General features: G+C 42.7%; 2 protein-coding genes and 1 pseudogene across 3 annotated transcripts; 2 read left to right on the top strand and 1 right to left on the bottom strand.

The window, feature by feature from the left end:
- Nucleotides 1–27,197: 27,197 nt before the first annotated feature.
- Nucleotides 27,198–37,992, bottom strand: LOC134635564 (protocadherin-1-like; annotated as a pseudogene).
- Nucleotides 37,993–50,533: 12,541 nt separating this feature from the next.
- Nucleotides 50,534–57,481, top strand: LOC134635563 (uncharacterized). Its single transcript, XM_063484938.1, has 11 exons — nt 50,534–50,777; nt 51,219–51,247; nt 51,350–51,623; nt 51,866–51,906; nt 52,220–52,493; nt 53,355–53,402; nt 53,693–53,736; nt 54,116–54,404; nt 54,763–54,806; nt 56,503–56,788; nt 57,441–57,481. Exons 1-11 carry the CDS (start codon nt 50,534–50,536, stop codon nt 57,479–57,481), a joined length of 1,614 nt encoding a protein of 537 aa, XP_063341008.1.
- LOC134635632 (NACHT, LRR and PYD domains-containing protein 1 homolog) lies at nt 57,281–60,250 on the top strand. 2 transcript variants are annotated; one of them, XM_063485038.1, is made up of 6 exons: nt 57,281–57,740; nt 58,045–58,318; nt 58,698–58,747; nt 58,865–58,935; nt 59,606–59,820; nt 59,933–60,250. In XM_063485038.1, the coding sequence occupies exons 2-6, from the start codon at nt 58,084–58,086 to the stop codon at nt 60,205–60,207; spliced, it is 846 nt and encodes a 281-aa protein (XP_063341108.1). In that variant the 5' UTR covers nt 57,281–57,740; nt 58,045–58,083; the 3' UTR covers nt 60,208–60,250. The 2 variants fall into 2 exon arrangements, with proteins under 2 accessions (XP_063341108.1, XP_063341107.1); XM_063485037.1 differs by having other exon boundaries at nt 58,862–58,935.
- Nucleotides 60,251–72,089: the final 11,839 nt, after the last annotated feature.

Raw genomic sequence — 72,089 nt, 5'->3', positions numbered from 1 at the left:
TGGTGGAGTCGAACCCGGGACCTTCTTGCTTTGAGACAGTGCCCCCTGTTTTGTCCCTAATAGATAATAAATCAGAATCAGAAAACTTTATTAATCCTGAAGGAAATTATGGAAACCTGTAACCTTAGTAAGTTTTATAGTTTACCTTTAAAAGACAAAAATGAATTATTCAGCTGTAACTTCACAGGAACAAAATGCAGGTGGCAATAACTGAAGATATGAAAATGTAACCTGTGATGTGTGATGTTGGACATCTTTCATTCAAAGGTTGCTCAAAATCATTTAATGACTATATTTAAACGTGTGAAGCTAATTTCAACATGAAGGAGCAAACATCCATGTAGTTGCATGAACTTCCCGTTGGTACATGTCAGTATCTGCTGTGTGTCACCATCGCTGGCCCTGCACCTCCTGCATAAGAAGTGACAGGCTGCTTCAGTCCTGCAGGTACAAAATGATTTTTTCATTTTCCAGGTGGTAACTATGACGACTGAGAAGCTGCTCACTTGGATGAATTCAAGTCACTGATTGAATAGCAGAAAGTTTCACTCCTCATCTCAAGTAGCAAACTGAAAGCAGCAAACACTCAGGATGTAGTGAATGTGATGATGGAGAAGTACAGCTGAGAGTGTGTGGAGGTGACCAGAAAGGCTTTAATGAAGATGAGCAGAGTCTGGTGAAGAGATTATCAGGTATCACCTCAGGAACCAAATACAAGTCAAAAACAAATAAATATGTAAAAAAAATACTTTGAGTTGATCATGTTTATTTGAAACATACATCAGCTGAGTATTTTAATATTTTAGTCAGATCAGAACAAATACATCCAAAACCATTTAATGTGATCTTCAAGTAGTAATCTGTATGTCAACAAGGAGAAGACACAAAAAGCAGTTTAGAGCTTGTGGGTTGTGGCAGAATGACGGTAAAGCCTTAAATTAATTATTTATTGTCATGTCCATGGCTCTGTGTCCGGGGAGTGTTTGGGTTGCCCTGGGGGCCACACCCTCGGGTTGGGCCGTCATCATCGAATCTGCACTGCATTCCAGGCAATTACCGGGAGGACTATTTAACTTAGTGTTGTGCCCTTAAACAGGGGAAATAGTGAGGAGAGGTGAAAGAACGGCACGGACACGCAGCTCTCACTCTCACTCGTCTGTATTGAGTTTATGAAAATACTTTAGACAACATTAACTGTAACATTAGACAAAAACCTATATAGACAGTAACAGAAAAATCTTCACACAATATGGCGGAGTACTAGCGAAAACTAGCATACACAGCAACAGAGATTAACTTGAACTTCTCAGCCAAAATAGTCCGCAATTCACATCTTTCGCTACAATGAACAATGATAACGTAATAATCAACAGTAACACACATTTATACAGATTTGTGCATGACAGTTACCTTAAACAGGGGAAATAGTGAGGAGAGGTGAAAGAACGGCACGGACACGCAGCTCTCACTCTCACTCGTCTGTATTGAGTGAAGAAGGCGCGCGAACCCACCTACTGGAGCCCTGAGGCATTACCAATGGATCGACGCACAATCAACCCAGACAAAACTTTCACTACTTATCTCCCTCTATATTCCCACTGTATATTCTATTCGAAAAACAGTCAAAGCAACAAATAAAACATTAATAAAGGCATGACATGAAATGTAAGGAACAGAGATGTACAACTTCAAAACTAATCAAATTTATGATCCACCACATACTCCCCCTCAGAATAGATGTTGTCCTCAACATCCAAATGTTTAACATTTAGCACAAAGTGGAGTTATGACCATTAGTATCACCAAACCCACATACAATAAACCATTGCATACTATAACTGTTTCTTGTACCTTATATGTACTCTACAAGAATAGTTTCACAAGCTGGAACTCTTTTCATACATTCTTTAGTGTGGGTTATTACCCAAAGTCTTTCAGTGTTCTCATACAGTCTGTATGAATTTCAGTGTCCATGCAGTTACATTAACACAGTCTGCTGCTGGCTTGTAAACAAAGTCCTTTCAGTGCAGCTTGTCAAAGCAGTCACTCTCTCTTTTGACAAATGTCCATGAGAGTGATACAACATGCTGTAGCCATGTGGTGTGCTTTGGATGTGTGTGTTAAGCTGCAAGCTCAATATGAATCAGTTCAATGTCCAAAAGTCACTTTGAATATGAATTCTGTGTTAAACAGCCCATTTACTTGTGGTTGGTGTGGAGTGTAAGTACATTGTCTCTGTTCAGTAATGTGTTTCGTGTGTGATCACAACGTTTCTTTTCACTCAAGTCCATACAGTTATCAGTGGCAGTATGCCTGAACAGTCTGTGGAACCATGAAGTGTGTATGATGTGATGGTGTTCTCAGATTATAACAAGCTGGTGAACCAAGCCGATCATATGTGAAGATCTTTGGTGGCTTGCGCTCTCTACTCGGTCGATGATACTCTTGTTCACTGGTCCTGCTGTGTTTGTCTGGAACAGGTACAGGAACGGGTTCCTCCACTGATGGTTCCTCAACATAATTTTCCTGTTGGTCAGGTAGTTGTTCACATTGGTTCAGTACTTCATGTTCATTCTCTGGCTCAGATGACATGTTTTCCACTGTTTGAAGGTGTTTGGCTGGTTTATCAGTGCTCATAGGAGTCAGTGTCGGAGGGTAAAGTGGCTCAAATGGCTGCTGAGATGACACTGGATAGTACTCATCATCGTCATCCTCTTCCTCAGCTTGTTCCACTTCCTCACTTGTCTCCACAGCTCTTTTTCTTGTTCGTGGTCGCACTTCAGTTTCAACAGGCAGATGGTCACATGGCAGAAGAAGATTGCGATGCAATATCCTTGATCTCCCTTTTGCTTTCTCAGGTCTGAGTTCATAAACTGGGATATCTCTGCTGACCTGACGAACGACTGTGTGAACCACATCCTCCCAGTGGTTCCTCAGCTTGCCTGGACCTCCTCGAGGTGTCATGTTCCTTATTAAAACACGATCACCTGGCTGTAATACTGAGCTCTTCACCTTGCTGTCATAATGTCTTTTACTTCTTACAGCTGCTTTATGAGCGTTTTCTCTGGTGATCTCATATGCTTCTTCCATGCCTTGTTTCCATTTTACCATGTAGTCATGATGATTGCCATCTCCTTGTTCTGAGGTCAAGCTGAACAGCATGTCGATTGGCAATCGTGGGGAGCGTCCATATAACAAGTAAAAAGGGGAAAATCCAGTTACCTCGCTGCGGGTACAATTGTAGGCATAAATCAGTTTGTTAAGTGAGTTCTTCCAGTTAGTTTTCTGACTCTCTGAGAGTGTTTTCAGCATCTGGAGTAGTGTCCTATTAAACCGCTCCACCTGTCCGTTCCCTTGGGGATGGTAGGGAGTAGTCCTGGACCCAGCAACTCCACAGTAGTTTTTCAGTTGTGCAAACAGATGATTTTCAAATTCAGCACCTTGATCATGATGTATTCGTGCTGGAAAGCCAAACCTTAAAGCATAGTCATTAAAGATTTTGTCTGCAGCCGTTTTACCTGATTTGGAAGTGGTGGCATACGCTTGGGCGAAGCGTGTGAAATGGTCAATGACTACAAGGATGTATTCATAACCCCCTTTGCACTTGTCAAGGTGCAGGAAATCAATTGAGACAAGTTCAAATGGTTGAGTAGTGACAATATTAGTCAGTGGTGCTCTGCTCTCATGACAAGGCTTCTTCTTTTTTATGCAAATACACCTTCTGGTCACATAATCCTCTACTTCCTGTTGCATATAGGGCCAGTAAAACCGGTCCCGTATCAGTGACAATGTTCTCTCTACACCTTGATGGCCCATTTCATCATGTAGCTCCTTTAATACAGTACTTTTGTGTATTTCTGGTAGGACCAACTGTTTTCTGTTTGCTGTTTTTCTGTGCAAGATCCCATTCTCATCCATCTCCAATTTCTCCCACTCCCTCAGGAGACATATGACCTGTGGGCTGAGCTGTCTTAGTTCTGAACGTGATGGTTTTTCCTGTGTTAGTTTACACTGAATTACAGGTCCAATAGTCGGATCACTTCTCTGGTCCTGTTTGATCTGGCCTTTTGTCAGTGGAATGATGGAAACATCTGTGGCCATGGCTGAACACCTGACTGAGACACCCATGGACCATGACACATTGGAGTCATCCTGCCTTTCCACCGCCTGTGTGGTTGCTCCAATTACATCATATGCCATTTCCTCTGTGCATTCATTCATAAACGTTTCCATGTCTACTGGCATCCTTGAGAGGCTGTCTGCATCCACATTTTCTTTACCAGGGCGATATTTAATTGTGAAGTGGAAATCTGCCAGTTCTGCTACCCATCGACACCCTGTTGCATTCAATTTGGCAGTGGACAGTACATAGGTAAGTGGATTATTGTCGGTGTACACGGTGAAGAATGGTGCATAATATAGGTAATCACGGAATTTTTCTGTGACAGCCCACTTGAGAGCAAGAAACTCTAACTTGCCTGAATGCAGATGGTAGTTCTTCTCAGCTGCAGTTAAAGTGCGGGAACCATAAGCAATCACACGAAGCTTTCCATTCTGCTTTTGGTACAACACGGCACCTAATCCCTGGTTTGACGCATCAGTGTGGAGGGTGAATGGCTGTGAAAATTCTGGAAAGCCTAGAACAGGGGGCTGAGTTAGACAGTCTATCAACTGCTCTAGTGCTAACTGGTGCATGTCAGTCCACTCAATAGGTGTACTCGAAGGGACACTACACCTGTTTCGCTTTGTTTGCCACTTTAATCTTGTGTTTCGCTGGGTCTCAGCATCTGCAGGTCCCTTGAGCAAGTCATACAGAGGATTTGCAATTCTGGCAAAATCCTTGATGTATTGTCTGTAATAACTTAGCAGGCCCAACATTGCTCTTAGTTCACCAACAGTACCTGGCCGTTTGTTTTTCAAAGCTGTTACAGCAGCGGTGTCTGCGGGGTCTATCCTGCTTCCCTCTGCTGACACAATCCTGCCAAGGTACCTCACTTCTGTCCTAAACAGGTCACACTTCCTTGGTTTGAGTTTGATTCCGTACTCCCTGAGTCGGCGCAGCACTTTCCTGACGTCCTCAACATGATCCTCAAACATTCTGCTAAAGACAAGGACATCATCGAGGTAAGGCACACATATTTCATCCCTTAACCCTTCTAAGCACTCCTCCATGCAGCGTTGAAATGCTGCCGGAGCATTCATCAGGCCAAATGGGATTCTGACCCACTCATACAGGCCCCAGGGGGTCACAAAAGCTGTTAGGTGTTTACTGTCTTTGCCCATGAACCCCTGGTGGTATGCTTTACCCTGGTCCAGTAGAGAAAAGAGAGTGTTGCCACCTAAGTTGTCCATGATGTCTTGTACTCTGGGGATGGGGTGGCGGTCTGGGTGAGTCTTCCTATTCAGCTCTCGGTAGTCAATACACAAGCGCAGTGTACCGTCTTTTTTCCTCACACAGACTACCGGAGAGGAGTAAGATGAGTTTGATTTTTCCACCCACCCCTGAGCTATTAGGTCCTGTAGGTAGTTTTTCATTTCCTGATACAAGGGTTTTGGTACAGAGAGATAAGCCCGTGTGACTGGCTCATTATCTTTCAATGAAATGTTCATTTGCAAGTTTTCAACACAGCCTATGTCATCATCAGATTTAGAGAATGAATCTGATTCTTCTCTTAACATCTGACTAACAGCTTGTCTCTGGTGGTCATTCAGGTGAGTCAAGTCGACAGGTGGGTCCCATTGTTCACTTTTAGGTGTGTTCTCACCTGAGCTCTTAGCCTGGATGGGACAGACTGATGCAGCAGGAAGGCAGTCAGTTTTGAATACATTAGCAGGATATATTGATGCAACAGACTGCACAGTCCCAATAACAGTCCTACTTGACAGTGTGATGTCATGGCTAGTGGGATTTTGTACACTAATGATAATTTTTGGTGTCATACCAGTCTTTACTAAAACAAGGGTATCACAGAACTCGAGTCCTTCAGGCCACTGTGGGTTCTCATGAGGCTCGAAGATCAGAGTTCTATCTTCTTTGAAAGGTGGGGCTTGCACTCGACACTCGATTTGGATGGAGCTGTGTTTAGGCACTTCAACTCTCTCATTTGTTGTTCTTACACTGTGCTCACATGGCTGTCCCACCGTCACTGCATTAACAAAAGCTCTTGCCCTACTCTTTCTGAGGTGAGGAAAAGCTACTTTTACTGTTTTCATGAGTTTCTCTTTATTCTTATTGTTTGTCTGATCCTGTACTCTGTTTGCAACTAGGTGTGAAATCACATTGAAGCCAATTATGGGGCATGACTGTTGGTTGCCTTTTAATACTAACACAGGTATTAGCAGATCTTCATCATTAGCAGTAAGTCTGAAGCTTACCTCGAGCCAACCAATATATGGTATTTCCGTCCCATTGGCAGCTTCAAGTTGCAGTGGTTCAAGTGGGTCTACTAGTTCTGCCATATCTCTTAGTTGGACATCAGGCAAATGGGTCTGTTTCCAGGCCGCATCTACAGCACAAATTTGTGAACCTGTGTCCCAAAGTGCCTGGATTCTTTGGTTGTGCAGAAAGCACTGAATGAGACATTTCTCTCCTACAAGCTCTTTTACAGTAGGCGTCTTCACTGAATTACTGCTTTTCCTACACTTTGGTTTGCAACTTGACTGTGTTTCCTGTTTCTTAATAGATGAACATGTATATGGCTTACAGTATCTTTTGTGCACAGACCAGTGTGTCTCTTGACAGTCTTTTGAGCAGTACAATGTTATTTTACAAACAGAACAACATTTTAACTTCATACTCTCTTCCTTTCCCTCACAGTTAGCACAATATTGGGACTTTTCAATGCTGTCGGTTGCCCCATGTCCCGTGGGAGCAACCTCCCTTAGTTTAAAGGGCTCCCTTTATCTGATTTGGTCAGTCTAGGTGCTTTACAACCTGCACGGAAATGCTCACGACTCCCACACCTAAAGCAATGCTGACAATATTCCTCACCTGCCTGCACACATGCAAAACATCTGGGACGGTGACGTGGTGAGGGATAATATCGCTGTGGTGCAAATCTTTGTTGAAACTGTGCTGTCCCATGCACATGCCCAGGTCCATGTGCTGAGTGGTATTCCTGTGCTGCTGCAGGAGAGTGCTGGTGGTAAAATGGCATGCAGTTTTGTTCAGCCTTAATGGGGAAAGGCTGCTGAGGTGCTGGGGTTGTCTTTTGAATGGTTTCTCTGATTTGGGAAACTTCAGCCCTCAAGTCTTTCAGCAGCACCATGTCAGCACGCATTTCTTTTATTTCTGTTAGAAGATCAGGGGGTAGAGGAGCTGATTTCTCTTGGGCTGTGCTTCTCTTTCCCACTGGGGAATCATTAGACTGGACAGTATTTACAGCTGTTACTCGTGATGGAGCGGCGTGTTTCTTTTTGTCCTGTCTTTCTTTTTCATTTGCGACTGCAATATTTACCTTCTCAAGCAACAACTCATCTGAAGTATTTGTCTGCAGGAGGTAAGGTTGCAGGTCACTTTTAATATTGTCATTCTGAAGACCAGTCAGGACAGTATGCATGAAAAGGCTCTGGACTAGTGCTGGGTCATACTTTAGACTGGACTCAACCTCCTGAGAAGCAAACAGGATTTTCTGTCTCAAGTCCATTGTCCTGATCAAGAAATTTTGGGGTGTCTCTTTACTACTCTGAACCTCAGAGGTAAGTTGTTTGTATAACTCTGTGGCACCTTTCTCCTGGTAATGAGACCTGAGGATTCTTCTAAGGGCAGGTAATGTGAGGTTTTCTTTTCCTTCAAGATAACTCCTCAGCTGCAAGCCTGGCGTGATAGCACGAATTACAGCATCAGTGATTTCTGATTCTGGGTAGCCTCTATTGATCCCGCTTTCAATTTGTCTGGCCAGACTGGAAAATGTCAGCCTGTCTTTTTGCCCCGGCTCTCCTATTTGGCCTGATATCTTAAAATCTTTGCGCCACATGGAACTGTTTGGTGCTGTTGGAACAATGTTTCTCACTGGGATGCGAGGACTTAAGGCAGGATTCATGCTATTCCTCATCAAGTCATGCATTTCACCCTCTTTTTGTTGTAAGAGCAGTCTTAATGTCTCTATCTCCTCCTGGCTGCTTTCATGGTCCTGAACAGCTGGATCCACTGTTTCATTCACACTTTGTTTTTTATCCATTTGTATGTCACTTATAATGTCCTAGACATTAAGAAGTTCTGACATACCTTCGTCCTCTCGGGTAGCCAGCTCTGTGCGTTCAAGGTGCTTAACTAAATGTGAGACTAGCTGACTGCGCGTTTTATTAATCACAAACTCTTTTCCTGGTCCGGAGATTTGAAGTACATCACATAATTTAATCAGCTGCTCTAAGGTCAGTTGATACAGTGTTCCTTTAATCTCCAGCTCTAGCTTTTCTAATTCAGACTCCATGTTGTCAGAGGAGTTAGCACAAGCAGTCAGCTGAGAAATGATCAGACTTAGTTGGTTTTTACTGCCCCCTAGTGGTCACTTTTTCACTTCAGGATACAGACACCAACGTAGGTCTAGCGATGCCTCTGCTGCCTTGCTTTGCTCCTTTCTGATACCTGGGTCGTCTGGGGGGGGGATGATCAACGAGAGGATTTCTCTTACAGGTCAGGGATGGTCCTCAAATCAATCATCCCAGCGGTGCCTCCAAATGTTGTGCCCTTAAACAGGGGAAATAGTGAGGAGAGGTGAAAGAACGGCACGGACACGCAGCTCTCACTCTCACTCGTCTGTATTGAGTTTATGAAAATACTTTAGACAACATTAACTGTAACATTAGACAAAAACCTATATAGACAGTAACAGAAAAATCTTCACACAATATGGCGGAGTACTAGCGAAAACTAGCATACACAGCAACAGAGATTAACTTGAACTTCTCAGCCAAAATAGTCCGCAATTCACATCTTTCGCTACAATGAACAATGATAACGTAATAATCAACAGTAACACACATTTATACAGATTTGTGCATGACAGTTACCTTAAACAGGGGAAATAGTGAGGAGAGGTGAAAGAACGGCACGGACACGCAGCTCTCACTCTCACTCGTCTGTATTGAGTGAAGAAGGCGCGCGAACCCACCTACTGGAGCCCTGAGGCATTACCAATGGATCGACGCACAATCAACCCAGACAAAACTTTCACTACTTATCTCCCTCTATATTCCCACTGTATATTCTATTCGAAAAACAGTCAAAGCAACAAATAAAACATTAATAAAGGCATGACATGAAATGTAAGGAACAGAGATGTACAACTTCAAAACTAATCAAATTTATGATCCACCACATTAGCACAGACGGCTGCTCCAAGCCAGTCTATTAGTCAACCCTTTAATTCCTGTTTCAGCCTTCAGTCTGCAGCAGGACACTTTGAATGCAGAGTCTCGGGCTTGCGCTGGGTCTGTAAGGGAAAGACCAGCTTTCAGTACCAGTTTAGATCTTGGGAGGGACACATGGAGAGGATGGAGAGCAGACAATACAGGTCCTCTGATGGACGTCACAGTCACTGCTGGGAAGTTAAATGAAGTTCACCTGCCACACTGGATCTGCATCGGTAAGAGGACATGAAGGAAGAATTTTAGATGTTTGACATTTCTGACAGTGAGCGCACAAACTGTTATAAACTGTTCTTCTCACCATGTTTGTGTTGTTGTGTTCTCCTGCAGATGACGTCCCTGACATATTGGACATGTTTGCAGTCGTTCACATAGATGACTGTGGAGATGTTGTGGAAAAAGTGTCTGAGGTCACACCAACACATGTCAAGTTAACTGAGCCAAATTTCTCGATAATAGCGGCTCTGATACGTTTCATATTTCCTCCAAAAATCAGCTGTTACATGTTGATGTACTATAAACTCAACACATCATTCCTCAAACTCCACGTCTATCTGATACGACAGGATCCTGCTCTGGAACAGGTAACTGAACATCTTAATGATGTAAATGTGAAACAGGACAAGATTCCAAACATTAGGACCGACTGACAAAAGACAAAAGAGACACTGAAAGAAAAATGTGTTTTATATTGAACCCAATTGTAAAAATGTCTCTATTGCTAGAATAAATCTCTTCTGTTTGACTTTAGGAACATTTTTAAATCATAGTTTTTCTTTTAACATCAGCAGCACTTGTGAGTCACTTGGCTGATAAATCTCTTCACTGTAATCTGGAGATTATTTGGACCCAGACCAGAGTTTGTAATATTACATCATACAGACTTCATATAACAAAACTCTGATAAGTAAAAATTATACACTTGTTATTAACCAGAGAGTTCACAAAGCACCCATGAAGGTGCAAAATATTGATCACTTTCACATGGTGGTACTCTCCCTCTCAGAGTTTGACGCAATATTTCACAATAATCTCTGACTTTATTCTCATTAATGTGACTTTTTCCTTCGGTTTACTTTTCCAGCAGACCATAATACTCTCTCACAAAAATCTTATTGCTTGATTATAAATGTCATTTCAAACACAGATGGCAAAGTTGGTGTAAAGTTAACCCCTATTTTTGATTATTTTGCTTTTTCTTTTTTTTTAAACAGGAAATTGCTGAGAAATATTGTGAGAAAAATGATGAGACAAAATCCGATTTGAAATTTAAAAAAATCACAAAGCATCCCCCAGACAAGTACCTGCAAACTGAGCGTCTTTTCAGCCTCAAAGCCGACAACACAAGTGCAAAAATTCAACCGAAGGTAAAGTTTGTAAAGTTTGTGCTACATGTGGATGGAAACCTTCTTGTTGACAGAAAACACATCAGGCCTTATTTTAGCCAGAATGACACGGCTGCTCTGAAACATACGTGTGTCTTTGCATTGGCTGAGTCAGTGAGAGGTGAGGGGCATCACACCAGGACTATCAGCTGTCTTTGTTAGCACAGCTGCACACACTTTAACACAGCAGTGTTTGATGCTGTATTTCAGTCTTCTTCAGGTGTTGATGATAGTTTTACCTGAAGAATATAAAATAATGGCAAAAGTCAACATTAGTGTTTCAGGAAAATCAAGTTCTGAAGAAAATCCTAAAACTCTTAAGTTCATAAATTGAGTTGCAAAGTAATTATATTAGTGTGCTGTTATTTTTTTAAATGGCTCATTTAAATGCCATCACCTTTTTCTAAAATGACCTGATAGATAAGGAAAGTAAGAAGTTGTGGATTTAAAAAGAATAATAAAAAAAACAAACAAACAAAACAAATGTGATTAAACTGAGTAAAAAGTTCTGTATTATTCTGTTTTTATTCCAGTTCACATTTTTCTGGTAATTTTTGTATTAGTTTTAGTTCATTATAAAACTCTTGATGTGAACAAGGTCAAAGGGCATACGCTGAGATCATAATTTAGAGTGTATTTATAAATATTTTAAAATTCATCATCAGATACAGTGTATCAAATACACTTTATTACGGTGGCCCTGAAGTGCAAACCACAAAAACAAATCACAAAACGCACAACAAATTGAAAAGCGCAAAAACAAATTGAAAAGCGCAACAACAAATCACTTAACGCAAAAACAAATTGAAAAGCGCAAAAACAAATTCACTTAACGCAAAAACAAATCACAAAACGCACAACAAATTGAAAAGCGCAAAAACAAATTCACTAAACGCAAAAAAAAATCACAAAACGCACAACAAATTGAAAAGCGCAAAAACAAATCACAAAGCGCAACAACAAATCACTTAACGCAAAAACAAATTGAAAAGCGCAAAAACAAATTCACTTAACGCAAAAACAAATCACAAAACACACAACAAATTGAAAAGCGCAAAAACAAATTGAAAAGCTTAACAACAAAAACCAAACCGGAAGAGGTAGGTACCAATGCTGCAACAACAGGCATCACTGATTGGATGATGGATCCGGTAGCCTTTTGAACCGGAAGTTGTTCTGCCGAACGTGGTTATGAGAAAGAGCAGTCAACGGCTGTATCCCAATTCAGGGTCTGCAGCCTTAAAGTACGCAGCCTCAACGATCCTCAAGGGCCGCGTACTCAAAGACCGCTAAGGCCGGAAGTGCGAGGCTTGTGAAATGGGACGGTCTAGCCTCCGTCGCGCTGCCCAGGTTGCCTAGCAACCATAACACCAACCGCTGGAAACGTTTCATACAGCTTTGACGGAAATGAAGGAGAACATATTTCGTTCGTGTGTTTGTTTCTACATGAGCTTTGTGTGATTTAATAAGTATCTGAGGCTGAGACCACAGGACTGTAAAACTTGATTGTTGGCCTTCATTTCTGTACTGAACAGTCATTTGAGATTAGCTAGTAAATAACAATTAGCTAATGTTGTTCATGAGACTAAAGTCAGTGTAAATATGATATGGCCAATATTATAGTTATTATATTAATCATAAGTTATTACAGCAGTGAGTTTGAACTCTCAAATCAAATCACTTCTATTGTCACATCACATGTGCAGGTACACTGGTACAGCACATGTGAGTGAAATTCATGTGAGTGAACTCTGTGTCTAATACTGAGCTTCAGTAAAGATTTAAGTTGCAGTTATTTATATGTCCTATCACCTTAAATCTTCACTCAAAGACAAGTATCTTTGACAGTGTATATGTAGATGTATTATATATAAGAGACAAATATTGTCCGTGTAATATGTTGGCATTATTACATTTGGCTCAATGCTTACATATATGTGTAAAAAGAAAATGTACGAGCTGTGAAAACTGTTTCTGATAGAATGAAGAGTAGACTGATATATGAAATATTCCTTTATTGGGTGAGAGAATCAGACCATGTCATAACTGCTTTCAGTCATACAGAATAGATATCAGAGCCTTAAACAGGCTGACTTCTGCTAAATGGGTCAAACTGGGCAGAAAGTACACAAACACATAACATCCTTATAGAATATGATGTAACACTATAGATCAACTTACCTCAGAATATATAAAGCATATAAACAATTACAGCAATGTGATGCAACAAACACAGCAGTGCTACTAATCCAAAATACTCAAAGCTTCATAGAACTGAAACAAACATTTATTTTTAGCTCCATTCTGCTGCTGATACATACTTTAGGTTTCTGAACATTAAACTTGTTGCTGCCTTTCATAGTGTGTAACTTGAAGGCCCTGAGTGCTTTCTCCCACACTGAAAACACTGGAATGATAACATTATTTGAAGGTTACCTAATAAGATTGATTCAGGACAGACATTAGTTATGTTAAACTTTTCTAGCAGTCCTTCACAAACAGGGAACAGTCTGTCTATTCTCTCCATCTGTCAGCTGCTGCTGGCTCTTCCTCCTCCTCTTCCTCACACACTGCTGAGTTTGTCCTGGTGGATCATCAGGGGTGCAAAGCCTCACAGATGATGTGCAGCAGTGGGTCCCTCAGTCTGTCCTCACTCTGGACACTTGCAGTCGTCACACATGGAAATCAAATGTGTGATAAGCTGCAGGATTCAAACACAAGTGTAACTTATAAATACATGTTCATACTTTTATTCCACAATCAGAGAGAAAGAAACAGAGAGAGAGTGCAGGACAGACAGACAGGTGACAGTCTCAGGTGTATACACTGCTACAAAACAGCACAAGAGAAGGAGGATTTAGTGTTTGTGTTATTACAGGTGCTAAACAAGAAGAGTTCCCAGATGGTCCAGTGGACACATGTGTGACTCCTGTGATTAAAGCATCTTTCTTTCAGCTTAACGAGTGAACCGTCAGCTCGTTCAAACACACGTTAAAGTCCGTTTGGCTCGACACCACCGAACAGAGGCAGCAATATAACATAGCTAACATTAACAGTGCAGTGAATCCTGCTTGTGCCGTGATATTCAGGACTGCAAACTGAGCAGCATCACTGACTTTCAGCTTGTTGTGTTTGTGGATTTATGACTGACTTTAATTATCCATAAAATCATCACATTCTCTGTAAGATTAAGGTCGACTATATATATATATATATATATATATATATATATATATATATATATATGTTTAGAAGTAAAAGCTTTAAAACAAAGTAAACGCTGAAAGTACAAACATCACTAATGTCACATAACTTTGCCGACATGTGGCCAACAGTAATGTTTTAATGTTCCTCATTATTAAACATTTGCACATAAAAAAGTGACATAATATTCAGTACTTCCGTTCAACAGTTTACTCTTCGGCCGCTACGCTTCTGCCGTCTGCGGCAAAATTATCCACAGTGACTGCCGCGCTATGAATTGTGGGATATGTTGGGCCACGAAGTCTACACCGCCACAGCCTTAAAATTCAGGGAAATGAAGGCTGCATTTCGAGCAGCCTTTGAATTGGGACAGCCTTCGGCGCGCCGCTGTGACGTAATCGGCCTTAAAATGCGGCCTTTAAGGCTGCAGACCCTGAATTGGGATACAGCCAACATGTTTTGTCCAAGTTGTGGAAAAAAGTTGGTAGAGCAGTCACCAAACTTCCGAACAGAACAACTTCCGGTTCAAAAGGCTACCGGATCCATCATCCAATCAGTGATGCCTGTTGTTGCAGCATTGGTACCTACCTCTTCCGGTTTGGTTTTTGTTGTTGCGCTTTTCAATTTGTTTTTGCGCTTTTCAATTTGTTGTGCGTTTTGTGATTTGTTTTTGCGTTAAGTGATTTGTTGTGCGTTTTGTGACTTGTTTTTGCGTTAAGTGATTTGTTGTTGCGCTTTTCAATTTGTTTTTGCGCTTTTCAATTTGTTGTGCGTTTTGTGATTTGTTTTTGTGGTTTGCACTTCAGGGCCACCGTACTTTGTCCATCAAATATATTTAAATAAAATTCGATTTAAAAAATAAAATGTCAAACTTGGAGGCTCCATTTCTGTACTTATAGCCAGATGGCTCAGATCAAGGTAAGAACCACAACTGTAACTTTATCGCCTGCATTAAAGTGTGACAGGACAAGGATGTGTGCAGAGTGTAAAGGTGGAACAATATTACTCGTGTAAGTGTGTGTGTGTGTGTGTGTGTGTGTGTGTGTTTGTGTGTGTGTGTGTGACAGAGGTATTTTAAAGTTCCTTTGTTTTGTTTTTCAAACACAGGAGTTAACCCTCAGGTACAATAGGCAAAACTTCTATGAGGTGTACATTAAGAATCCAGGCAGTGAACTCATACTTACACTGGTGCACACTCACCCAGCTGATGATGAACCAGCTGATGAGCCACTATGGAAATGTGAAATTCGAGCAGGTCAGTGGTTATTAAGCAATATTACCCACACTGTTACTATATAAGAAATACTGTATGTCATAAAATGTCAAATGAAAGATGTTTTTTTCCACCAAACTGAAAAGAGTTTGCAGCAGTTTGATTGATACTATATTTCCAAAAGTATTCCCTCACCCATCCACATCCTTTCATTCATGTGTTAAAATCACTTCCATGGCCTCAGGTGTATAAAATCAGCACCAATGCATGCAGACTGCTTCTACAAACATGTGAAAGAATCACTCATTCTCAGGAGTTCAGTGGTCCTGTGATAGGACGCCACCTGTGCAACAAGTGTCGAGTCGCACATTTTGAAGCCAATATGATAACCTTATCCCACCAATGCTGTGGACGTCCAGCTTTTCAGATCCAGTTAAAATCAAATCACTCAAAAAGATCCTCTGGAAAAGAGTAGAATTCCTAGAACAGAGTTTATTAAACAGTGTCATATGAACAGCAGAAATCAGTACAATCAACCAAGATGACAGCAAAAGTGAACAAGTAAGCGAAGCAACCCCGGAGTGTAGAGCCTCAAAGCACAAACAGCACAGACACACAACAGACAGACAGGAAAGAAGCAGCAGAGCGGGGCATATCGACCCTCCTCTTATATGGGATCAGTGACCCCTCCTCCTGCTGTTGGGTACTCTTTCATCCTTTGTTCTTTCTTTTCATCTTCCACTTATGATGCATAACTTTCTGACCCTGCCCCAAAACTTCTCGAGAACCAGTTTTACATCCATCATTGAATTGGGTCCCTTTGTCAGTTTTATGAATTTACTCTTTGTTTGAACTAGTCACCGTTGGCCATACCACAGTCAAAGGTTACTTATTCATCCTAATTAGTACATTTTCAAAGAGTATTGATCAGCATGTCTTTATACAAGTGGCACAAACTTCATTAATATAATTGAAGATAATGTTTGACCTAAATATGTGGATCTGGTGATTTTGAACATGTAGAAAAAATACTCCAGTATAAGTATATATTTAGTGTATACAAGTATATATGATTACATAGTATATATGTGAGTATATGTCCAGTGTATACAGGTACATGTCATATATATCATAGAAAATCCACAACATTATTCCTGTGGTGAAATTCCCTTGCTACAAAATATTATACATACAGTCAGCTGTTAGTGGTATTATAACAAAGAACGGCAGCAAATCAGCCACAAAGTGATGGGCCACGAAAAATCACAGAGGTCTCCAACTTTCTGCAGAGTCAGTCGCTACAAACTTCACGTGGCCTTCAGATTAGCTCAGTGGTTCGATTGAACCCTCGGGGTTCGGTGAGTCGGTCTAAGGGGTTCGGCAGAGCCTCCGCCGTGACATGCACGGCTCATTTTGTGCACCAGTAAAAAACATCTATGTCTTGAATTTAAAAAAAAAAATCATATTTTATTTTTCACTAAAGAGGGGTTCAGTGAATGCACATTAGCTCAACAACAGTGCATAGAGAGTTTCATAGAATGGGTTCCCATGGCAACCAGCTGCTTGAATACTCTATTTTATTCAGATGAAAGACCTTGAAATTGAACGTCCATATTTAACTATAATGTCAAGTATTCATATTTTGATTTTTCTTGAATTCCAGATGACCATCCAGAGTCTGGTCAAGCCGAAGGTGAGATATCACACAAAGGGAGCATTTAGACGAACCTTTTATTCAGATTATAAATGAAAGATTTTCTTCTTTTTTTAAAAGTAGCCCAGAGTTTAGTGGAATATTCTTTGGTGTAGTTATTTAATTGTTTTAATTTGGTGGCACTGAGTCTCTAATGTTTCAGTTTGCTAGCATAATGACATTTTAAAAGTTTGAACATTTGTTAAGAAATAAAAAACTTTCCTTGTTATTTTTAACAGCTGCAGGATCCTCAGTGGGAGCAACTGCTGCCAGCTCTCTGTCGGCTGGTAGGTTCATCAATACTAACTGTTCTTATGTTCCCCAATGACTAATATATTGCTTTAAATTTTAGAGAAATTGAAACTAAAGCTTTCTCCTATATCTGTCACGGGCTGCGTGGCAGACCGTGGGGATATGTGGGAATGAGGACCCAAAACGCAGACTCTGCGATGCAAACAGTGCACTTTATTTACAGTGAATGCTGTAAACACAATAAATCCCCGTAGCTCCCTTGACTCCCGTGTGTGTGTGTGCTCCCCTCCGATGTCAGTGCTCGTGCTCCCCGCTGTTGTGTTCTCGCACACCCCGTGCGTGCTGCCGTTCAGGTCCACTCTTCCACCTGGGGGGGGAAAACCACAAAGAAACAGCCATCAACACCAACCCCGGCAGGCATACACGAACTGCACCGTCGTAAGCTCACACACACTAACTTGGGAAGACAACTCAATGATCCCGCGCCGGTGGGAGCTCCAACACTCTCCTAAGTAGCTCCCCCGACGAGCCCTGATCACCAACAGGTGTGTGGCAGGAACTTCAGGTGTGGCCAGTCCTCCTGCAGGGCCACACCCATCAGGCCTGCATGTGGCTTTGCTCCATCCTCCAGCCACACCCGCAGACACACACACGTACACACCCACACCCTGCCTATACATATGGGTGGAACACAGACTAACACAGCATTGTGCAGAAACACACACATCACCAAATAATAACGATAATAATAATAATAATGATAATAATAATAATAACGGTCCATCCTGCTCACGGACCCCCGAGTCCTCCAGAGCAGGGTCCGTGACAATATCGCATGACCCTGACCTTTGACCTTGAAGTATTACATACTAAGATGGTGTATTTAATTATCTTTACCCATGTGATTGGAGCAGAATTGGCTGAAATCTTTGGCTTCTATAAGCTGTCAAAACTTTATGGCATCATTGTGAACTGAAAAAATACAAAGTGTGTTGCACATCTCCTTCCATGCTCGATCACATGTCGTATTACTGGATATGGATTTTTTTTTTTTTTACTCGATTATGGTTTGACCTTAACCTTCATTCTTAGCGTCCAAGGTCAAAGTTGACAGTGAAGGTCAAGGTTATATGTTTAGCTAGTCTAAGTACTCATGTCCCCCAAAGCCTAGCATATTGTTGTGAAGTTTGAAAATCCATAAAAAACAGATTTTTTTTTTTTTTTTTTTTTTTTTTACAGATTTTCATATTCAGTGTGGTCTTGACCCAAATTTCACCAAAATTAAATCAGCTCGAGCTGTTCTCAGTATCTACCATCACCCAGAATCTGAAAATGTTATCCTGAAAACTGTGGATGCTAGACTGCTAATAGACAACCCAACCAAACAGAAGTGATTACATGCTCACTCTCTTTAATCAAAACGTTCAAAGGGACAGGAAGTGCTTCACAGAGATGGCAAAAAGTCCAAGTACAAAAAAAGAAGAACAAAACAGAGTCAGAGGAACACTGATGAATCATAGTGAACAGTCAATCACACCTTTTCTCCCGCCACAATTTTACTTTTAGTTAGCTGACATACTTTGTTCTGTCTTCAAGTTTTTCATTCTAAAGGAGGAGCTCTCAGTCTCTCAGTCTCTCAGCTCTCGGTGGCAGCGAGTCACTAAACTCAATCCTGCTTAAATTTATCTCTTTAGACAGATGTCAAAATGCATAAATCAAGTCAGTTCTATTTTTACCAACAGTTAACAAATGTTTTTAGATGTTAAAGAATTCAACAGAACTTGTGGTAAAATACTACCACATAGTGCCATTTTCTGTATGAAGCTGCTGGCTCTGTGGACATGAGCAAGATCAGCTTTTGTTTGGAGTTTGAGATATTCTCAGATATCTATTGTTTGCAGCACTGAACTGGTGTCCCTGACTTGACTGAAGACAGGTGGGATAGAGTTTTATCCTTAATGGGGACGATGTTCAGGAAACTGGAAGTGTCAGCAGGTTCTAAGGAGCTCGGAAAGAAAAAGCTTCTGGACGTCTCTAAGTTTCTTGAAGACGTTTCATCCGAGAAGCTTCTTCAGTTCTAAGAGCGACTGGTGGAGCGTCCCAGATTTTAAGCCCTATGGGAGTGTCCCCAAGAGGGTCGTGGACCCCCTATTGATCCTCTGCCTAATCACATGAGCAGTACTAGAAAAATTACCATTCCTCCTCCAACTCTGTAAGCCGTAGTCTTCTGCAAGAACAACACATTTCACAGCTGCCTGTGGCTGTTTTATCATGTCACCAATACTTGCATGCAATGTGGCAGCTGTTGGAGAGATGTGATATGAAACTCTACAGAAAGAGTAGTAGAAAGTTTGAATCTGAGGCTGAAGAAGATGAGGAGCAAGACGGTGCACTGAAGTGTTCACACTGTGTACACTTCTCTGTCTCGCTCACCTTCCTGTGAACTCATCAAAATAATACAGAGCAACAAAAACTGCAACCTGGGGCAGTCCTTATTAAGGGTTACTTACTGTGGACTACATCTCAGAGTGTTCATGTTTAATATCACTGATGCTGTGATTCTTATATTTACATAGCACAATACTAAGAATCAGCTTGACAGGAAATGTTTGAAAGGCTGCCTGAATCATTAAAGAAGGGTCTAATGTGATCAGCAGCTGGATGTGAGCTGATTGTCAGCAAAGTTTCCTTCACTTTATCTGGAGTCAGTCTTGGCTGTTGAATCATAGAGAGTGATGGATTCAGGATTTGAGAAAAGTTATTTCATTTATTATGTATCATGTATTTTTATGACAAAACTTTACAAGTAAAGATAATCTCATTTTTTTTGTCCTTTCTCAGAGGAAGACACTGTGGACAAACATCTGTCTGCACAGATGCAGAAAGTAAGTAGAACCAAATGATTCTGTCCTCACACCACAGCTTCATTTAATTCAATACTTATACCTTTTATATGATCACGTGTGATGGTTTTGTTTATTTATTAATCAGTTATCCTCTAAGAAGCTTATTATTAAATCACTTTGTTTGCTCTCAGGCATTAACAGTCCAATCAGACAAAGAGAGACTTTTGGAAATGTTAGAACATCTGGAAAAGAAGGAGCTTGAAAAGTTCAAGTGGCTTTTGGTGGAGCTCAAACCCATCCCAAAGATTTTTTTTTTTTTACAGATTTTCATATTCAGTGTGGTCTTGACCCAAATTTCACCAAAATTAAATCAGCTCGAGCTGTTCTCAGTATCTACCATCACCCAGAATCTGAAAATGTTATCCTGAAAACTGTGGATGCTAGACTGCTAATAGACAACCCAACCAAACAGAAGTGATTACATGCTCACTCTCTTTAATCAAAACGTTCAAAGGGACAGGAAGTGCTTCACAGAGATGGCAAAAAGTCCAAGTACAAAAAAAGAAGAACAAAACAGAGTCAGAGGAACACTGATGAATCATAGTGAACAGTCAATCACACCTTTTCTCCCGCCACAATTTTACTTTTAGTTAGCTGACATACTTTGTTCTGTCTTCAAGTTTTTCATTCTAAAGGAGGAGCTCTCAGTCTCTCAGTCTCTCAGCTCTCGGTGGCAGCGAGTCACTAAACTCAATCCTGCTTAAATTTATCTCTTTAGACAGATGTCAAAATGCATAAATCAAGTCAGTTCTATTTTTACCAACAGTTAACAAATGTTTTTAGATGTTAAAGAATTCAACAGAACTTGTGGTAAAATACTACCACATAGTGCCATTTTCTGTATGAAGCTGCTGGCTCTGTGGACATGAGCAAGATCAGCTTTTGTTTGGAGTTTGAGATATTCTCAGATATCTATTGTTTGCAGCACTGAACTGGTGTCCCTGACTTGACTGAAGACAGGTGGGATAGAGTTTTATCCTTAATGGGGACGATGTTCAGGAAACTGGAAGTGTCAGCAGGTTCTAAGGAGCTCGGAAAGAAAAAGCTTCTGGACGTCTCTAAGTTTCTTGAAGACGTTTCATCCGAGAAGCTTCTTCAGTTCTAAGAGCGACTGGTGGAGCGTCCCAGATTTTAAGCCCTATGGGAGTGTCCCCAAGAGGGTCGTGGACCCCCTATTGATCCTCTGCCTAATCACATGAGCAGTACTAGAAAAATTACCATTCCTCCTCCAACTCTGTAAGCCGTAGTCTTCTGCAAGAACAACACATTTCACAGCTGCCTGTGGCTGTTTTATCATGTCACCAATACTTGCATGCAATGTGGCAGCTGTTGGAGAGATGTGATATGAAACTCTACAGAAAGAGTAGTAGAAAGTTTGAATCTGAGGCTGAAGAAGATGAGGAGCAAGACGGTGCACTGAAGTGTTCACACTGTGTACACTTCTCTGTCTCGCTCACCTTCCTGTGAACTCATCAAAATAATACAGAGCAACAAAAACTGCAACCTGGGGCAGTCCTTATTAAGGGTTACTTACTGTGGACTACATCTCAGAGTGTTCATGTTTAATATCACTGATGCTGTGATTCTTATATTTACATAGCACAATACTAAGAATCAGCTTGACAGGAAATGTTTGAAAGGCTGCCTGAATCATTAAAGAAGGGTCTAATGTGATCAGCAGCTGGATGTGAGCTGATTGTCAGCAAAGTTTCCTTCACTTTATCTGGAGTCAGTCTTGGCTGTTGAATCATAGAGAGTGATGGATTCAGGATTTGAGAAAAGTTATTTCATTTATTATGTATCATGTATTTTTATGACAAAACTTTACAAGTAAAGATAATCTCATTTTTTTTGTCCTTTCTCAGAGGAAGACACTGTGGACAAACATCTGTCTGCACAGATGCAGAAAGTAAGTAGAACCAAATGATTCTGTCCTCACACCACAGCTTCATTTAATTCAATACTTATACCTTTTATATGATCACGTGTGATGGTTTTGTTTATTTATTAATCAGTTATCCTCTAAGAAGCTTATTATTAAATCACTTTGTTTGCTCTCAGGCATTAACAGTCCAATCAGACAAAGAGAGACTTTTGGAAATGTTAGAACATCTGGAAAAGAAGGAGCTTGAAAAGTTCAAGTGGCTTTTGGTGGAGCTCAAACCCATCCCAAAGAGCAAACTGGAGGAGGCCAACATCTGTAACCTGGTGGATCTGATGTTCGGGGCCTACACCCAACATACTGTGGAGGTGACCAAGAAGGTTTTTAGGAAAATGAACAAGAATGATCTGGTGCAGAATTTGTCAGACACGAGCTCGAGATCCAAAGGTGAGAAACTAAATGGTGTAATCTATTCCATTAATGTTTTACTGCCAAAACTTTGTATATGCACTGTTCTTAAAAACACGCATTTATTTTAAAGTCAGTACATGACTGTAGTGTGAACTCAGAGTGAGGAGACTTCAGTTTGAAACATGGAGGGTTTGTAATCTAGGAGCAGATTTGAGATTAAACTTTAAAATTCTAACACGAGTTTGAGTAAAATGATAAAAGGAAATCAGTGAATGATCACTGTAACTGTTACATGTACAGACATAATGTCTGATGTTACAGTACTGCAAATACTTAATGATTTCAAAAGTAATATCTTTATAATATGTTTATATATCGTTTTAATCAGTCACCATCTGGTGTGAGCGCACTTTACTTATAAAAATTGTTTTGTTTTTAAAGGAAGTACATATTGACGGGTAGTTTGTTAGAAGCTTCTTCCTGGTTCTCCTGGATTCTGTCCTCTTTATTCTGTCTCTTCCTGTGTTCTCAGACTGACATCAACATGATGCTGAGATCAGGTCTCTGTGGGTCTGACCGTCTGCTGCAGGACTCTTTATGTCTCTGACTCTCTGTTCGGGCTCGTCGTCCTGCTGCAGGATAGATGCGTCACTCTTAGTCCTGGCGATGGATCAGAATCTGAACTTTAACATTCGTGAGATTCTAAATCTCAAACTCAGTTTCCAGAGTTGCAGCTGTGAACCTGCACAGAGCCTCCATGATGTTTCACTTTTACCTGCACACACCTGATCCAGACAGTGAGCAAAGGAACATCTGTGTGAATCTACACAGCATGGCTTTGATTTGCTGCTTGCTGCATGAACTGATAAACTCTGATAAATTATTATATTTTCACTGGTGACATGGGGCTAAAAATATGATCAGATTTATCTAAATGTTTTTTTTATTAATGTGACAATGTTGGCATCTGTGGCTGTGTGGACGATGAGAGGAAATGTAAATGTAAAAAGAAATGAATTTGTTTTAGTGGTTTTCTTTGTTTTTTGTTACTCATATGTGAAATGACTGCATCTTGAAGCATGAAGAGATGATTTTACAGTGAGTTCCTATATCTTCTGTCATAGCAACATATTCAGTTTTTTCTAGCAGTACAGTGTGTGACAGACTTTACAGGGAGCCTGTTGTGCTTTCATTAGTTTTTTACTTTCATACTTCATATAAATATTGTTGTTTGATGCTCATATTGAACATGATCTTTTTCCCTCTTCTTGTGGTCGTTGCTCAGTCTGGTTTGGAGGAGAAAAGCTTCCAGACCAACTGGGTGAAGGTTTGATGTTACTGAGGATTACAACACGTCTGTTTGTCATATTTTAATCAACGAGAATTTTTTAATTGGAGAAAACTGGAGAATTTTATACTATCATGTATTTGTACTTTTTTTATTATTATTTTTACTAATTATTTTCAAAATATTCTTTCATCTGATATAAAGAACTTTAAACCAATCACTGCCTTGTTTGTCAAAGCTGCTGTACAAATAGCTACAACAGTGATGTCTGTTTACTGTAAGACGGTCATTTTAAAATGTTTTCTTAATTTTAAAAACTGTAATAATCACCTCTGAAGAGCTGTTCAGTCTTTATTGTCCCCCGGGGGAAATTTGGCTTCCAGCATCTTTCACAAAAGGAAAAACAACAATAAACAAAGACACATAACATTCTATTATGAACAAGGCAGATGGATCGGTGTTGTGACTGCAGCGATGCAGATGCTATATTGTCTATCGTAGTGAAGAGAGAGCTGAGCTTTACGGGGCGATCGTGGCTCAAGAGTTGGCAGTTTGTCTTGTAATTGGAAGGTTGCCGGTTCGAGCCCCGGCTCCGACAGTCTCGGTCACTTTGTCCTAGGCCTGGTGGTGCCAGTGTCCGGCAGCCTTGCCTCTGTCAGTGTGCCCCAGGGTGGCTGTGGCTACAATGTAGCTAATAGATAGAAACAGTTGTTTAGGACAGATTTTAATGCAATATTTCTGGCTGGGTTGTTGCCAAGAACCAAAATGTAATTATCAGCAATGATGATAAAATTGTCTGACTGATAGGAGCCACTTAGTTACACAACAAACCTGGAAGCTGTGTGGAACAGCTGAGCAGAGCCCAGAACATTAGAGACTGTCAGTCACATCCTGGCTGATGCTTTAGGTTACTGCTGCTCTGGCACAAAATAAACACCCTCAACTTCAAGAAGGTGTCATGTATCTGTGTTGTGATGCTGCACAGCAACAGCACATCAGTCTGAACTCGTTTATATTAAAATATTATACTCATGATCAGAACTAAGGACGGTGACTCCCTCAGTGTCTCACAGCCAGATGTACCAACAGCTGCTCAGAAAAAATAAATGTGCAGGAGGGTTAAGAAGATGGAAAGACATTCATAGAAGACATTTGGCTTAAAATTTTCCCTTTTAAATAAGCTTGTAGTGATGGGTGGTGACCCCTAACATCACTTAGTTATGCTGCCACTGCCTTCTGTTCACCACGTGTTTATATCTGATATTGATCTGATATCAATCTCTTTCCTCTCACCTTCCACTCAGTTGTAGCAAATGTATATTACATTAAAGATACTGTGTATGTGCTGGTTCTATGCATGCACAAAAATCCAGATCAGTGAAGGAGAATCAGTATGTTTTAAATAGAAGTGTATTTAAAAATATTTTAAAAATCATATTTAAGCCTCAACATTGTTTTGCCTGAAAATCACTTATATCTATCTTACTGCATTTAAATAACATCACAAGTCCACAGATAAACTGTCTTTTTATTCTTAGTCTCTGTCACCTACACTTTGTCCATCAAATATATTTAAATACAATTAGATTTAAAAACTAAAATGTAAAACTTGGAGGCTCCATTTTTGTACTAATAGCCAAATGACTCAGATCAAGGTAAGGACCACAACTGTAACTTTATCGCCTGCATTAAAGTGTGACAGAAGTGTAAAGGTGGAAGAATATTACTTGTGTGTGTTTGTGCATGAATGTGTATGATGTGGTTCAGCTGGAGCACAGGGTCCATTGTTCAATAGAGCATCATTCAATGTTCATTACAAACTATACCAGCATGTATTTGTGGTTCAATGGTAAAAAGATTCCTGGTTCAGTTCTACTGGTTGACTCTGACTTTTCTGTGTGGAGGTGGGACGTGCTCCCTGTATGGGTTTTCAGGTTACTCCAGCTTCCTCCCAGAGTGCCAAAACACACGCGATCGTGGCTCAAGAGTTGGCAGTTCGCCTTGTAATTGGAACGTTGCCGGTTCGAGCCCCGCCTTGGTCAGTCTCGGTCGTTGTGTTCTTGGCCAAGACACTTCACCCGTTGCCTACTGGTGGTGGTCAGAGGGCCCGGTGGCGCCAGTGTCCGGCAGCCTCGCCTCTGTCAGTGCGCCCCAGGGTGGCTGTGGCTACAATGTAGCTTGCCATCATCAGTGTGTGAATGGGTGGATGACTGTGTGTGTAAAGCGCTTTGGAGTCCTTAGGGACTAGCAAAGTGTTATACAAATACAGGCCATTTACCATTTACATTAGGCAGACTGGTGATTTGAAGTTAGAAAAAAATATGCATTGAAACAACAATGTTTAAGAAGCACCAGTTTAATCTTTAACAAAGTTAAACACAGTGAAGCTGTTAGGTCATTGTAGTGAGTAAATATGACATATTTGCCTCTGCTGTGTAATAAAGTAAAAGTACATATTCATCTACAATGAAAATGCTCACATGAAGGACATGAAAACAATTTAGTGAGTTACATTTCACCCCCAAAATGGAGAAGTATCATATTTAATTTTCCATGTATTCCTGGTCAAAACTAGATTCCTACATTACCAAGAATGCATAAGCTGTCTTCTATAGACGTAACCTGACTATAGAAGACAAGTGATACACACACAACTAACATGGAGGACACAACAACTGGCAGGGGAAAACACAGAGCTTAACTACATACTGAGGTGATTAGGGAATGCAAAATAGGAGGGACTAAGGAGTTTGGAAAGAAAAGCGCCTGGTCTTCTTTAAGTTGCTTGAAGACATTTAACCTCTCATCCAAGAAGCTTCTTCAGTTCTAGGGTCAAATGTTGGAGAGTCCCAGATTTAACGTCCTAAGACCCGAACTCTTTCAATTTATTTATTTATTTCAATTTCATTTATAATTTCTCTTTGCTGTTTGTGCTAATTGGGACCTGATAAATGTAAAAACAAAGAATAAAGTGATTTTTTTAAGCCTGATTTTAGTTTTTAAGAAAAATGAAATCCACACATGAGGACATTTGCTTTAAATTTTGATAGAACAGTGGCAGAATAACATCCTCATACGTGGATATTAGGCCCTTGTAGAGCAAAATGTTGTATTTTGGCCTAGACAACCCAAAATGTGATGTCCACATTTAACCTCCTAGGATGCCAGGCCCTAGGAGGTCAAACCGTGTGGGAGTATCCCGCCCCGAGAGGGACGGGATACTCCCACAGCGTTTAAATGTTGTGTCAAATGTTGGACTCATTTCACCCTAAAACTGAACAAGCTTCTCAGATGAGAGTGAAACCTCTTCAAGCAATTTAAAGAAGTCCAGACGCTCTTCTTTCCAAGCTCCTTAGACTATAATGACTGAGAACCTTCACAGAAACAGGAGGGAGACACAGCTGGGGACAATGCAGGCATGACGAGGCACGGGGAAGCAGCACAAAAACCATAATCCAAAGACTACGAATATAACAAACAGAAGATCACAAATCATAATAATCAGAACGAACAGTTCATTACTTAAACATAAAGCACTGGCTCCGTGACCCAGTGACATGACAGATTGATTGTAAAATATGTTTTCAAACCACTCTAGTTGGAATCCTCTTTGGCTGTATTAGAAACTATAGAGCTGAATGTCTGAATCACATGAGCAATACCTGCGAGGCTGCCGTACAGGATATTGTTATGCTGAACAAGAGCAGAGCTCCCTAATAGATCTCCGGCAACATCCTTTTCCAAAGGGGTGGAGAGGCTCTCTGTGACCAGCGCCTCAATGAGGGAGATATTGGACTTGGTACCATTGATAAAAACGTGGACTAGTGCAGTGGTGCAGAGAGGAGGTCTGCCTTTATCACAGACTCTCACTACCAGCCGATGTAGCCCACTGTGCTTGCCGGTCACTTCCTGTGCCAGTGTGATCTCCCCATGGTAGGGAGATATTTGAAACAGACCATGTGGATTTCCACCTACAATAAAATAGTCCAGCTCAGCATTGAGCCCAGTGTCAGTGTCCTCAGCCTTTACTACCTCCACATATGTGCCTGCTTGGGTGAAATATGATAGGAATGTGTAGGAGGAGTTGGCTGGTTTCGTGACATATGGAGCGTTATCATTCTCATCTAAGACACTGATGATCACGCTCACATAGGAGGATCGAGGTGGGTCACCTCCATCCACGGCCTTTAGGCGGAAAGTGTAGAAACGTTCCTTCTCACGGTCAAAGGAGATTCTAGCCAAGATGATTCCTGTGCCATTTTGGATGAAAAAATTGCCATTGTCCGGTTCCACAAACAGTCTTAGGTGGGAATTTTCATCCTTATCAGCATCTAAGACAGCAACCGCACCAACACGACTGGGTGGAGGCATGTTCTCTGCAGCAGTAAAGCTGTAGCCCTTGAGTATAAAAACAGGGTCATTGTCATTTTGATCTTGAACATTTACAAATATTGTGGCAGTGCCGGTTTTACTAGGAACACCCATGTCTGCTGCTGCCACACAGAACACATAACGCTCCCTCTCTTCCCGATCCAGCACGGTTCTCACATGAACCTCCCCAGTGTTGCATCAACTTCAAAGAGCCTTTTGGCAAAACGATCAATGATGCTATAGACAAGCTGTCCATTTATGCCAGAATCTGGATCTGTTGCCACAAGATCCAGTAATTTTTGTCCTCTGTAGTTGTTTTCTGGAAAGTCCACCTCGATTGTTGCCGGGGAAAAGTTCGGTGCATTATCATTTACGTCTGTAACTTGGACATTGAGGGAGAGAGTGCTGGACAGAGCTGGGCTTCCAGAATCCACCGCAACAATTTCAATACTGTAATTTTTAACGCTCTCATAATCCAGCAGGGTCGTTGTCTGCAGGAAGTATTTGCCCTTCTGATCACTCGCAGGCCGGAGCTGAAATGGAACATCACCATCAACTGCGCATGTTACCACAGCATTTTCCCCTTCATCCCGGTCTGACACCTGGACCAGTGCCACTGGTGTACCAACAGGCAGGTCCTCAGAAATCTTAGTCACACCATCCTGGTATTTTACTAAGCCTATACCTTGGATGTTAATGCTCGGTGCATTGTCATTTTGATCTGTGACATTTATGGTCACCAGAACCTTGGAACTCTTAATCCTGGAACTGGGGCCACGATCTCGGGCCACCACAAACAACTTGAGGATGCTTTCTTCCTCTCAATCCACAAGGCCTTTCACATAGATGATGCCTGTCACACTGTCAATGCACAGAAGCCTTTGGACAGTCTCTGATACTTGATGAAGGCTGTAGTTCATCTCTCCAATGGTAATGTATGCATGGCTGGCTCTGACCTAGAAAAACAGGGGCACTTCATTCAGCCTCACATTGTGCAAGACAAGAACCAAAACCACAAAATTTGCATGAACCCTGTTTGGAGTTGCATGGCTGCAAGAGAAAAATAACCTACCATATATTTCTGGAGGTACAAGCAGTCAGCAAAATATCTCAGTGGATGTTAGAACGCTTTTCTGTCAACACACCTGCTTAATTTTTTTGATTAATATCTGCCTGTATTTCTTTTGCCTTTTATTTTCAGGCAGTAACATCCAATCAAACAGAGAGAAGCTTTTGGGAATGTTGGAAGATCTGAAACAGGATTAGTTTGAAAATTTCAAGTCATTCCTGCATGACCGTGATGTTTTGGTGGAGCTCCAACCCATTCCAGAGAGCCAACTGGAGAAGGCCAGCATCTGTAACCTGGTGGATCTGATGTTTGGGGCCTACACCCATCATTACCGTGGAGGTGACCAAGAAGGTTTTTAGGAAAAGTTGTCAGACACGAGCTCGTGATCCAAAGGTAAGAAACTATTTGTCTATATTTATATATTAAGTTTTTACTTTGAAAATGTTTGTATGTATATTGTGGTCTTAACAAAAAATTCATTTTGACTGTCAGACATGTACCTTATGAATTCATTTTAAATACAGTACATGATTGTAGTATGAGCAGCACTTTGATGTTAAATTACAGTAAATCGTTGAATGATCACTGACTGTACCTGTTAATCATCAGACATAATGTCTCAGTGTTACTGATGTGCAGTAATTCAAATCAATTCAATTATATTTATACAGCGCTGTTGAAGATGCAGAGTAGACCCGACCACATTCTTTCATTTTCAGACTCTTTTCTTTTATTTCAGCTGTCGTTTCGAACACTCGGCTGCAGCTTTTAAGCTGTCAGCTACACACACCATCGACAACAACAGGACCCAGTTCATTCTTCTTTTAAGCCAGTGAGGCATGACTGCTCATGTCGCTCAGGTTTGTCTGCCTCCCCCACAGCCGCTCCACAGACCACGCCCCGCCACAAGCTCGAAATCACAACAGTTGCCTCAAGGAGCTTTATATTGTAAGGTAGACCCCACAATAATAGATACAGAGAAAAACCCAAGAGTCATATGATCCCCTATGAGCAAGCACTTTGGCGACAGTGGGAAGGAAAAACTCCCTTTTAACAGGAAGAAACCTCCGGCAGAACCAGGCTCAGGGAGGGGCGGGGCCATCTGCTGTGATTGGTTGGGGTGAGAGAAGGAAGACAGGATAAAGACATGCTGTGGAAGAGAGACAGAGATTAATAACAGATATGATTCAGTGCAGAGAGGTCTATTAACACATAGTGAGTGAGAAAGGTGACTGAAGAAGAAATACTCAATGCATCATGGGAATCCCCCAGCAGCCTGCGTCTATTGCAGCATAACAAAGGGAGGATTCAGGGTCACCTGGTCCAGCCCTAACTATATGCTTTAGCAAAAAGGAAAGTTTGAAGCCTAATCTTGAAAGTAGAGAGAGTGTCTGTCTCTGGGAGCTGGTTCTACAGAAGAGGGGCCTGAAACCTGAAGACTCTGCTGTTGTGGACTTCGTTATGACATATATGCCTTTATACATTAGACATGTAATCATAATTACTCACATATACATTATGTAATCATATATACTCATATTAACTATGCCCACTCACAATGGAGTGTTTTGTATAGTGAAGTCACAGTGTTAAGGATTCAACCTGTACGTTCAAATCACATGACCCATATATTTAGGTCATATATATCTCCCACTATATTAATGAAAAAGTTGTGCCACTTGTTGTATGAACACATGTTGATTAATACTGTTTGAAAATGTAACAATGAGGATCAGTAAGAAACCTTTGATAGTGTTATAGCCAAGTGTGACTAATCCAACAAAGTGTTACTTCAGCTTGGCACTGCTAAAGTATGTGCATAGGACCCTTCTCAGCATGCAGCTGCATTTAATTGTACAGCAGATGCACACAGTGGTTTGAGACATCTGTGCAGCAGAAAGATGCAGCTGTGTTTAACTGGACTGCTTCACGGCGTGTTGCCGCTCTTTAACTGGCTGTACAACAGAGGCATGCAGTTGTTTGGATGGCTGCAAAGCAAGGGCCTGTGGCCTTTTCTGGGGCTATAAGCTAAAAACATAAGCCCCCTTTCACAGCTATAAGGAAAAAACACAAGGCTCCTTAAGCTGCCACAAGGTAAAAACAAAAGGCGCCTTAAATGGGTGTAAGATAAAGACATAAGATCCCGCAAACTGCTGTAAGGTAAAAGCATCCAGTTATGTAAATAACTGTAAGGTAAAAGCTAACAGCTCTGTGAGTGACTGTAAGATGGAAGTGTTCAGCCTTTCAATATTTCTATAAGACAAGAAACCTGGCCTTTGCAGGGCATGTACCTGGGATTCTGGTTTTTGCCTCAAACACCAGAAAGCAAAGAAGTAAACCCTTACTCAGCATGGATAGCAGTTTATGTCTGGCATGCACACCCAACAAGCACACCCAACAAAATTGTTGGATGGATTAACTGATTAGCTGCTTTTTCTGTAGACTTACCTTTGGATCTGTAGACTCACTTTGGCCATGAAACTGTCAAAGGGACCCAATACAGTGATGGATGAGAGATTGGTTTGCAAGAAGTTATGGTGTAGGGTCTTTTTTCTGCTGCTTCTTTCCTGTCTGTCGTTTGTGTGTGTTTTCTATTTGTGCTTTAAGGCTCTACGACCCAGGGTTGCTTCGCTTTTTTGTTTGCTTTATTTCCACTTTTAAATGTACTGCTCTGCTGTTCATATGACAATGTTTAATAAACTCTGTTTTAAGAATTCTACTCTTCTCCAGAGAATTATTATGATTGATTTGATTTTAATTGGATATGAAAAGCTGGACCTCCACAGCATTGGTGGGATAAGTTTATCATATTGGCTTCAAAATTTGCGACCTGACAGTTGGCGACCCAGATGGGACAAGGTATTGGGGTGATTGATGGGAGCCTTGGGGAATGCCAAAACCTTGCACTTCAGAGAACACCAGGCAGCCGCTAAGCAGAGTTTTTTCTGCAGGATGTTGGTGTCGTCTGAGTGCAAAAGGGGGATTTTCACCGAGGGGCAAAGCAGATATTACCTAACCTTGTAAAGAACCTTAATCTCAAAGGGTCGCTGTTATTCTAAGAGGTAAAATGTTGCACTGTTAGAAATAGTGTTAATTAGAGACTCTGAAGGAGCAGAGTTTAATGCTGCGTCGTGTGTGTGAGCTTGAATTTATGGCTGTGGGGCTCTGAAGGAGTGTATGTAACAGGGGGACTTTCTGTCTGTAGTTTTTTGGGGGGTTGTTGGGAAGTTTGGTTTTGTTTTCCTTAGTGTTAAAATCCTGCTCCTCACATACAAGGTCTGAAATAATCAGGCCCCATCTTATCTTAATGACCTTGTAGTACCATATCACCCTATTAGAGCACTTCGCTCTCACACTGCAGGCCTACTTGCTGTTCCTAGAGTACTTAAAAGTAGAATGGGAGGGAGAGCCTTCACTTTTCAGGCCCCTCTTCTGTGGAACCAGCTTCCAGTTTGGATTCGGGAGACAGACACTATCTCTACTTTCAAGATTAGGCTTCAAACTTTCCTTTTTGCTAAAGCATATAGTTAGGGCTGGACCAGGTGACCCTGAATCCTCCCTTTGTTATGCTGCAATAGACGCAGGCTGCTGGGGGATTCCCATGATGCATTGAGTATTTCTTCTTCAGTCACCTTTCTCACTCACTATGTGTTAATAGACCTCTCTGCATCGAATCATATCTGTTATTAATCTCTGTCTCTCTTCCACAGCATGTCTTTATCCTGTCTTCCTTCTCTCATCCCAACCAATCACAGCAGTTGGCCCCGCCCCTCCCTGAGCCTGGTTCTGCCGGAGGTTTCTTCCTGTTAAAAGGGAGTTTTTCCTTCCCACTGTCGCCAAAGTGCTGCTCATAGGGGGTCATATGATTGTTGGGTTTTTCTCTGTATTTATTATTGTGCGATCTACTGTACAATATAAAGTGCCTTGAGGCGACTTTTGTTGTGATTTGGCGCTATATAAATAAAATTGAATTGAATTAAATTGAATAAAGTGTTGAGGAAGTGTATCTAAGAATGGGAGTACTTGTGAAAAGTTGAAGAGGCAACACCTATGGCCAAAGTGTATATATGTAAAAAACTGTTACTAACCCCTAAGCATAATCACACTGCTGTAAATATTGCTAACTAGTAGTCTAGAGTATAATTTGTTTGTTGCTGTAAAAACTGCTTAATACTAATCTATGATTATAACCAATGTATTGCTGTAAATATTGCTTAAAATAGCTCTTCCTGTAAATAGGAGTTAGAGAAATACACCCAAGGGGTGGTCTTTGATAAATAAATAGGAAAAGGGAAGTTAGTAGGTACAGTGGCTTGCAAAAGTATTCGGCCCCCTTGAACTTTTCCACATTTTGTCACATTACAGCCACAAGCATGAATCAATTTTATTGGAATTCTACGTGAAAGACTGATACAAAGTGGTGTACACGTGAGAAGTGGAACGAAAATCATACATGATTTCAAACATGTATGATTTTTGTAGATAAATAGAAAATTGTAGAGGGACTGCTCTGCTAGATAAGACTGAGAAAGAACTGATCTCACTGTGCTGGAGAGCACTGTGTCTGCAGGCAGGCCGTAGTCATCCCTAAGGTATGTGGAGGAGTGAGAGGGGCCTCACAGCAGTGAAAAGAGATAAATCAGCAAAAAAAACTAATAATTGTTAATATAAAAGAGGAAGAAGAGACACTGCTACTGAAACATAATGTTGCTGCTGTTTTAAATTGAACAATTTGCAGGAATAATATTTGTTAAGAAATTAAACAAAGTAAAGTGAAAAAGTTGTGGGTAAAATTGACTAAAAGAGAATAATAAAAACCAACATAGGGGTCGGATACACCTGAAGCTTTCCTCTCTTCAGGAACTCTCTCTGCAGGAGGGGGAGATACAGGAGAGGTGGAGGAAGATCTCAGCCTGGGCGTCTATTGTCTTGTGTAGTCTGGAAGATGAGTGGATGATGGGATGGGTGCAGTTTTCTCTGTGGTGGGGTCAGGTGGACTGTCCCGGGCTCTGTGGGGCCGGGCGGCGCTGCTGCACTGGGCCCCGGTCCGGATGGGCCTGGGCCCCCTTTCCCTGGCGGGTTGCAGAGTATGGGGGTGCCTACTGGGGTCAGCGGGGGAGCTGGCCCCAGGGAGGGGTCACTTGCCCCTTCCTTCCCTCCCCATCTCTAGCTGCCTCCATCTTCCCGCTCCACCACAATCACCCACACATGCAGAGCCTTGGGGTAGGGGTGTGTCACCAGGGTGCAAAGGAGGCATCCCCCCCCTCTGTCCCCTTCTGGCTGCCTCTGCCTCAATTTTATCCCACGACTTAGACATTCACATTACTCACACTCTCATAACACATACATATAGGATCTTGGGGCTGGGCACGCCACACGGAATCCAAATTACCATCAGGGTGTACACCTCACCCCTGGCGTCGTTGCCCACCTCTCAATTTTAAATACACGTAGACATTGAGGGCTAGCAGGAGGGGCTATGCGCTTACCTGCTGCTCTGGCAGGTAGCTCCATGCCCTCCTGGGTTTTAAATGCACCTTAGAACACACATACATCAACACTACATATGAGTGGGTGGAGGGAGGTTTGGAGTCTTCTCACACCCCTGTTTTCTGGAGCAGGGGGGCTGGGAGGAGGAGTTGGACGTCCGACTGGGGTCTGGAATGTGGGGCCTCCTTGCTGCTTGGGGACGCTTGGGGAGTGTGATTGTGTGTACAGCGTCTCTTTATGTCTGTCTCCACGTTGGTTGAGTGTGGAGTAATTGCTTATGAGAGCATGAGGGTGGGAATGGATGTTTGTATTTGAGTGTGCCTGTATGTCTGTGTCTATATGTCAGGTTGGGTATCAGACGCCACCTCTCTGGGGACATCTCAGGCCCTCCAAGGTTTGGAGGCCTATCTCCCCCCACCACTTCCCCTGCTGGTGGCAGACGCCCTCAGACATCGGTGCGTTGGTGGTTCTTTGTGTCCGGGGATGGGCGCCCAGGTACACACCGGCTCACTCCTTGGCGGCTGCTTATCGAGGCCTGGAGCCTGGGGCTCGCTCGGGCCACTTCGGAGGTGGGGTGCCCTCAGCCTCTCGGCCCGGGGCTCGGTCACTCAGGCACAGCTGGCTGCCGGCAGAGCTCACGGGCACGTCACTGCAACCCCCCCTGGCTTCTGCTCCGCGGCTGCTGAGTGACCCCTCATCTGGGACTCTCCTCAGCTCTTTCTGGGATAGTGGCGCGGCTGCCCCTCTGTTGGTCTTCCTTGGTCTCTTGTGTTCTGGGGGCCTCTGGATGTCTGGAGTTTTGATCTCCTCCATACCTGCTTCATGCCCTGGAGGACGGGGCAGTGGCCCCCCACACCCTCTAGCAGATCATTACATGAAGGAACCTTTTAAAAAAAAAACAAGCGCGCTCATGCTCACAGGTGTACACACAGGTGATCACACACACAAACTACACCGTTTTTGGCTCCTACCTCAAAGCACACTGTGCGCTGTCGATCTTACGTGCTGCACAATAATGTTTAATATGCTTTCTTTTTTCTTTCTCAACAGGTGATCGATATATGTATTTTTTTTGTCTGCTTATTCTGTTGGTTTTTGTTTTTTGCCCTTTTCCCCCGTCCCTCTTCTCAGCTGTTTTTCTTTCCCTCTTTCTTTCTCCCCTTTCTTTTCCCCAGTCAAGTCTGTCCCGTATTCAGCAAGTGAAAATAAAATAAACAATAAAAGGTGAATCAAATAGACCAATACAGCAAGGCTGGGATGGTCCATTTGGTAAAGTAAATCCGTTGGGCATCTTTCTTCGCCTTTAGACAATAATTCTGATGGCAAAAGAACCAAACGGGACAGGTAAAAAAAAAGAAAGAAAAAAAAGGATACACCTTATTGTATAATCAGCCTAATAAAAGTAAGACTAAAAGTTAAATAAGTCAGAAATAGACCTGATTGAATTGAATAAATACAGTATATGGCATTGTCTAACTTAGCTTTGAAAATTCAGATTCTGCTGCTATAAAGGTGTGGAAGTTTGATCAGCCGTACAGCCAGCAACACAACATCTAAGGGTGAAAGTGCTAGTGACAACCTGTGAATTGACAGCGAGTAAAAGATTTAATCATCAGCTTATGAACTTGACATGTGCCTGATTAATGTTTAGAAACAAAGAGGGATTTAAAGAAGCTAACAAAGCACCAAGAGTGTACTGTATGGGGAGGCAAAATCTTAGCTAATAGTTGCCCTAAAGCTCCCTAGTGCTGTGGCTGTGATTAAACGTCCTGATCACCAGAGCACAGACACCTTAAGAGGTAAATGAAACAACCTAGTAGGCAAGCTAGCTAAGTAAGCTACTAATTTTATTAGATACTTTCTAAATTGGTATCGACAAAAGTGTGTGTGTGAGAGAGAGAATGTGTGTGTGTGTTTGTGTTTGGGGGTGCGTTTGTGTGACCTCCTGCTCACCAAAAGGGTAATAAAAGCAGGAAGCTTACCACACAAGAAAACAGAACCTTCAGATAGGATGTGCCTATAATAAAACACTTCAGCCTCCCCCACCAACAAACTGGCTGGAGAGGTGGTCAGAGACAAAGGAATGTCTTTGATCCTACAGTTTGAACTAAGACTTACAAATTTAAGTAACACAATGACAATATTTAACAATTTGACTCCAACAAAGGCCCTGAGTAAATGTGGTTAGCCCAGATGGACCTTTGTCAAAGCTGGGAAGGCACCAAAAGAAAGCTCCAGCCGATCCAGGAGAGAAGGACAACCGCTGCCTAAGCGAAAACCTGTAGTGATCCCGTACATGTTACGAGTATCGGAGCAGATGACACGCATTTTTTCTAAACACCGGGTGTTACACACCAGCCTGGGGGGGGGGCTGGAGTGCAACACAAGAAAAATAATAAAAAGAAGTAAATCACACAGCCACAGCTTTACAATGACTAGTCGTTTTATTAACTTCACTGGAAACAGGAAGTAGGAGGAGGTGCTGCCGGCCCAGTCAGGTCCCAATTTGTAGCTGGCCTCATTCCCTCTTCCACCAATGGTCAGCCTCCACCTGGAAACTTACATAACACAGACATCACAGAGTACAAACAATGCCCCCGCATGGTGTGGCGAGTAACAGCACCACACGGCAACAATGACCTGGGTCATAACACCCTCCTATCTAAAATCAAGCATCTCCACCCTTTAAGATATGCTGAATCTAGGTCTCTACTCGGGATAGTGCATCGGCCACAACATTATCAGCCCCTCGGAGATGATGAATGTCATTGTTAAAATCCTGCAGCAACAAGGACCATCGCATGAGGCGCTGGTTGTTATTTCGCATGCGAGAAAGGAAGACCAGGGGATTGTGGTCAGTATAAACAACAGTTGGTACGGGGCTGGAACTGACATACACTTCAAAATGTTGGAGGGCCAAAAGTAACGCTAGAGTCTCCTTCTCAATTGTACTATAATTCATCTGATGCTTATTGAACTTTTTTGAGAAGTAGCACACTGGGTGATCAATTCCCCGGTCATCCTCCTGCAAATGTACAGCACCTGCACCATTAGCACTGGCATCCACCTCTAACTTGAACGCGCGAGTAAAATCAGGGGCACCTAACACTGGGGCACTGCGGCTTTGGCTGAGTCAAATGCTTCCTGACAGTCAGAGTTCCACAAAAAGAGGTGTGACGGACTTGTCAACGCAGTCAAGGGAGTAACCACTGTGGCAAAATTTTTGCAGAACCCACGGTAGTAGCCACACATACCCAGAAAACGGCGAAGTTAACGCGGTGTTGTTGGTACTGGGAAATCCAAAATGGCCTGGACTTTGGCCGTGAGAGGGCGTACCTGCCCCTGTCCCACCTGTTTCCCCAGATAGGTAACCACAGCTTTGCCGAACTCGCACTTGGCAAGATTCACTGTCAAACAGGCATCCTTCAACCGGGCAAAAACTTCCCGCAGCGTGTCCATGTGCTCTGGCCATGTTGGTGAATAAACTACAATATCATCTAAGTAAACCTCACAGCCATGGACACCCAATAGCACCGTATTCATCAGTCTTTGGAACGTGGCCGGAGCATTTCTTAACCCAAACGGCATCACAGTATATTGCAGGAAGTGGTCTGGTGTCACAAAAGCAGAGATCTCAGCCGCCCATTGTGAAAGGGGCACCTACCAATAACCTTTCAAAAGATCCAGCTTTGTGACAAATCTGGCTGAACCCACCCTATCTACGCAGTCATCCATACGTGGGAGCGGAAAAGAGTCTGGTTTAGTGACGGCATTTACTTTGCAGTAATCATTACAGAAGCGTGGAGTTTGGTCAGATTTAGGCACCAAAAGGGTAGGTGAAGTCCAGGGGCTGAAGCTAGGGACCGCAAAACCATTCTTCAGCAAGTATTCCACCTCCTTCATAACAGCCCGCTTTACTGGGTTGACCCGGTAGGCATGCTGCTTAATGGGCCTGTGGTCACCAACATCTATATCATGCTCAAGCACGGTGGTTTGAGTCGGTTTGTCACTAAAAAGCATGGTATGGCCACAAATCAGACTATATATGTCCTGCTTGAGGGGCTCATCCAAGTAAAACAAATGAGCCTTAAGATCCTCCAGGATTTTAGAATTCTCTAAGCGTGCCCCAGAACTTGGTCCCTGGTGCTCATGCAACCCATCCACCTCAGGTTGGTAGGAGGGTGATCCCACCGTCACAACAGGGGAGCCCATGTCGGTATGACTCTTTTCACGGACCACATATTTCTTTAACATGTTGATGTGACAGACCCGGGACTTTTTCCGCCTATCTGGGGTTTTAATCAGATAATCTGTGTCACTGATTTGGCGCTCAACCTCATAGGGACCACTGAAGCGAGCTTGAAGACATGAACCCACGACTGGTAGGAAAACCAAAACATGCTCACCAGGCAGAAAGGTACACTTGAGGGTTTTCCTATCATACCTCTCCTTCATATTACTCTGGGCATTAGAAAGCGAGCTACGTGCCAACTCACACGCAGCGTGCAACCTCTCCCTAAATGAACTCACATAATCAAGTACATTGTGCGCGGGTCTCGGCTGGTCTGCAAGCCACCTCTCCTGGAGCAGACGTAAGGGTCCACGCACAGTGTGTCCAAAAACCAACTCCGCCGGGCTAAAACCCAGGGACTCTTGTGTGGCTTCTCGAATGGCAAACAGCAACAATGGCAGGCCCACATCCCATTCTGCATCAGTTTCAACACAGTACTTCCGCAACATGGCCTTTAGAGTCTGGTGGAATCGCTCCAATGCCCCCTGAGTTTCTGGGTGATAAGCACTAGACACCCGGTGCTTAACAGACAGTTCAGACATAACTTGAGCAAAAACCCTAGACAGGAAATTAGATCCCTGGTCGGTTTGAATGTGTTTCGGTAACCCAAATGTAGAAAAAAACTGAACTACTGCTTTCACAATGGCCTTTGCCCTGAGCGATCGCAGGGGAATAGCTTCTGGAAACTGTGTAGCCGCACACATTATGGTAAGTACATACTGGTAGCCCGCCTTGGTCTTCGGCAAGAGCCCTACACAGTCCACTATGACATGTTCGAAGGGCTCACCTATTGCAGGGATAGGATGTAAAGGGGCAGGAGGGATGACCTGATTGGGCTTGCCAGACACCTGACAAACATGACAGGACCGACAATAAAGAGCCACATCAGATTTAAGCCCTGGCCAAAAAAAAATAGCGGAGCACTCTGTCATATGTTTTTCTAATCCCTAAGTGGCCCGACAGATGATGCTCATGGGCAAGACTCAAAACCTGGGGTCGGTACTCCGTCGGCACCACAACCTGAGTGACCACATCACCCTCTAACCCAGACACCGGAGTCCACTTGCGCAACAGAACCCCGTGGTCAAATTGGTAGGACGCAGGACCAGGTACAGCCACCTGCTGCAAGGCAGCAGATCGGCAGGCAGACAAAGTATCATCAGACTGTTGAGGCTCAACGAGCTGCTCCCTGTTCACCGCCAAACACAAGTCCTCTGATACTACACTAAAAACCTTAGATTTCTCATCGTCTACCTCCGGGGAAGGGCTATTATGTGAGTCAGAACCATCCAAGAACATCTCAGATATGTCCACCACGTCACTAAGGAGACGAGCCTGAGCACGTGTAACCACACATGCCGGGAAAACTGTGGAGTCGCCAAGTCCAGAAGAGGTATGACACAAAATATCCGGAGTAGGACATTCAGTGACTTCAGGAGTGGCTGGAAACACCTTTCCCCCAGCCAAGTCGTTTCCCAGAATAAGATCAATGCCTTCAATTGGCAGCTGATCTTGCACCCCCACCCGCACTGCGCCCGATACAAAGGGTGAGGTCAAGGTAGCAGTATGAAGCGGCATGCGCAAAATACTCATCTTAATTCCCCACACCAACAAATCAGAGCCACAATACGACTGCTGAGAGAAAGGCACAATTCCACGCCGCGCTACGGAATGCTTTGCCCCCGTATCCCTTAATATGGTGATTGGAACCTGGTCCGCGGCATCACCAGACAGTGACAAAGAACCCACAGAGACAAAAGGTCTGAACACCTCATCTATCTCCACCGGAAAAACCCCATCTGGCACTGGCCCAGGGCGGTCCACAGTAGAACAACACTGTACCGGCCCCACCTCAGATGTGGTTTTAGTCTGCGCTACCTCCTTTGTCCTTAGCACTGGACAAAAAGCAATGAGGTGACCGAGCTCATGACAATAGAAACACCTGCGGTCCCCACCCGCCACTGTAGGACTACGCCGTGAAAGCGTGGGAGATCGTGCCCCTCCCACCCCAGGCAAAACTCTAGGGCCCCGACGCGGCGGAGGACTCTTGTGAGTCAAGGCAAACTCATCCGCCAGGACTGCTGCCTTTGCAAGGGAGTCAACTTTCTGTTTGTTTAAATAGACAACAACCCGCTCTGGCAGGCACCCCTTAAAGTCCTCCAACAGCATCAATTCCCTCAACTGTGCAAACTCCTTAACCTTGCTAGCCTGGCACCACTTATCAAAAAGCAGACCTTTCTCACGCGCGAACTCCACATAAGTCTGGTTGGCCCCTCTCTCACACTGCCGAAATTTCTGACGGTACGCTTCCGGCACCAACTCAAAAGCACGCAACACAGTAGCCTTAACAACATCATAATCCAAACTTTCAGCTGCCGAGAGACTAGCACACACCTCCTGAGCCCTACCCACCAGCCGACATTGCAGCAGCAAGGCCCAGACCTCCTCCGGCCATTTCAACACAGTAGCAACACGCTCAAAAGCAGCAAAGAACGAATCCACCTCAGACTCACTAAAGGGTGGCACCAATTTAATGTGCTTACCCACATCAAAATCTTGATGGGGAGCTTGGGTGAGACCAGGTGTGGGTGGCGCAGGGGTAGGGCTACGTGGCGGAGGCTGGCGTTCTAGCTCTAGCACTCTCACCCGAAGGTGCATCGCCTCCACCTCCAACTTGCGATTACTCAACTCCACCTCCCTAATGCGGAGCATCAGCTGGAGCTCCTCAGCTGACGTCCCCACCGTAGGAATAGGAGGAGCTACAGAAGAAGAGGTTACAGGAGGAGTAGGAGAAAGAGCAGATAAAGGAGCTAGCAGCTCCACAGCAGCCTCGCCCGCCTCACTTGCAACTGCCACACCCGCCAACAGGCCCCGCTCACCTAAGGCCTCAGCGATAAGCCGCCGCAATTCGTCCTTCTTCACCACCACTGGAGCATGCACATCAAAATGGCTGGCAATAAGCAGCAAATCCTCCTTCCTACACTTGTTCAACTGCTGCACGGTAGGAGTCTTAGCGAACTTATCCAAATCAAACTCCATTTGCGGCCAACAACACAAACCAGCCACCAAACAATAGGCACACAAAGCAACAAACACCCACACGCCTACACGAACCCCACAAAACACAAACGGGCAAGGACGAGCCCCCAATTATGTTACACACGGGCTTGGGGGGGGGGGGGGGGGGGGGGGGGGGGCTGGAGTGCAACACAAGAAAAATAATAAAAAAGTAAATCACACAGCCACAGCTTTACAATGACTAGTCGTTTTATTAACTTGACAGGTAGCGAGCGTCAGGGTGGGCATGGCCAAAACAACAAACAAAACACACTGGAAATGAATCAGAACTAACTTACCTATAGTGAGTCAACCCCAAAAGAAAATACAAACCTCTAACCTGTCTCCCTACCCGAAACAGGAGAAAAAGGTTGTAAAAGAAATGGCTTCCCACCCCTACAGCTGCCATGTCCAGATAAACGACTCTCTACACTGTTTTTACTGCAGCCTAGCTCTGTCACATGGCACGAAGGGCCCCAAACGCAGCTCACTGGAAACAGGAAGTAGGAGGAGGGGCTGCCGGCCCAGTCAGGTCCCAATTTGTAGCTGGCCTCATTCCCTCTTCCACCAATGGTCAGCCTCCACCTGGAAACTTACATAACACAGACATCACAGAGTACAAACAATGCCCCCGCATGGTGTGGCGAGTAACAGCACCACACGGCAACAATGACCTGGGTCATAACACCGGGTCTCTGTGGCTTTTAAACCCCAAAACACGCTGCACCAAAAACTGGTCCGCCCCAAGGACCGGATCCCCCGACACAAACAGAGTAACATAGTGTACGCTGTTAAGTGCCAGGAGGATTGGCGCCAGTGTCCGGCAGCCTCGCCTCTGCTGCTACTTCACTGATGAACAGTTTAAACACACCATCAACACGGAAAATAAATAATCAATAATCCATTTTAATAGCAGAAGTCTGTATGCCAACTTCAACAATATAAAGGAATATCTAAATGAGTTGACAAATCCATTTGGAATTATTGCCATTTCTGAAACATGGATCAATGCGGAGAAAGGACTGGACCACCGCTGGACGTATGGCAAGCCGCCGGAGGAGTAGCAGCGCCGCTGGAGCCGGGGCGGCCCGCCGGAGGAGCAGCGCCGCCGCCGCTGGACCCGGGATGGCCCGCCGGAACTGCAGCGCCACCGCCACCAGAACCGTTTCGCCGCTGCTGCTGGACCCGTGGCCGCGCGCCGGAGCTGCAGCACTTCCACCAAGGGGTTAGAGGTAGGCCACCTGAACTGTTTTGCCGCTACTGCCTAACCTACAGCAGGTCCCGCTTGTTTTGCCGTCCTCCGGGTCGGCTGCCAGAACTGTTTGCTGCCACTGGACCGGGGGTTGGACTATTGAACTGGGTTTTTCTTTTGTTGTTTTGTGGTGTTTGTTTAGCGTAGAGGACTGGGGTACAGCTTCAGTGCCATCGTTAAATATGTGGTGACATAACTATGATGGGTATGATTGTGGATGACGATGACTCTGCATATATCTTAATGCATGCTCATCCAGGTAAATAAATCCCAAAAGGTTGATTCTGTTCATCTGGACGTTTTCAGTGGGAGAAATGTTTTGTCACTCATCCAGGTGACTTCTTCAGTCTCAGCTGACTGCGGGTTTCCGACTTTATAAACAGTACATTTGCACAATAAATGAAACCAGCCCACTGAATCAACTCATGGCCATTGATCAGTGTCTTTGATCAAAGTTCCTCAGTGTGACCGTCACTGAGGACCTCAGATTGTACATGCACACTAAAGACTTGGTGAGGAAGGCCCAGTAGCACCTCTACTTGTACACAGTGTGAGTCCCAGCATTTTCAGGTCTTTCTACAGCAGCTCCACTGAAGGCATCAGGTTGTGCTGCTGTATCATCTGGAATAGAAGCTGCACTGTAGAGAAGTGTGATGCCCTCCAGAGAGTGGTGAGGGGGGCAGAGCATATCATAGGAAGTGAGTTTCCCTCTAACCAGGAGATATACAAGCACTGGTGCACAGCTCAGCAACAATGCATTAAAAATACTTTATTTATTCATTTTTATCATTCTGCTTCCAAACACACTGTCCTATAATTTAGCATTTGCACATATCTATAATATGGCATCATATTACTTGTTTGTTTGTTTGCTTTATCATTAACTGTTAATCTGGAAGACTCAAAACAAAGTTCCTCAATACAAGTGAGCTGCTGAAAACCACACAAAGCATCGATTAAATCCATGCTTTTTAAAACAGTTATTGTTTTCCATTTAACTTCAGTATCTGTAAATAAGGTGAATAATGGAGTAGTTGTGACATAAGTTTTTATAAAAGCAGGCTCCACATTTGAGAACAGTATAAATCACTGCTTATTTATGTGAAATCATCATCAGTGAATGCAAAACAGAAGCTTAGCACAACAGGGGTGCTGAGTTTGGCTACATCCACTCTCACCTGTTTCTCCCTTTTGTTCCCTCTCTCTCCTCCTCTCTCAGTTTTTGTGATGTCATCCAAAAAGCAAACGAAACAGAAACAGAATTTACAAAGCAGTAAAAGCATAGACTCAGTTATTCACCCACATAATAGCAATATTTAGACTGAATGTTACACCCGTTCTGCCAGTCGACATAAGAGGTAACATCCTTTCGACTTTCTCTCACCAGAATCATTTTAGAAAAACATTTATATCCATCTGTGAAAAGAACATTTAAAATAAAAAAGCATTTCTTCAGTACTTTATGGGTAACGGTGCTGAGATCCTGTTAATACTTACAGAAAAGAATTTTACTCCAGTCAAAACCCATAAAAAAGTTAAACAATTCAAACTGAAAAAAGAAATCTGCCAGAACAATGAAGTTAAGTCCATTAATTTTAAATCACAACAGTGCAACACTCCTCTCTATCTTCTTCCGTTCGTACCCCACCCTCCACCCCCTCCGTCATTCCACACCTCCTTGTGATTATAGAGTTTTAAAAAATACTTTTTAAAGAATTAATTATTTATTAAACTCCGTCGTTGTTGCTTTGGAGATGCAGAGGCTGATTATAGAGACATGAAGTCACTCTCTCGACTCAAACCTGAGCCAAAGGTAACGTTGATGGAAAGGCGGTAACATCCAGTTCAACTCGGTTTATTTCTATAGCGCAAAATCAGAACAGTCGCATCAAGGCGCCTCCCGTTATTCAGGCGGGCTGACAGCTGGGAGGAGAGAGACGCAGAAAAGCGGAGGTTTTTCAGCTTCATTGTTAAGAGAAAGTGAGAGAAAGCAGCGGGAGAACAGTGCCTCACTCTAAGCTGCTTCACAAACACTGAAGAATGATTTTCCATCAGCGGTGATTCCAGGTGTTCACATTTTACATGAAGTATTGAAGGTAAGCGCGGCATTAAGTTCTGCTTCCTTCTGGAAGTTCACATTCGTAGTTCTGCTTCCTTGTTGGAGTTGTTTTCATATGTGTGTAACGGGGAATGAGATATAATAATAAGTTATATTAGATGATGTGACTGTTGCTGGTTTGAAGCAGAGGTGCAGAGCTCTGTGGGAAAGAACCGGAAGTCACGGTCACGGTAGAGTTCTGGGTTGTAGCGGTTTGAAAGGCCACGATAGTCACGTGATCTAAAAGTGATCTGTGCACAGCTATCATCTCCATCATCATCACATTTTTATTTAAAGAAAATAGCAGCACCGTGGTTAGCACTGTTGCCTCAGAGCAAGAAGTTCCTGAGTGTAATTTCATCATCAGGCCGGGGTCTTTCTGAGTGGAGCTCGCATGTTCTCCCGGTGTTTGTTGGGTTCTCTCCGGGTACTCGGGATTCCTCCCACAGTCCAAAGACATGCAGTTGGTTCGGCTAAGTCAGGGGTCAGCAACCTTTAACACCCAAAGAGCTATTTGGACGCGATTTCCACGCAATAGAAAACACTGGGAGCCGCAAATACTTTTTAACATCTAAAATGAAGATAATACTGTATATATTGTTTTGTTTTTGTTTGTTTTTGTTAAGCTTTGTGTAAACAACTAAGGTGTGTTGCTTAAATCCATGGAGTGCTACAGAGAAAATTACTTTTTATTTATCTAATGAACACATTTTGAACTCTTAAAGAAATATAACAAAAGCAAAGACACCGAGCTGAACTAAAATGATTCATGTAGCAAACAAAAACGGGGCGTGGTCTGCAGCGCCGCTGCAGGGGAGGCGGACGCACCTGAACGGCACCCGCAATCAGGCCTCGCCCCTTAAGGTCTGTGCTGTTGTGTTGGTATATGTCGGGCTGTGAGCTGCAACGCTACATCCGGCTGTATACGTACAGCAACCGTGTGTGAAAAGTGGTCGATAAAGAGAAGCTGAAAAGCGTGTTCATGCGAACATCGTCGTGTCTGCCGTGATATGTTTACAATGGGACTTCTGCTCCTGAATCTCTGCGCACAGCGTCTGCAAATCGGGGCTGTACGAAGTCACTTTCATCTTTACGCAGGACTGTAAGCTGTGGTCTGTGAGGCGTGAGCGTGTTTGTTCTTAACATAGTTCACAGAGGAGAATAGCTGCTGACATAATGTGGATCCGAAGAGCCATAATTGGCCTACCTGCTGAAAGTCTCGATAAATGCAGACATTTCGGTATATACCCGCCGAAACATCGGCTTCCGCAAGTGTGACGCTTATTTTGAGCGATCAAAAAATAATAGAATATATTCATATTTCAATATCACAATATTCTTCCAATTTAGAACTACAAGTTAAAAAAAGAAGAACTAACATAAATAAAATACACTTCAGCTAATTACTTAAAAAATAATTTATTTTCCCAAACCACAAGAGCTGCAGGTTGCCGACCCCTGGTCAATTGGAAACACTCATACGACTGAATGTGAGTGCGAATGGTTGTCTCTGTCTATGTGTCAGACTGGCGACCTGTCCAGGGTGTTCCCTGCCTCTCGCCCTAAGACAGCTGGGATAGGCTCCAGCGCCCCGCAACCCTGAAATGGATAAGCGGAAACGAATGGATTAATGGAAAATCATCTGCATTTTTCATCTGCAACCATAGTGCGTCAACACCAAAGTCGATGTATTCCAAGATTTAATTTTTTTGTGTGAAAAGAGCTTAATTTAGGTAGATTGTAGAGGCCATAAGCAACTGATGAAAAACAAGATGGCTTCTGTCAGAAAAACATGTTATGAGAGAAAGTTGGGTATTTTATCAAAACCATCAGATGTCAACACCATCAGGATTTTTGTCTGACGGTGTTGACCCTTTTTCTAATGGTGTTGACAAATGCCTCAAAAGTGTGCTATTCACCATTTATAATAAGTTATTTTTTACTAATATTTCAGATATATTACTTCCTGTGTATTTTACTGATATTTCTGCTTCACAGATATTGATATACCTTTATTAGTCCCACAAGGGGAAATTTCATCATATGTCAAATATTATCAAATTTACCTTATCTTGAATCTCATTGTTTATGTATACATCATTAATCCTGTAGGAAAATGCTTAGTCCTCTGCATTTAACCCATTCACTCAGTGATGCAGTGGGCAGCTACAAATCCAGGATAGCAGCTGTTCGTTGGATTTGAACGCCCAACCTTCCGATCATGTGGCATCTACTGAGCTAGCTGGTCTTTAAGTGATGATGTATGAATCCTGCTTCTGGGCCTAAACTACTTTGTGTTTATTAAGCCTGTTGTGCTGTTAAAATGTTTTAATGCTTTTTATCTTGTTCTATTACATCTAAACAAGCCCCTAAAAACAGTCAGTGATCACTGTCAGCCTAACCATCGGGAACCCTCACGTTAACTTTTCAAGTGGAAAAAAGTTAGCATTCATCCTCCAGCTTCACTGTGTTTATATTATGCTAACATAGCTGTGTCGCTAGTGATCATGTAGCACATCACTATATACCAGCTAGCCCAACTTCAGTAACCTGACAATAGTCACTGCTGTTTAGTTTCCTGTCTTCATTTATGTTGGAAGTGATAGCAGAGCTGGTATCATGTTCAGGTGGAAACAAGCAATCTAACTTCTAACTCTGTTAAGTTTCATATATTCTGTTTTCATGGATGCCTGGATGTTACACCTGGTAGAGCAGCCACACTGATCATTTTATTAAAGATGAAAGAATTTAGACAGTTTGTAACTCAGTGATGCCGCAGAGTTCCTTTGACTTTGGGATCCGCAGCGGACCTGGAAACAGCTAATGACATCAGACTTAAGACATCTCTATTGCTTAATGCATAATTGTGTTGTGAATATTCATCCTTAATCTGCACAAAAGCATCAGAAAAACTATAGTAATTGCAAAATGGTACATTTCAGGCTAGAATAGCAAAGGGGAACCTGACAGTTGAGGAACGAAAGAGAACAGGAAGTATCAAAAAAGAAGGAGAGAAAAAATTAACAGCCAGCCCAAGTTGAAGAAAGAGTTTATCATAACGGGAAAGATGGAGAAATAAAGTGAAAAAGAGAAAAATAAAGAACATCAGTGATCTGAAAGAAAGAGAAAAAAGGCAGTTTCTTATAGAGATTAAATACAAGCTTCTGAAAATATGTATGACTGTAACTCTAATAATAAAAAGCCAAAACAATCTTACTTTTAAATGTGGTATAATTACTTAATTAATTACTTGACAACAGAGGCAGCCCTCATAAAGGTTATTCTGGTAGCGACCGACTGTGGTAAACATGTAGTGCTTATACTACTAGATATGACTGCTGCATTTGACACAGTGGATCACGGCCTGCTGATCTCTCGATTACAGCATTGTGTGGGCATTTCTGGCTTGGCACTCCTGTGGATAAAATCATATCTCTCAAACAGGAGCTTCTGTGTTAAGTTGGGCTCGTCATCGTCCTCTGTGGCCCCTCTGCCATGGGGTGTACCACAGGGATCTATTCTTGGGCCATTACTGTTTTCATTGTATCTCCTGCCACTGGGTGCGATCTTTCGAAAACACAAAGTCTCATTTCATCTATATGCTGATGATTGCCAGCTCTATTTTCCTTTCAGTCATTCTGATAGCTCCCCAATTAGACTCCTGCTTGATTGCTTTGGTGATGTTAAGTCATGGATGGCTCAAAACTTTTTAAATTTTAATGAACGTAAAACGGAAGCAATTCTGTGTGGCCCAAATCGTTCCTCTGATATCCCTGATGTTGACCTTGTTGCTCTGACTCCTCACCTGAAGAGCTCGATTACCAATCTTGGGTTAAAAATCGACTCTGCACTTACCTTTGATGGCCACGTGAATGCGGTGGTGAAATCGTCATTCTGTCAACTCTGTGTCTGGCGTCTGTCGAAGGTTAAACCTTCTCTTTCAAGGCGTCACTTGGAGACTGTTAGCCACGCTTTTATAACCTTGCACTTGGATTGTTGTAACTCCCTTTTAATAGGGGTTGGACTGGGCACTCTGACACGCGTGCAACTAGTACAGAATGCTGCGGCACAGTTTTTATCTGGTAAAAGGAAATTTGAGCACATTACTCCTGGCCTCCCTGCACTGGCTTACAATTGAATTTAGGATTCATTTTAAAGTTCTTTTATTGGTTTTTAAATCTTTAAATGGTCTGGCACCTGCATATCTGTCTGATTTGCTGAAGACCTATGTGCCCACTCGTTCGCTTCGGTCAGCTGAGCAGCTGTTGCTCTCAGTCCCCAAATCAGGGCTGAAACTGAGAGACCGAGCGTTCTCTATTGTGGCTCCTAAGCTTTGGAATAATCTTCCTCTTCACATTAGGCGATCGACATCAGTGATGGTTTTTAAATCCAGATTGAAAACACATTTTTATTCACTGGCTTTTGACTCAGTGGTTGACTGACTTGTACTTACTTATATTTTATTGTTTTTACTATGTTTATTATTTTATCGTATTTATTATTCTTATGGTATCTATTATGTTTCTATTGTTCAGCACTTTGGTCAGCCTGTGTGTTTTTAAAGCGCTATATAAATAAACGATGATGATGATTATGATGAAAACATATGTGCATAAACAGTAGAATAGAGAATCTGCTAATAGTCAAAATAGCTGAAACAACTTAATCTAAAATATATATTTTTGCATTTCTTTGTGTTGACAAAAACCTTGCACTTCTCCAGCAAAAAAATAAATTATTAAAAAATGTTACACCTGGGAGATTGTACCAAAACATGGTGAGACAGCCAAAGCTTTGTGTAACAATTATATATAAATATGTTTTTGAAAAATCAAAAAATATATTTTAGAAAATTAAAACCTGTTTTGTCCCTAATCTCAGGAATCACTGATACGTGTTCCCACATTCTTTCACAATAAGAGACTTGTTTAGAAATAAGGTATTTCTGACCAATGAGAATCTAGTTTTTAATATGAAAAGTTTGTATAAACCAGGGGTGGGCGATTCATTTTCCCGAAGAGCCATGTGAGAAAACCAACAAGCTGAACTCACACACACTCACACACTGCTGTGGGTTGCATGTTTTTATTACACAATTTCATTTGAGTTTCAAGCTGATGTTTGACGTTCACGTCCAATCACAGTTCTTCATTTGGGTGATAGAAAAGTAACAAACGTCCATGTCAGTAATGTTGTCATTAGTGAAATACAAAGCAGTCAGTTTCCATCCATCAAATGAACAAACAGCAGACGTGCTGTCCTTCATGTATAATATGATTTCTTCATTTTCCAGGTGGTAACTATGACGACTAAGAAGCTGCTCATTGAAACACTGAACCAGTTGAGTCCAGAGGACTTTGCTGAGTTCAAGTCACACATTGCAGTAGAGAAAGATCTCCAACTGATGTCACAGAGCCGACTGAAAACAGCAAACACCCAGGATGTAGTGGAGCTGATGGAGGAGACGTACAGGGGAGAGTGTGTGGAGGAGACCAGAAAGGCTTTAATGAAGATGAACAGGACTGATCTGGTGCAGAGATTATCAGGTATCACCTCAGGAACCACAAATAAGAGAACAAAGAATTAAATATGTGAGAATACTGCACATAGTTTATCACATTAATATGAAACCAGGCTCAACGACAAAATTGATTTTAATTTAAAATAAAAAAATTCAAATTAATTGTAACTTTGCGAAACTAATTATACAAATTGTCATTTTTTTTAGGAGACAGTAACTTATTATGTGATATACTGCTTTGATGAGAAATAAATTTTACTGTTATGTTAGCTTCTCACAGTAAATTGTTCTTGGAGTTCTCAGAGACTCCAGTCAGTAGTTCGTGTATGTTAAACATGTGGGTATGATGAGAGTTAACGAGGTTTAAGTGTCACTTTGATGTGAAATCTTTTATGTTCTAAATCCTCATAAAGCCTGATGATAAAACAGTTTCTAATCTGACTTTTTCTCTTTCTTTTCTCCTCAGACAAACAGTTTCCTCCACTGAGCCAGAGAGTGAGTAACGTCACATCAATCGACTTCACACAGTTCAGCTTTGATTGATCAAACAGATACTTGAATTGTGCATCACAGTCATGTGACCTCTGTTTTGACCAGGTAGAAACGATGGAGTCTCTTATTGAGCTGCTTTTGGAGACACTGGCTGATCTGAGTGACAGCGAGGTCAAAGACTTCATCAAGATCCTGAGAAGAAAACGTGGCTTAATGATCCCAACGAGTCTGTCAGACCTGCAGGACGTGCAGGACGTGGTGTTTTTGATGGTGAGGACTTTTGGCCAACAGTCAGTGAAGAAGATCATGAAGATTTTACAGGAGATGAAGAGGACTGATCTGGCTCAGAGGCTGACAGACAGCAGCTCAGAAGCTCAAAGTAAGATAATAAAGACAAAACATGTTAAAATGATAAAAGTGGTTCTTAAAGTGTTTCTGCTTCAGTTCATATTAGAAACAGTCAGATTTACAGAGAAAAGAGAGCATTGTTGACGAGGGGCAAAAAATGATGTTCAGCAGGTTTAAATGTAATTTTTTTGTTGATCTCAGTGCATTTTTTTAAAGCTCGATTAACTTTTATTAAACACTTATTTCTATTTCTGTTATTTTCTCTTTTTTCAGACAAACATCTGGATGAACATCTGTCTGCACTGATCCATAAAGTGAGTAACGTCTCATCTGTCTGACTCTGCAGAGTTCAGCTTTGATTCAATAAGATGCAGTTTGAAAATCATAATTTTATCTTTTAGATTAAACAGTTGTCACAAAAATTTATTTAGATTTAAAATCAAACATTATTAAAAAGTGTGTTTACATAAATACATCTTAATAAATAAGATAATAAAAGAAAACAAAGTGTTTCAGAGAAAACATTAAAAACATTCAGAGTTTAAAACAGCTACAAAAACATAAATCTGTAATTTTCTCAGTGAGGAAACATTTTTTCTTTATGAATGTTTGCTTTGAATTTTCCAGGTTGCAACAATGGCAGCTGTTACAGATCTGCTTCTAGAAACACTGGAGGATTTGAGTGATCAGGATCTCAAGCTGTTCAGGAGGCTCCTGCAGTTCACTCGTTTTCAGAAGAGTCTTCCACAAATCAAACTGAGTGATGACAGAAGAGAAATAGTGAATGTGATGGTTGATAAATGTGGTCATCAGTCTGTGGAGGTGATCAGGGAGGTTTTAACAGACATGCAGAGAACTGATCTGGTGCAGAGGCTGTCAGAGAGCAGCTCAGGACTCAAAGGTAAGAGGAAATAATCTGTCAGAGTGTCTGTAATAACTTTAGTACAATTTTTTTTAATTCATTAAAGTTTGTTTAACCAGGAAAAAATAAACTTCTGACTTTAAAAATCTGTTTTACAAGAGTGTCCTGGCCAAGAAGGAGAGCTGTACAATAATCATAAGCTGCATAAATTAATAGACAAATCCATACATCAGATATAATGTGATTATTCTTAACTGTGTGTGGATGTATTTTAAATATAATATTACACCTTACAGTAAAAATTAATTTAAAGAATTAAATCAAAACCTATCAGAGAAACTCACATAAAGAACTGCATAATATAAACTTTATTATCATTTATAAATGAAGGAATGTTTCTTCTGATTTATTTTTGACAGACGTTGATAAATTAACACATTCAAGTTGTACAAACACAATAAAATGAGACAGATTTGTTATCATATTTGAGTTTTTTTAAGTAAAAAATATTCAGGTTATTGAATCAGTGACTTTCTTTAATAAATGTTGTTTTAAAGCTCTTTGAACTTCTTTCCTTTGAAAATATTTTTCTTTGTTTTTTGCATTTTGAGCTGATTAATATCAGTCTTGTATTGTAAATCGATCTTTATGTTAGCTTTGATTTAAACTCCACTATGGAGACAGACGAGCTGTATGAGGTAAATGATTCAAAGTCTTTTCATTGATTTCTCTGTGATTGTGTAACTATGGCCTCCTCCTGCCTTCAGTCAGCACAGCTGAAAGTGAAATATTAAAGCTTTTTATTGTCAGGACTCAGTGTTATACTCAGGATGAGCACACATAAAGGACACACACAGTGTCTGTATGATGTAGTTACAGTTTGTATTCAATGTGTTGCAGCTGCAGGATCATCAGCTGAAGGATTTGATGTGGAGGAAACAGAGAAAGGTCAGTGTCCAGAAAACACATCAATCAATAAATACACTCATTGATATGAAGATGAAGAAGATGAAGACGAAGAAGAATTACTGAATGAAACAGAACTGGATCATTTCCTCACACTTTGATAGTTTTCCATCAAATATGACTTCATGTTAACAAGTTTAATGTTGTTATTAATCCAACTTACAAGGATCATCAGAATGAAATCAAAGTATCAGTTATTTCAAAGTGTCTGATTATTAACACTGATGTTAAATCAGTCATGAATGAACCTTTTAATATTTCTTTTCTGTCAGAGAAACACTCTGAGGATGAACGTTGGCCTGCACTGATCCACAAAGTGAGTCATGTCACATCTGTCTGACTTCAGATCATCCAGCTTTCATTTCATAAATACAGGATAGAAATCTTCAATAGAAACAAATAAAAATGATTTGATTTTCATTGTAAAAGTCAAAGTTTGATAAGTTGAGCGTGTGCAGTGAGGTAGGTCTGCAGCAGGTCAGAAAAGTCCTGAACTTGTTAACAGAAGCAGAATAATTGTTAATCAGCTGTTTGTGATCATTGTGACAAATATGACCAATGACATCATCACCTTATGTGATGGATGATGTCATCTAAACACATCTACATTTCTAAAGTGTTGATGAGAAAACAAACAAACCTGAAAGTGAGAAATGTCACATTTATCTCATGAACATTTTCTTTGAATTTTCCAGGTAGAAACGATGGAGTCTGATATTGAGCTGCTGCTGGAAACTCTGGATGCTCTCAATGAGGTGGAGCTCAGTGAGCTCAACAAGACCCTGCGACAAATTCTTGATGATGACTATTGTGGCATGACCTTCTCATGGATGTGGTACATGAGGACAGGCCTGCAGGACACAGTGTTTCTGATGGTGCAGGCTTTCGGCCAACAGTCAGTGGAGACGACCATGGAGGTCTTAAAGAAGATGGAGAGGACTGATCTGGCTCAGAGGCTGTCAGACTGCAGCTCACTGCCTAGAAGTAAGACAACAAAATCAAAACTCATTAAAGTCATAAAACTGATTTCATGACATGTCTCAGAAACTTTGACTTTATAAATAATATTATTTGTAATAAACACAAAGAAAACACATCTTTAGCTTTTTATGACTGTTCTGGAAGAAAATATAAATAAATACATAAAAATGAGACCATATTAAATAAAAATACTTTGTGAGGAGGAGTAAAAATGACTCCTTCATACTGTTTATTATTGCTGAGGAGGTTTCAGTGTCATTCTGCATATTGTCCATTTTTCCAAAGTCATATTTCCTGAATAATTGTCAGTTAGTTGTTAAATGTGTTTGTCATGAGTGACTTTGAGCACTTTTCTCCTCAGAGAAACACTCTGTGGATGAACGACGCTCTGCACTGATCCACAAAGTGAGTCATGTCACATCTCTCTGATTCAGTACAAGACAGCAGGCTGAAAGTCAGAGTACTAAAGTATCATCAGTTCTCATGTTGAGTCATTTTTCTCATGATTTCTGCTGGATGTTTGTGACAAACTGAAGCTTCATTCAGTTTGACTTCTTCAGCAGTAATTTTCTCCAACACTAATGTCAGGATGTCTTTACCACTGAGGATGAGCTGAGGAAATGTCAGCATGTACATTTGTCCTGACTCTTCAACAGGACAGAGAAATCTGAAAACATCAAACACTTTAAAGATGAAACTTTATTCTACTTACAAATATTAATAAAGAATTAAAGACAATCTGATACAATGGAAATATTCTTTTTTTTTTAACTTTATTTTTATTTATTTTTAGGAACAGGAACATTAACATTTACACAGACACGGCAAAGGAAAAAGCTAAACAAAATAAGTAGAAGTAGAAATAATACCAATAATAATGATATAAAAAAGTAAAATAAATTAAAAAAAAAAAAAAAATCAATGGAGCTGAGGGGTTCACCCAGGGCTATGGGAAGTTACTAAAAAGTAGTTTTTCTGCTTGGAGACACACCGTGCATCTTGCTTGTTTGTATACACCCCCATACCTACGTCTATGTCCATACTCGCACACACCTTCAAGTGTCTACATACACATCTATATATACATACATAATACATGTCTACCTGTGCATGCATGCATACTCACGCACGTATACCCTTTGACATATTTTTGTGCATATCTATACAAGTGTCCATTTAGCATCATAAGGTATTAAGACCAGTCAAGCACCGGAAAATCAGGTTAAATGAAAACAGAATGGGAAGGGAATGAATAAGATCATTTCCCTACATTATTTACAACCCTTTTGCATACTCGAAAACCATTTTGACCAGTATCTTTGAAATTTGTCTTTACAGAGTCTTAGAGAAAAGGTCATCTTTTCCATTTCACAAATGTCTTTTACTATGGCTGACCACTCTCCAACTGTTGGTGGGTCCTTGTCCAGCCATCTTCTAGTTATTGCTTTTTTACTTGCTGCCAGGAATATTTTAAAAAGGTATTTGTCTTTCGTATTCATCTCAACTGGTACATTTCCCAAATATATTGTAGTAAAGCACAACTCAATCTCAAAACCCATTACTGTTTTAATCCTCATTAGTATTTCAGCCCAGTAAGATTTAATAGCTGGGCAATCCCAGAATATATGGTAGTGGTCAGCCATAGTCTTACCACATTGCCTCCAGCAGTTACCGGATTCAGGTTTGCCATTCTGAAGTGATTTATACTTAGGTGTAATGAAAAATCTCATACTGTTCTTCCAGGAAAATTCCCTCCAAAGAGGGGAGCTAGAGGTAGTTATGTTTATTTTACAAATATTCAACCAGTCCTCATACGTAAGTGTAATATCTGCTTCTTTCTCCCATCTGTTCTTAACATACTGGGTGGAGTCGGTCCTGTACGATTGTAATGGAAATATTCTTAATAGATATATTTCAGTTTTTATCTGCACAATATGAGAGAAGAACTGCAGCCTGTAAATAAAAACTATTCAAAACCATAAACTATGATCACAGTTTTTTAGTTTCTTCACATTTTTTGATAAACATACTGTAATCAATAGAGCAGTTCCTATTTGGATAAGTGGATCACTAAAAATGTTTATTGTGTTTATTGTTCCAGGTGGCAACAACAGCAGCTGTCAGACATCTGCTTTTAGAAAATTTGAATGATTCGAGTCATGAGGAGCTGAAGAAATTTAAGAGGCTCTTACAGATGATTATTCCTTGGAGGAATCTGTCTGATATCTTATGGAGGTTGAGTCGATCATCAACCAGAGCAGTTATAGTGAATCTGATGATGGATGAACTTGGTCAGCAGTCTGTGGAGGTGACCAGAGAAGTTTTCATGCACATGAACAGAACTGATGTGGTGCAGAAGTTATCAGAGAGCAGCTCAGCATCCAGAGGTAAGACCAACATGCATGAGTGTAAACTCTGTGTCATCAACAGGTTTTTGTGTTGGTGGTGTCATGGTGGTGCTGTGGTTAGCACTGTCTCCTCACAGCATGAAGGTTGTGTGTTTGAGCCTCCTGGTTGGCTGGAACCTTTCTGTGTGGAGTTTGCATGTTCTCCCTGTGCCTGCATGCTTTTCCTCAGAGTGCTCTGGTTTCCAGTCCAAACACATGCTTGTTGGCTTTATTGCTGGTTCTAAATTAAATGTGGCTGTGAAAGGTTGTCTGTGTTTTTAAAACCTGAGGTGGACAGGTGTACCCTCTCTCTCATTATCACAGCTGGGACCCCCCAGTTAGTTTAATCTGGATGGAATGGATCGATGGTTTATATATAACAAAGAGCACGGGGGCAGCTCGGTGGTTAGCACTGTTGACTCACAGCAAGCAGGTCCTGAGTTCAGTTCCACCATCAGGCCGGGGTCTTTCTGTGTAGAGTTTGCATGTTCTTCCTGTGTTTGCGTGGGTTCTCTCCGGGTACTTCAGCTTCCTCTCACAGTCCAGAGATGTGCAGTTAGTGGGGTTAGGTTAATTGAAAACACTAAATTGCCCGTAGGTGTGTTTGTGGGAGTGAGTGGTTGTCTCTGTCTATGTGTTTGCCCTGCGACAGACTGGCAACCTGTCCAGGGTGTACCCTGCCACTCTCCCTAAGACAGTTGAGATGGGCTGCAGCGCCTCCCGCGACCCTGAAAAGGATAAGCGGAAGCGAATGGATGGAGGGTTTCTTTGTAGGGTTCTTATCTCATTTTATTTAGTTTCACATGGTTTTCTCTTTTAAATCATCTGTGTCGTCTGAAGGCTGATTCTACTTGGATGTGATGATGTTTGAATCCTCAGAGTTGATTGTAAATGTCTTTCCTCCTCAGAGAAACACTCTGTGGATGAACATGGAGCTGCACTGTTGAAGAGAGTGAGTGTGACTTTAACTCAGCTTTCACAAAACTTCACAAAGACTTTAATTCTAGAAAAAAGGACATCTAGTTTTTTTTCATGAAACTAAAGTTTTGCAGTTCATAAATACACAAATTTAAATATCAAAACCGCCAGCTCTCTTCAGTGATCGTTCTAAAACATAAATATTAATGAAGACATCTTTTTTTATTAATATTTGATATTTCTACTACAGTTTCTCTGGAAATTGAATAAAAAGAAATTTTTAAATCGTCCAACAGAGATTTTATACAGTAACTCAATACATTTCTGTGATTTTTCAGATAGGAGCTCTGGAAGCTGTTAGACAGATTCTCTTGGAAATGCTGAATGAATTCAGTCAAATGGATCTAAAGAAATTCAAGCAGTTGCTGCCGTTCACCTGCTTTAAGATGGGCCTGCCACAAATGGAGAGGTACTGGTATAGAAACAGGACAGAAGAGCTTGTGGATCTGATGGTGGATGAACTTGGTCATCAGTCTGTGGAGGTGACCATGGAGGTTTTAACAGACATGAACAGACCTGATCTGATGCTGAAGCTGTCAGAGAGCAGCTCAGGTAAGACCAAAGGTTTTAAAAATAGATTTTCTCAATTTACAATAAACTTGTTTAAATAACTTTTGATCAGTAAACATCAAAACAAGCGGGCAACACAACAGACCTACAAAAATAACTTTGCATAAATCATCAGAACTGAATCCAACCTTTCTCTCTCTCTCTGTCTTGTTCTGACATCACTGGTGAGAATATTTGAATTCATCAACTTTTGATCATCTTAGACGTCACTCAGCTGCACGTCCTGCTGAACATGTTGTTCTGATGTTGAAGCAGCACTGCACAGCATAAAGTGATCAAACAGCAAACATGTGGACAGTTAGAGGATGATTTTATATGTCAGCATAACATCATTCATTTGAATTCTTTGTGTCTCAACAAGAACGAAAAACTGAAAGAAGTTCAGAGCTTGAAGGTTGTCAGAGCATGACGGTAATCCCTTCCATTCATCCATTTATTCCTAAAGTTTCTTTCTGTTTGTTTCTTTCTGTCAGATTACAAAAATCAACATGTGTACTTATTGACTAAAGTGAGTGTCCTCTGCAGCAGGACTCCAGTGATTGGACTAAACTTGAACCTGAGGTGAACAGTACAGATGCAGACGAGGCTCCAACTTACAGGTAAATCAACTTCCTGAATGCTGCAGCACAGCAAACTGGAACTACAGGAAACAGTTCAGCTTTGGATTTATTCCCAGAGGAAATTCTTCATTTTGCATCCAATTCACACGACTACTGTTGGGTCTGTTCCCACAAACCCCGCTAGTTCTAGAGACTTATTCATCATGAAAGAAAACAAGGCAACAGCGTTCGATCGATTACTTGCGCAAGGGAGGCCTTTGGTCAAGAACCAGCTCTTGGAGCTCACGCTCCTAACCTGTCTCCAGCCCAAAGTCCGTCAAAGAGCAGCTTCCCTCGCAGCTATTTATTGAGAGACAGTTCACACAAAACACAGCAAAGCAACGCCCCCCGCATTGTATGTATATGTGTGAACTTCTATATGTAAGTAGGAGTGTGTGAGTGTGTGTGTGTTGCTGATCAAAGGGTCATAAACTCAGGAAGCTTAGATCAAAAGAAGTAGATCCTCCAGATAGGATGTATCTGCAATAAAACCTTACAGCCCCCTACCCAGAACCCCGAGAATCTGGGGGGAAGGACAGTGGAATCCCTTTCATCAAAGTTGGCAAGCATAAAAATGACAAACATTTAACAATCCACTCTAACAACTACTCTCTGTGTTTGCATTCACTCTGTTGTTCCTTCATGAGTGTGTATTTAATTCCTGTTTCAGCCTTCAGTCTGCAGCAGGACACTTTGAATGCAGAGTCTCGGGCTTGCGCTGGGTCTGTAAGGGAAAGACCAGCTTTCAGTACCAGTTTAGATCTTGGGAGGGACACATGGAGAGGATGGAGAGCAGACAATACATGCCTGCAGGTCCTCTGATGGACGTCACAGTCACTGCTGGGAAGTTAAATGAAGTTCACCTGCCACACTGGATCTGCATCGGTAAGAGGACATGAAGGAAGAATTTCAGATGTTTGACATTTCTGACAGTGAGCGCACAAACTGTTATAAACTGTTCTTCTCACCATGTTTGTGTTGTTGTGTTCTCCTGCAGATGACGTCCCTGACATATTGGACATGTTTGCAGTCGTTCACATAGATGACTGTGGAGATGTTGTGGAAAAAGTGTCTGAGGTCACACCATCACATGTCAAGTTAACTGAACCGATTTTCTCTCCGAGAGCGGTCCTGATGAAAGTCGGCGTTCCTGTGAAAATCAACTGTAACGTGTTGATATATCAGACCAACACAGCTTTCCTCACACTGCATGTTTATCTGATCCCACGTGATCCTGGGCTACAGCAGGTTATTACATGTTTCACAGTATAAGATGGACAATGTGCAACAAATAAATCAGCAGACAGTAATATTGGATCCCCGTAGCACCTTTACACACACACATATAAACATATATATTCTCTCACTCTGTAGACGATGGACCGGAGAGAAGAATCCTGTGGATACAACGTCATCCGAAAGCCACATCCAGAAAAGTCCTTGAAAATGTTTCATCGTTTCATCCTAAGAGCAGATTTGGATGGTGCAGAAATCTGTCCTCAAGTATGTTGAATTTATTTATGAATCTATGTAAGATCAGTAAATATATTAGTCTGTTTAAATTATATGAATGAATTAGCATCAGATTTCTCTCCCTCAGTGGAAAAATATCTTACAGGTTCTTCCTGACTTTATCTTTTCCTTCTTTAACAGGCGTTAAAGCTCAGATATGAAAGCAGAACTCCAAATTTCTTTGAAGTGTACATTAAGAATCCAGACAGAGACTTCCAGCTCAGACTCACGCCAAAAAAAGAGCTTCAGTCAGTTTGGACCCGCACTGTTAGAAAAGGTAAGATTTAAGTGTTAGGTTTTGTATTGTTGATTGTCATTTATGCTTAGAAATATCTACTCATATATGCTTAGAGTTTTATAATTAGTTGTAGATTAATAGAGGTTTGATCCTTAGTAGTCTGCAGACACACGTTGTGTGCATTCCAGAGTGCTCTGGCTTTCACACCCACATTTTGGGAGCATGGGAGAGGTCGTAGCTTGTCTTATTGTTTTATGGTAGGATAAACGTATCTATGTCTGTTTTAGGCTAAGTGCATTTTGTTTAGATGAACTGCTGGACTTCCAGACCAGCAGGGTTAGGAAGTCATTTTATGGACGGACACACACACACACACACACACACACACACACACAAACACACACACAGGGTATTCTTTGTTCACATGTATACCTATGTAAGCTGTTATATGTTAATGACCCTATGCATATTCATGTAAGGAGCGGACGAGAGCAACTGGGGTCAAGCGAAGGAACGGCGCCTGTCCAGTTCTCTCCCGTGCACGTGAAACATAAAGAACTTGCCTACTTCGTGTCTTGCTTGCTGTGTAATTACATTGCCTTCAACGTTCCAGCGAATAGGTTCAAGCTAGAAACCTATCATTAATCACATCTACAAAACTGTATCATCACTGTACCACGTTCACTTTGAAGATTTATTTTAGTGATCATTATGTAACACAGATGGCAAATGTTCCTGGCATGGTCCTGGGTCATTTGATCCAGCGTTTTGTGCTCATTATTATTATTATTATTATTATTATTATTATTATTATTGTTATGATCTTCTGTTCAAGTTCCTTCTGATTATGTGTTCGGGTTTAGACTTTTTAGTTCTTAGGGTTTTGGTTCTGTGTTCCCTCTGTTCTCTGTCTGTACCATGTCTCTGAGTCTGTGCATTTCCTGCTTTTCTTTACGCCTCATCCCTCACACTACTCTGTGTGTTCTGTTTGCCAACTTGCCTGCCTGTTAGTTTTTACTGTCCCAGTTTAGCTAGTTCTCTGTCATGTCAAGAGTATCTCTCCACCCCTCTGGTTGCTCCTTCGGGCTCCCTCTTGGGGTGGGCTGCATGCCCTAACAGGGACGTGAGGGTGTTTGATTCCCTGTTGGCCTAGCTGCATGGTACCATGGCTTGTCTTCCCAACTCGACGGCCATTTTGTCGCTCCACTTGCGGCACTTGGCACAACAGCAGCAGGTGAGCTCTGGGGACCGAGACGGTGCAGGGGAGCCGTTGGCTGCTTCCTTCCACCCAGTCTAGCCTCACTCATGAAGGAGCACTGGCTGCTCCTTAGCCTCATTTTGGGTGGCACACCGCCACCTCTGGCTGCTGGTTGACCGTACAGCCACTTCGCCATGCGGCTCAGGAGATGTCAGGGGGCCTGTGCAGGCGTATGGCCAGAGTGAGGGGGCCCACAGCTTCTGGGCCTCGAGCTGCCCCCGGGACTCCAAGTTGGGGCCCAGGAGATCTCCGGCCCCAGCTTGAGGCTTTTTGCAGGCATCTGTACATAGGGGAGGCAGGGATGACCTGAAGCTAAGACTCAGCTGTCCTGCAGCCACCACCTCCCTCCTGACATCCTTTGAGTCAGGCCCAGTGGTGAGCTGCTGGTGCAGGCTATGTTCCCCTGGTGTATCCGGTCTTTAAGTCTGACGTCACTAGCCGTGTCTGGGCTTAAACTCCGCTGCAGGTCCCAAAGTCAAACGATCACTGTGGCATCACTGAGAGTTGAAAAACTGTCTTTCATCTGTAATAAAATGATCAGCGTTCTGCTCTACCAGGTGTAACAATTGAGTTTAACATCCAGGCATCCATGAAAACGGAATTTAGGACATTTAACGGAGTTAGAAATTAGCAGGAAGTTAGCTCGCAAGCTTCTATCTAAATACAATATAGCATGTCCTGAGTGAGGGATTTTGGAAACAAATTCAAATGTACAGCTCTGCTATCACTTCCAACATAAATGAAGACAGAAAACTAAACAGCAGTGACGTTTGTAGGGTTACTGAAGTTTGGCTAGCTGATATATAACGATGTGCTACGTGACCGCTAGCGACACAGCTATCTGAGCATAATATAAACACACTAACTTTTTTCCACTCGATAAAAGTTAACGTGAGGGTTCTCGGTGGTCAGGATCCAATGTAATCGCATGGCAGGATGCTGTAAACGGACCAAACTTCAGCCAGGAGAACAACTGAGATAATCCATCCACAATATGAGGTTAGTCATTCAGTCTGCTGCATGGGCTGGGCTGTAGTTACATCGTAAGGTTGTAAAAACTGAGCTTAAATAAATGATTAGCGGTAATAAAAGCCGAGGGAGGTCAACAGTGATCACTGACTCTTTTTAGGAGCTTTTTGAGATTAAATAGAAGAAAATAAAACACATTAAACATGTTAACAACACAAAAGCCATATTAAATGCAGACTACTTTAGGCCCGGAAGCAGGATTCGTCACGTCATCACTTGAAGACCGGATTGCCTGCGGTTCACCGGTTTATATGCCAGTTGGACCTCGCTGCGTCTGACACCTGAGCCGGCGGTAGAAAGTTCTCCTGCCTGTAGCTCTGGCTTTCTGTTTAGCATATTGCTCACATGTTGTGGGTCCATGTGGCCAGCAGAGGCCGGCTCAGTGACCTGACACTCTGTGGCTGCCCACAGTTGTCTCGTTCCTGAGTTCGCTTTTGCTGCTTCCTTGTTCGTGGCCGTTGCGGAGTGGCTGCTCGGCTCTGGGGACAGGCCTTCAGGTCACGTCCCTGGCTCAGCCCTCCACTTTCAGCGGCTGCACTGCTGCAGGCTGTGTTCCTCTGGCTTATTGCCCACAGTTTGCTGGTTTACAAGCCAGTCGGACCTCACTGTGTCTGATCCGTCAGCCAGCGGGGGAGAGTTCTCCAGTCTACAGCGCTGACTCTCTGTCTGGTGTATTGCCCACATGTTGTGCGTTTACACACCAGTGGGGGCCCCGATTGGTAGCTCAGTGAGCTACCCTTCCTGGGGGTCGGCCTAGCGACTTGCGGACTGACCTTTAGTGGCCGCTCAGTTGCGGTCCCCGACTCTTGGAACTTGCTCAGACCAGTCTTGCTTCTGGCAGACTGATGCGTCCGCCACCCAGCTCAGCCTTGCGTCTGACAAGGCCATTACCGGGATGGTGTGTATGTATGTACAAATTGGTACATCCACTCTGGGTTCGGTTGCACTGTCTCCTCGCAGGGTGTCTTACAGAGTTAGCCCATACTTATGAAATATGTAACGGAGTGGAGAGATGGTCTCTCACTCAAAGAATCAACGTTACAATGTAACCATACATTTTTTTGTTCTATGTGCTTTCCCTCAATAAAGCTGTGTGTCCAGCTCTTGGGTCCACCATTCCTTCCTGCCTTCACACAGTCATGACAGTTCCTGTGATCTCTTTATGCTGGTAGCTAAAATGTGAATGAAGAAATAATTCAGATATAAAATAAATATCTGTTTATGGCGAAGGATGTAAATGATGTATCCTCACCATGAAGTAAACTCTCCTGCTGTCTGACCATTAGCTCCAAACATGTGTTGACACTGAGCAGTGACTTGTTGTCTTTGCACCAAACTGCACAGCTGTGCACGGCTGATTTCCTCCTACAGAGTGATGATGGTGGTGTTGTCCTCTAACTTCATGAAGATATTCTCTCCATGTCTGTGAGTGCAGTCATGGCTGTTCAACATGAACAGGAGGGTGCTGAGTAGGGGTGGGCCATATCATACCGCTCACGGTAATACCGGTATAATGTCGGGCAACGATAAGAAAATGAAATATCGCAATAGAATATGGGTAAAACGTGCATGCGCAGCGCCGTTGTTTTCATATGCAAACGGCGGAAAAAGCGTGCCGGCGACAGAGAATGAGAAGGGCGAAAGTGGATCATTGAATGAAACGGATGAACCAGAACTGGTTTGTAAAAATGCTGCAGCTTCAGTGGTGTGGAACTGGTTTAGCTTTCGTCCGTCAGATACACAACAAAGCACTATTTTTGGTAGCGCATGCTAGCGAGCCGTCGTTATTACCATGTTTTTTGGAAAATACGGCACACTTAAAATCAATCCTTTGATTTTTCTGAAAATCGACAGTGCCCCTTATAATCCTGTGTGCCTTATGTGTGAATTCTGGTTGTTTTTACTGACCTCGAAACAATTTTATGTGCTACATGGCGCTGGAAAATGTTTTAGTACGACTTTGCTAAACTACAAAGCCGCACCGCTTGATGGATTGTCGGAGCATTACGGCTATCGTAGACAGGAGCCTCGCGGAGTGATACGTACTGTGCTTCAACATAATATTAGCGTATTGTGTGTGTATAACCTCTTTTTAAGTTTTGTGGATATTATACATGGTTATGCTGAGGATATGTCGGCCAGTTTCCACTGGAAATGCCTTTTGGTTAAACTGTCAGCAAGGATTTTGCATTTGCACTGTTAAATTTTTATAACTTTAATGCACATAAAAAACAGCTGCTTGAAAATATGTAGATTTTTTTTTTTTGCACGAATAAAGTTGTGGAGTTGTAAAGTATTTTGTCTAGTGTCAATTATATTGTCAGTTATATTGTTATCGCAAATTTTTAAATGTATATCGTGATAAATATTTTTGGTCATATCGCCCTGCTCTAGTGCTGAGTGCACAACCCTGGGGGGCTCCAGTGTGGCCCTAGAGGGGAGGAGCTGTGATTACCAGTATTGAACCCCGATTCTTTTTCCCCATGACAAAACAGAGAAAACTGCAGCTTACTCTCAGCTTACCTTATATTACAATGACGTCTTATAATTACAACTGCACAGATTTTCGGGCCTTTTAACACCTACACAATTTTGACAAATTTAATATAACCGTTCCAAACGGATAAAGTCCAACTTTTTTGTGATCAATTAACCAGTATCAGGTCCAACCCGTCTCTGGCCTGATCTGAAGTCAATTTAAAAGTGTCCAACACCCAAGGTCTAACCTTTGCTGCCCAAAAAAGTGCAAATACCGTTCCAAACGGCAAAGTGATCCAATCACTAGCTATTTCCAAGGCCCCAAGTCTTAGCAGCGCCACCTGGAGTAATTCCCCACGCCGGAGGGTCTTTTTACACATCTGTCAAAAGCGGGAGGTCTCCACCTCGAGACTTATGCACTTCTTAGAAGTCCAACTTCCGTCCTAAGATACTTTATAATAATTTAAACAACCATCACAACTTCACATGAAGTATATGACCGAAGCCGGTCCAACCGTCTTTGCCAATAGGGACTCTATCCCTTAAAAATGACCAATTACCTATTATACTAAATTCACTTAGCTTTCTCTTTACTCAGTACTGTCACTCTCAACGTTTCATCGTCATTACTTCAAAGCTTCTCATTACTTCAAAGTTTCTCATTATCATTACTTCCAAACATAACCATTACTTCAAAGCTTTACTTTATTCTCAAGAATTCAGTTTTACCACTACTGAGCCAATTTGATAGTTAAGATCATCTACTCAGCGAACAGATAATTTAGAATTCAGCCAATTTGCACAAATTTGCTTATTGAACAGGTTTTGTGCTTACCTTTTAAATCTTTTTAGACCGGTCTTCTGTTCGCCTCATATCAGATCCAACCTTCGGCCACATTTGTTCTCTCTGTTGCCTGACGAACCGGGCGGAAACACCAAATATTGAACCCCGATTCTTTTTCCCCATGACAAAACAGGGAAAACCGACTCATAGTGTGTTAAAACAGTTATATTTCTTTTTATTCAATCATCTTCCGGAAGAGAGAGACCCCTGCACAGCTCAAACGCCAGTTGCAAGAGCTCTCTAACATTAGAATCATAAGCTGTGTCTTATATGGTGTTATTTCGGTACTTTACACATCACACAGTCTCAGACATTGCTTATATGGAAAGTTCCTCTTTTCTGTGTCTTATCTATTAACATGCCTGTGCACTACAACTTCCTGTTTTTCAGTCTGGCTGAGCACTTTAGTTTGTGAGTCAAAGGTGGCCTTGCTCTACAAGCCTTCATTATTAAAGTACATAAAACAATATAATAAAAAAAAGGATACTAAGGATATTGATTTCCTGACACCAGTCTGAACAGCAGCCTGTTTGACAGGAAGTCCAGTACCCAGTTACACAATGTGTTCCTGAAGACCAGAGTGACGAGTCTGCCAGTCAGCTTCACAAACAGCCTGCTGAGCGAGAGTTTGTTATATTTCAGATGTATGAAGAGCGAGTGCAGGGCAGTGAAGACGACATCATCTGTGGCTGTATTCAGCTAAATGACAGTTATTATTAAAGCTAACGCCTGCTGGTAGATAAGCCCAGTAAATACAGTGTTTCTGTATTTTCACTGGTTATTTTATTTCACTTTCAGATGAATACCAAAGAAGTGGTAAAGTACTAGGTAAGATGTTTCACATGATTTCTTTGTAACAAGAACTGCACTTTGTGTTTGGCTGTGGTGGGTTCCCTTTGGTATGACAACATTAGTGCTGAATATTGGCATCCAATAATCAGACAGTCTCAGAGAGGGAAGACAGAAACAGACTCAGGCAGAGGCAGACATCTGTTTGACTGGTTTGAGGGTGAAGAGGGGAAAAAGCAGAAAGATACCAAGTTAGATTTGAGTCGATTATGTACAAAGTAAAAAAAAGCACAACAATGAATCAGTTTGTCATTAATATTTAACACATCAGTGAGTTCTGTTTGGAAATAAGTAACAGAGGATGTAAGCTATGGATGGATTTAGTTTTTTTTATTATCATCATATGCAATGTTCCCTCTAATTTTTCACGTGTCTGAGCGAACACACAAACTCCCTGAGCGATCCCTTGGACCACTGTGAGCGACATCAGACGTGTGCACTGTGGTCACGCCAGCATTGAATCCATCCAAGTTACATGGTTTATTAAGATAATCAAATTACAGCATTTACATTTATGTTAGACTACTTTTAATTAACTGCTTTAGCCCACTTACAATGAAAATGTAAAAAAAAAATCTTGTTCATGACCTGTGTAGTATGTTAACACTATTGGAAGTAAAAATAACTTGAACTCCAATTTTGAAAACACAACTTTCTTTCTTTTTAAAAAAAGCTCTGACTTGCATTATGAGTCTGTGGTCTGGGAGAGAGTCTGTAACTCTCTGTCTGCAAAATACAGTATATAATGATCAATGCTGGGCAATTAATTATATAGTTACTTCTTTAAAAAAGTAACTCAGTTTGGCAAACAACAAAGTTTTTTTGCAGCTATTTTTTTTAATGCAGCCAAGGCAGTTTTTTAAATAAACATTTCAAACTATTTACAGAACAATCAGCTGTTCTGCATCAAATCTGATGCCACACAAATTATTTGTGCCACTCCAAAAATAATTTCTGTCCACTATGAGATAAAGGAGAACAACAGCCTGATACCTGCAGGCCTGACAACAGGAGATGTATCACTCCAGTAACACCTGTAACATTCAGCAGTCGCCTCATTGTTCTGACACACACAACAAAACTATTGACTACACTACACACTAACTACACAAGATTTGCGCTAAACGTCTCAAATCACTCACATCTCAAAGCACCGCTGTCACTCCTAAAACTTCCCCCAGTTTCGTAACAACTAGATGTCATGTTGCCATATCATTTTTTGATTGGTCGACATGGTACTTTTTTGGACGAATAGGAAAGGTGGGAGGAGTTTGTTTTTGCTCACAGGCGGAGAGCGCTTTCGAGCCTTTTTCCTTATAAAACTGTCACGGAAAAGAGGGACCCAGGCGCGGTTCTTCTCCACATAAACACAGTGCGTTTATTTACAGTGAAACAGGCAGGCAAGTCCAACAATTCCCTCAAAAGTGCAATATTCCAATCGTGCTCGTCCCTTGCTCCCGGTGCGTTCCGTGCTTTAACTCCCTTAGTGTGTGTGCTCCCCAACTCGCTTCTCCGCTCGCTCCTCCTGGAGGAAGAAGGAAAAACCACCGTTAGCCACACGCTAGCCGAATAATAAGCACACACTGCTCGCACTGACTATACCAGTTCGGAGTAATAATCCCACGTCGACTGTCGCCGCGAGTCCAGGTTAAATACCACTCTCTAGCCGGGAGGGATGATTACCAACAGCTGATCAGGTAATCAGCTACAGGTGGGCCAGTAACAGAGAAGAGGGACTCCCAATGACGACAGTCGCCAGGCCACGCCTCTCCCACGGCATGCACTTCTGTAAACAGCCCGAGGACCGGGGAGAGAGAGAGGGAGAAGCAAACACGCACACAAAAACAAAACCCCAAGCAAGGTCGTCCGGAAAGGACCGTCCGACCGTGACAGTACCCCCCCGCTAATGGGAGCCTCCGGGCGACCTGCCAAACTTGTCCGGATGCCGGCGGCGGAATTCTCTCACCATACGATGATCGAGAATCGCGGACCGCGGCACCCAAGAACGTTCTTCCGGACCATACCCCTCCCAATCCACCAAAAACTGAAAGCCCCTACCGCGACGCCGGGCATCCATTATGCGAGTAATGGAATACGCCGGGGCGCCGTCGATAATCCGGGCGGGTGGCGGGGACCCGGAGGGCGGGCACAAAGGGCTGGTCCGGACGGGCCTAATCTGAGAAACGTGGAAGACGTCATGTACCTTCATAGCAGGCGGGAGGGCCAGCCGGACCGTCACCGGGTTCAGGACCTCCTGGATGGCGAAGGGGCCAAGAGACCGAGGGGCCAGTTTCTTAGACTCAGTCCGAAGGGGAATGTGCTTGCTGGAGAGCCACACCCGCTGGCCGACCTGGTAATCCGGAGCAGGAGTGCGACGGCGATCCGCCAATGCCTTGTTCCGCTCCGCCGTTCTCAGGAGCGCTGCGCGGGCGGCCCGCCAGACCCGACGACAGCGCCTAAGGTGGCGCTGGACAGAGGGAACTGCCAGCTCTCCTTCCGAGATGGAGAGGAGGGGGGGTTGATACCCCAGCGACGCCTCGAAGGGCGAGAGTCCAGTTGCTGACGAAGTGCTTGCGTTGTGGGCGTACTCTACCCAGGCCAACTGGTCGCTCCAGGTCGCTTGGTTCGAAGATGCGACGCATCGCAACATGGCCTCCAGCTCTTGATTGGCTCTTTCGGTCTGACCATTAGTCTGGGGGTGGAACCCAGAGGACAAACTGACCTGAGCTCCCAATTCGGCGCAGAACCCTCTCCAAACCCGCGAGGTGAACTGAGGGCCACGGTCGGAAACGATGTCCTGGGGTATGCCGTGGAGCCGAAACACATGCTGCGTCAGTAACTGGGCCGTCTCCAGGGCAGAAGGGAGCTTGGGCAGAGCAATGAAGTGGGCGGCCTTGGAAAAACGATCAACAATGGTTAGAATGGAGGTGTTACCTGAGGAGGGAGGCAAGCCGGTGACAAAGTCCAGGGCGATGTGCGACCACGGGCGTTTTGGAGTAGGTAACGGTCGCAGGAGGCCGGAAGCAGGTGAGTTGGAGGTCTTGTTCCGTGCGCACACCGGGCATGCGGCAACATAGTTCTGGACATCAAGAATAAGAGAGGGCCACCAAAACAACCGTTGTAGAAAGGAGACAGTGCGGTTTTTACCTGGATGGCACGAGAACTTGGCGGTATGTGCCCAGTGAATGACCTGACCCCGAGCCGTGGCCGGCACATACAGTTTCCCCTTCGGGCCCGTGCCAGGGTCGGGCTCCCGTCGCTGAGCGTCCCTGACCACCTTTTCAATCTCCCAGGTTAGCGCGCCCACAATGCAGGTGGGGGGCAGGACTGGTTTCCCTTTCTCGCCCTCATCAGTCTCGGGTGCGAACTGGCGCGACAACGCGTCGGGCTTAGTATTCCGAGAGCCGGGCCTGTAAGTAATGGAGAAGTGAAAACGAGTAAAAAATAAGGCCCACCTGGCTTGTCGGGCATTGAGGCGCTTGGCTGCCTGGAGATACGCCAGATTTTTATGGTCCGTCCACACTACGAAGGGCTGCTCAGTGCCCTCCAGCCAATGCCGCCATTCCTCGAGAGCCAACTTGATGGCGAGCAACTCCCGGTCGCCCACATCATAATTTCTCTCGGCCAGAGACAACCTTCGGGAGAAGAACGCACAGGGATGTAGCTTGCCTTCGATCCGTTGGGAGAGAACCGCCCCCACGCCCGAATCGGACGCGTCCACCTCCACGATGAAAGGCCGGCCGAGGTCCGCCTGGACGAGGACCGGAGCTGAGGAAAACAGCTGCTTGAGTCGATCAAATGCTTGCTGGGCTGCGGAGGACCACTGGAAAGACAACTTAGGAGAAGTTAGGTTGGTTAGAGGAAGGGCTACCTTGCTGAAATCCCTGATAAAGCGGCGGTAGAAATTGGCGAAGCCCAGGAACCTCTGCATCTCCTTGCGGGTCTTAGGGATAGGCCAGTCCACTACGGCTTTGACTTTGGCCGGGTCAGCTCGCAAACGCCCCTGTTCCACAATGAAACCCAGAAAAGACACAGTCTGCACATGGAACTCACATTTTTCCGCTTTCACAAAAAGGCGATTCTCCAATAGACGCCGTAAAACCAGACGTACATGGTTGACGTGCTCAGTCTGCGATCTGGAAAAAATCAGAATGTCGTCCAGATACACAAAGACAAAATGGTTAATAAAGTCCCTGAGCACATCATTAATCAGGGCCTGGAAGACAGCAGGGGCGTTAGTTAGACCGAAAGGCATTACTAAGTATTCAAAGTGCCCCAGGTGGGTGTTGAAAGCTGTTTTCCACTCGTCACCCTTGCGGATGCGAACCAGATGATAGGCATTCCGAAGATCCAGTTTGGTGAAAACGACCGCCCCCTGTAGAAGTTCGAACGCTGAGGCCAACAAGGGGAGTGGATATTTATTCTTAACCGTGATCTTGTTCAGTCCTCGAAAGTCAATGCAGGGACGCAGGCTCTTATCCTTCTTTTCTACAAAAAAGAATCCTGCTGCCAAAGGTGAAGTAGATGGGCGAATAATACCTGCAGCCAGAGACGCCGTTATGTAGTGTTCCATGGTCTCGCGTTCCGGTTTAGACAGGCTGTAGAGCCGACTAGTCGGCAGGGGGGCGCCTGGGAGTAGGTCGATTCCACAGTCGTAAGGCCGATGTGGAGGCAAAGACAACGCCTTACTTTTGCTAAATACCTGGCCGAGGTCGTGGTATTCGAAGGGCACCACGGTCAGGTCGGGAGGTGATGAACTTTTCGCAGAGGCGGTCCCGGGATGGTCCGGGACAGCGGCAAGTAAACACTGTTCATGACACCGCGTGCTCCAGCCAGTTACACACCCTGTGGCCCAGTCGATTTGGGGGTTGTGACGTTGGAGCCACGGAAATCCTAGAACCAGAGGTGTGAGGGGGGCTTTGAATACCAATAAACTGATTTTCTCA

This window comes from Pelmatolapia mariae, linkage group LG10_11 (genome assembly GCF_036321145.2).
Source record: "Pelmatolapia mariae isolate MD_Pm_ZW linkage group LG10_11, Pm_UMD_F_2, whole genome shotgun sequence".
In the NCBI taxonomy this organism is placed as follows: domain Eukaryota; kingdom Metazoa; phylum Chordata; class Actinopteri; order Cichliformes; family Cichlidae; genus Pelmatolapia; species Pelmatolapia mariae.
The sequence above is the reverse complement of the archived record's forward strand: the minus strand, read 5'-3'. Positions and strand labels throughout refer to the sequence as shown.

Excerpts from the sequence above, each read along its gene's own strand:
- LOC134635632 (XM_063485037.1), top strand. The coding sequence starts at position 58,084 with ATGCTGAATGAATTCAGTCAAATGGATCTAAAGAAATTCAAGCAGTTG. Across the intron at positions 58,319-58,697 it reads GCTGTCAGAGAGCAGCTCAG|AACGAAAAACTGAAAGAAGT; the intron begins GTAAGACCAAAG and ends TGTCTCAACAAG. Across the intron at positions 59,821-59,932 it reads GCCACACTGGATCTGCATCG|ATGACGTCCCTGACATATTG; the intron begins GTAAGAGGACAT and ends GTTCTCCTGCAG.
- LOC134635563 (XM_063484938.1), top strand. The coding sequence starts at position 50,534 with ATGACGACTAAGAAGCTGCTCATTGAAACACTGAACCAGTTGAGTCCA. Across the intron at positions 51,248-51,349 it reads TTCCTCCACTGAGCCAGAGA|GTAGAAACGATGGAGTCTCT; the intron begins GTGAGTAACGTC and ends TGTTTTGACCAG. Across the intron at positions 51,624-51,865 it reads CAGCAGCTCAGAAGCTCAAA|ACAAACATCTGGATGAACAT; the intron begins GTAAGATAATAA and ends CTCTTTTTTCAG.